Genomic DNA, 72,089 nt, shown 5'->3' on the forward strand with positions numbered 1-72,089 from the left:
ACAAAACAACAATAAGTAGAGGCAAAAACAGAACAAAGTCTCTCCTGCTCCTTTGTAGTAGAGGAGGTTGAGCATTTTACATGTGAGATCTCAGGGCCCCATTAACTCATATTTCACCTAAAATGTTGATGGACACTGGAAAATACTAGCACACAAGCAGCGCAGGTAAAACCTTTACTAATGTCGTAATTTTGGGGGGCTTTTACTCAATTTTGACTCAAAGTAATATGTCATACAGAACACTTTACTGTATTCCTCTGTCTCTCTCCAGTTAAAATGGGAGTTCAGCTGTTCTCCCTCCTTCCTTTCACTTTGTCTACTCTGTAGACGGGTGATACTGCCAGTGCAAAATAAGTGTTGCCCTCCCACCGCAGTCCATCCATCATAGCAAGGCAGGCTGGCACTAAGCAGCTCCTCGTTTGACATTTACCTCCCCTCGACTCCTCATTTTCCCTTCCAGTTTGATATTCTCTGCCCCCCTTTTTTTTGGAAGAGTCATGCTTTGATACTTCTTTTTTAAGGAATCTGCAGTATATAAATACAGAGTTTTTATGCAGAGCCTACACATCAGTATATTTAAAGGTTACATAGAATGCATCTATCTGGTATTTTAAATTGTTCTCTGATGTCTACAAAGAAGGTATATAACTTTGGTTGATGTCCAGATGCGGTTTCACAGACCCATTTACAACCCTATGATTTGGTGCTAGAATAAAACAAGCTGAATTGCCTTATTTGGGGCTCATTTAAATAATTATGACTCTGCTCTGATTGGCTGGTTTACAAGGAGCAATCCATGGCTGCCTCAGAGCCCACAGAAATAAGTGAAGTTCGCTAAACTGTGAGAGATGAACCATGGAGGCTATTGGCCATGTTTGAGCTTTATCGGAGGAGGAAACCGATGAATTTGAAGAACAGCCAGTTGGTCGGAGATTGGAGACAACGTTACGGAGTAGTAAGTGTTAGCGTTAGTGTTTCCAGCAGCTGGTGTATGCAAAAGTGGGGGCTGGACTACCGTGTGTGACGTAACACACAGGGATTGTTGTGATTCGCCCGTTTTAACGCTGTGATATGCATATTCATGATTTGCACGTGAAGGAGGAAAAAATGGTGTTTGAGGTTCACGGTATGTTAGTTCAATGTACCAACTCTCCTTATTCAACTATGCCAAGGTGAATACAGTTTTCCATTCTATGGCACAGAGCTACATATTCATAGATATGTTTTGCTATAAAACATTTTACTTACTGCAAAGGATCTACATCTTTCCATTGGCAAGCATACATTTAAAAAAGCATGAGCCATGAATCAAAACAACCCCCTTCCTATCATGCAATTCAGATGTCCATTAAGAGCCAACAGGAACAAACAAGACTTTTGATCCTTAGATCAGGCGGTTGGCCCGATGCAAAACCCTCATTACTGACAAAGTTTTGCCAGCTTCATCCAAAATAGCTTTCTGAACTGTGAGCTCCATCTTGTTAGACGCTGTGCTGGGAAAGAAGCACATGGAGCTGCTTTGGAATGGCTTTTCTCATGCAATAAGGCTAATGAGTTCTGTTTCAACAAAAATATCAACTTTTGGTAAATTGCTCTTGTTCACTTTCTTGCCAAGCATAATCGAATAGATTAATTCCCCTGTCCAATCAAAGTCTCTATCTGTGTGCATGTATGTAAGTCGGTACTTCATATTTCTTTAAAACTGTTCACTTGGAGGGTGTTTTGTGCAACGTCAAGTGTATAGTTGTTTGGACGAGCAGTTCTCGAAAAACCTCCAAGCAGCAATACTGATGATCAAAAAATACTTGAATACTCATAATCCCCAATTAAAACCATAAGGTGTTGTATAAAACAATTAAGATATTAATGCATTGGATGAAATGCTTTGGATAAAAGCTTGAGCTAAATATAATATAATTATTACAGTCGTTGTGCTAAGCTAAGATAACTGACTACTCGCTCCAGCTTTATTTTTATTGTATAGATATAAAAGGCAGTTTGGGGTGTGGTATCAAAAAAATTACATTTTCCAAAAAGTTTGAACGATTGGTTTAAGAGTAGAGGTTTGCTCTCTGTGACTTGCTATAGTTATTGCCAAAGTAAAGCACGATTTCGACCTGTCTGATTTTTATCTGAGTTCAAGCATAAAGGCTTCTGAGATATTCATTATGCCATTCAAACCCATTGTGATAGACATTTATTGGTCACGGGCAATGAAGAAGCAGTTTTAAATTATGACCCTAAGGCTATTAAGGAGATACTATTTGGCCAATAAATGTCAAGTGTTAACGTTGTTAAGAGTTGCCAAGTAACAGAGTAAGGCAGATTGAAGACCAGCATGGCAGAGTAAGTACGAAGAACAGTTTTTCACCTTTTGAATATTAAGTTATATTCATGGAGCCACTCAACATCTAAAGCCAAATCTCAGTGGATATGATGTTTGAGCAGTGGCAGGTGTTCTTGTCTGTCGACCCAACTTGGTGTTGTCGGCATGTTGTAGGCATGGCAAAGTTCAGGCGCTTTGAAGAAGCTTATATTTTATAGGCAGAGGCCAGGCAGTTCAAATCAAAGCGATCAAGAGAACCCATCAAAAGTTTGTACATGCTGCCAAAGTAACCAAGTCCGTGTGGAAGTAGAGACTGACTGATGCTTTTGCACTTTAATTTGTCCAAATGGCTTCGCTGATTCGGGAATATGCCTAAACAAGGCATTCCTGCAAGCTGAAACAAGGGATGAAATACTCTATGTATATACTTTTTACAAAAATATTTGTATTTATAATGTGTCAACCCCTTCTTAATGATTTAAAAGTTATTGTAATTAATAAGAAAATATTCTAAATGTAACAGATCACATTCATATTGCTTTTTTTTAATGCAACACCATAACATGTTAGTTACTCCCTATAATCTGTCTGTAGTGGACAGGTTACATATAGGCACATTCTATTTGCAAATGGAATGAGTTTACAACGTATTTTAATAACCTCTATGAGGGAAGAAATGAACCAGAAAACATCATTAACGTAATCAAAAAATAGATACATTGTTGCCTGCACCTTCGCATACACACATATGGGTGTCCCCCCCCCCATTCCCATTCCCTTTTTATTATTTTATTTTCATACATCTTTTTTGTATTATTTCCCACAAATTCATTTATTTACATTTGAATTATTTTAAGAAAAAAAACAATGTGAATATGTCTCTGTAATAAAACTTAAACTGATGTAAAAACTAACAAACAAAACAAATATATATCAATCAATCAAAATACTTTATTAATCCCAGGGGGAAATTAGGGTTCCATGACAGACTCACCATATAATAAGAACATAATAGATATTCTCATGAACATCAGAAGTAAAAACGTGCAATACAAGTCCTTAGCTTTAGACACTATTTATTACTATGATTCATTATGAATTAATATCTCCTTTCTTACTACCATCTATAAATGTTATTTTACTCCAATTCTGCTTAATACAGAACACTGACAGAGTCAGTCCTTGCCTCAAAGCACAAATGATCCATCTTCTGAGCTGCTCTCTCTAGCTGTTCCCTAAGAGTCACATGCATTAATGCCTCCACTCATCCAACCATCATGCCAGTTGCAGTATATCCATCACATACATACAGAACATCACAGCCCGTGTCTCATAGGCCAGCTGGGTCCTTGCATAATGTTCTAATCGAGGAATATGGGTCAATTATGATATGTACTGTAGGTCAATAAAAAAAAATATTATCCAGCAGTTTTTACTCTGAACTCTGCATGCTTTCAAACTCAGTAAAGCATTAACTATGAGTCTGTGTGGGCCCTGTAGACTAAGGAGTCAAGTCAACTGACAGAGGAGACAAGTCCTGAGGAAATGCTCATCTGGACCCGTGCCGTTAGGCAGGCTAGCTTTCTGTAATTAGGGCCCTATAGAGAAACTAGGTTACAGTGTCTTGATTAATTCTCACATTTTCCATTATTGGATTAATCTCAGTGATATTCCACATGCAGGTTTTCCTGTGGGTGTTGCTCCACTAGCTCCAATGCACAAAGGTCCCTGTGCCAATTTTCACAATTTGAGCCCGATGGATCCTGGCATTGTCATCTTGGAACATGCCTGTGCCATCAGGGAAGAAGAAGAAATCCATTGATGGAATAACTTGGTCATTCAGTGTATACAGGTAGTCAGCTGACCTCATTCTTTGGGCACATAACGTTGCTGAACCTAGACCAGACCAACTGCAGCAACCCCAGATCATAGCACTGCCCCCACAGGCTTGTACAGTAGGCACTAGGCATGATGGGGGCATCACTTCAGCTGCCTCTCTTCTTACCTGGATGCGCCCATTAATCTTGGACAGGGTAAAGCTGGACTCATCAGACCACATGATCTTCTTCCATTGCTCCACAGTCCAATTGTTATGCTTCCTAGCAAATTGAAGCCATTTTTACTGATTAGCCTCACTGACTCGTGGTTTTCTTACGGGTACACAGCTGTTTAGTCCCAATCCCTTGAGTTCCCTTCTCATTGTGCGTGTGGAAATGCTCTTACTTTCACTATTAAACATAGCCGGGAGTTTTACTGTGTTTTTCTACGATTTGATTTCACCAAACCTTTAAGTGATCGCCGATCACGATCATTCAAGATTTTTTTCCAGCCACATTCCTTCCTCGAAGATGATGCTTCCCCGCGTTGGACAGATCTCAACCTGATTTTAACAGTTTCAGGAATCTCCTTAGATGTTTTCTCTGCTTGATGCATGCCAATAATTTGACCCTACTGAAACAGATTAACATCTTTTCCACGAACACAGGATATGTCTTTCAACATGACTGTTTAACAAATGAGAAGCTACTCACTGCATCAGTTAGGGTTAAATAACTTGCTGCCAGCTGAAACATAATCACCCATGCATTAATTATCCAATGGGATGCTGTTACCTATTTGCTTAGTTAAAACCAGGTGGTGACCTTTTTTTGGCCGGGCAGTGTATGTTTAATACGTTTTAGCCTGAAATATGTGTGGAAGCCTTTAGGGGAAAGTGAGAGAAAAAAGTCTGATAATAATTGTTTTCTCTTTTGAATGAGTAAATTCAAACTTCTCTATATCTAGATAAAAACATGAATGTTTTTAGTGATAACATGGGGAATAGTGCTCTTCAGCCTCTTCTGACGAGCATAACTACAACTAGGTGGACGGCAGTGGCTCAGGCTGTCCAGTTCTCCAGTTCAAGTCCTGATCTGACCAAGTGACTTTTTGTTCATGAGTAAATGTGCGTTTCAAAGCGTAAAAAACGTATGTATAAAAACAATACACATCCAATTTTCCCTGGAGGTAAGAGTATGTCCTTGTCTTCCTATCACACAAATAAAGAAATCACTTTAACAAGGCCTTATTATGCTTTTTCAGTGTTTCCCACTTTCCTTTATCCTTCCTTTTGTAGTGTGTTATACTGTAGTTTGTGAGAATGTAAATGGTCTACAAACGCTAAAATCCCAAAGTTTTGACAGATTGTTAGAAAAATGTAAACTTAAAAAGGTTATTCTGAAAGAAAAACCTTTTCTTTCCATCGCTTTATTGAAGGAACTTAAAGAACAACTGGGGAGAATTATCATTCACCTCTTCTTAAGTCATAAAAGCACAGGAGGAAAAACTATTTAAATAAGTAACAGTTTTTAAAAAGTACACTTTGTGCACATATCGGCGTTAACTGTAAATGCACATTACCCGTTCAATCCAACAAGTGACAAGTATCCCCCTGCTAATTCCGAAAAGCGTGTATAATGTGATAATTGCGTTTGACTTTGATATTGTGCATCTCTCTGCTGCTGTTCTGGAACATTACAGTGCTCTCCCACGCTGGGCCCAGAGCCAGCTTCTGTACTGTAAAGCTGCAGGCGGGCAACATATAGGACAGAAGGCTCCGTATCTTCATTACGCTTCTTGGCACGTGGCCCACATTCCGGTTCGGCTTTGTATGAGCAACCTGGCTCACGCTGTGCCCTAGCAGCACCTCAGAAATCAGCTCATTCACTCAAAGTGGGATGACAATTACTCCTCCTTTTGAGCTGTGGTTCAAAAATGAATTATTAATTTAAAAGAATGGATCTTCATTAACCTTCCTGCGTGATGGTACAGGTCACATATACACACGCATCACTCACTATAACAAGGTTTAAAAATATAAATCCTTGGGAGGATGATTCTCCCTGACCTTATAATTGCCTCTAATTTAGTAGCAATAATAAAGTGTTAGTGCTCGATTAACTTAAAAGGTCATTTGGAACGTTGCTAATGCTGCTAATAAGGCTCCCATGTATTTCACCTACACTGATGTTTGTGTGGCAGATGGTTCATCCAGATAATTGTGACTTGCCTCAGGCTAGTCATTTTCTACACTGAAAATAGTATTCTCATTATTCTCACGCAGTATAAGGTTGAGGTCACAGTTTTAAGTGTATAAATAAAGGCACCATATAGTATTTTGACCCTTTTGAAATGCAGAAATTCTAGAACAAAATTGCATCTGTGGGTTTGAAGTCTCAATGTTTTTCGAGAATATTACAAAAATAAGACAGCATTCAATAATAAACACAAGCGAATGAGGAAACATCTTCACCAACTTGAAGATACATGAGGGGTTTAATAAAAGCTCAGCATTAAAAAAAAAACAGCAAATATGAGACGCTGCAAGAAGCTGAAAAAAAACCCGGAAACGGCGATACTAAAAGTGATGCACCACAGCGGAGCACTTTTAGGGATTATAAAGTTGGCGTCACCGGAAACTTTCCTGAAATGTACGTTTTATTTGCTTATTTTGAGAATGTGATCGCATGATTCCTTTCAATATTACTCCAGATCTGCTGTAGGCTGGCTAGCTAATGTAGTTAACGTAGTCATTGCAGATGTAGTGACAAAACATTAACAATTATGAAACAACATTATACCCTGACCGTGAAATTCAAACTACATGTATATAAGGCTGCTACCTGAGTCACTGTCACTCACTGCTGCTTTTTTACTCTGGCTGTGAGAAAAGAAAACACATTTTTGGGGAAAATTAAGCTCCCTATCTTGCAAAGAAGCCACCTTTCGAGAAGATGTGCTCCGATTTCGATGATACGGAATGCAACTTTTTGCCTGCGGAGGTGGCTTCACACTTCCTTGGGGTTGTTCTTTACATGCTCATAATGATCCAACACCTTGAATCTCCTGAACAACAAAACAACCTTAATGACCAAGCACAGTTCCTGAATGGAGTTTGATGGGACAAAGTACAGCGCTTTTGGATCAATTCCGCATTTGAATTGGGTATTTTCAATGAATGTGGGTTGAAACCTTTGAAATGTAAAGACTTCAAACTCTAACTTAAGCATGAATTCTTTCAAGGAAGCATTCATTTAATGTTGTATTAGGTTAATGGATAGGAAACTGAAATAAGTATGTGTCATTACACTAAACTGATAGTCAGCATAGGCTAACAAAACCGTTTTTCAGAAAGCTGGTGTGTCTAAATCTTTGACAATTAGAGCAAAACATTATTTTATGTGACCTAAGGCATCCTGGTTTTAAGTTGTACATAATTGGTTTTATGTATTTATTGCACAGTCATCTTTTTTCCTAATTTCTTTTACTGGAGGTAAGAATGCAGAATTACACTTCTGTAACTTGTGTTTAAATAATGCATTGAGAAGAGAAAACTGCCAGCCTGGTTCTTTTTATTATAAGTTGACTCTCCATATCTATTGTTAAATGTTTAAATCCTTCTTCCTCAAGGGGCCATGTATAATTGAAGGAGATGCTTTGCAGGCAAAATCCAGTATTGTTTTTACACGGGTTGGTAATATAATGAATGTTAGTAATTGCATTTGGCCTTACTGGAGCATTTTAAGGTATTATTTTACGGCTTGGTGGAATTAATTCTGATTGGTCAATTTGGCCATTAAGTGGTCTGCTGCATTTGCTTTTCAATGTTGTCTATTTTGTTTGTAAAGCACGTTGAATTGCCGTGTGCTGAAAGGTGCTATATAAATAGCCTTGCCTTGCTCTTTATCAACAGCATCCCAATGCTCAGGAAAATCTGGTTAAAGGACATGTAAATAACATTGGTTTCCATCCATCAAAAAACAATGCAGAATACTTTTTGAATTTTAATTTCAATATTTTTGGGGAGCACCAATTAAAATTGGATTCAAGATGGCTAAACTGTCCCAAGTAAAGACAAGATGTTCCAAGAACAATAAATAAGTGGAATAGAAGTAGAAGAAGTACAGAGAAGTCAGCAGAAGGAGACAGACAGGAAGGCTCTGGCAGTGTTTAAAGACTGGTTATCTACGACAGTTACAGTAAACCTCAGACAGTGCTGTCGTCAATTTCATTTACGTTGCTGTAACTGCAGTTTCAGCTGTTGCTATGCAGTACAATGAACTATTTTTCACCGAGCATCAAATGTATTTCAACTAGCTCAATTAAATTGGAAAAAAGGAAAACATTTCTAAGGTTGATAACTCCAATGCTTGACACATCTAACCAACAGGTAAACCGAATAAATACACAACTTTTTTTGTGGCACCCCTTTCGTGGTTCTGCAGTTATTCTGCAAATCTTCTATGACTGTGCGTTTTCAAAACTAAATCAATTTAAAATGAAGGCAGCTGCATCGATGAGGACTGTGAGGCTTATTTCTGTTTTGCACATAAGGCCACGCTGAATGGAATTGCAGCAGTGAAACAGAGTCATGAAAACCTGATTAGGTGCTGATGAGCGCTGTAAAACCCTCAGCTGTGCCCACTTCAGCATCAGCACAAGAATATAGAGGATGTTTAATAAATCACAACTTGGATTCATGCACTAATGCTATTTTGTGTTTATAATGTTGTGAATTGCTATCTCAGAAACAAGCAATGAAATTATTTTATGAAATATATTAAATGCACTTACCAACACTCACCTTGTAAATTATGAGCTGCTGCCAAATGGGTGAGAGTCCCATTTTGCATCAAAAGTGCTTTTTAGTTTATCTGCATGAATTATTCTCTATTAAAGAAAAATGAAATGCATTTTTCTCTGTTTCTTTTTAGAGGGGCAGTATTCAAAACCTTTGAAATAAAAAATTACCTATAATATAGATTTTTGTAATAAATGTATTGGAATTAAATATGATTTGAGTAAAGACCAAACACAATTAAGTGTTTGTGACCAATGGATCATGCATCTTTGGCAACATAACTGGTTACATCTATCTTAGCCCACATAACCCACGTAAAAAGGACTATTTTGTACACATTTAATACATTCACTGTGACAGTAGATTACACATTCATAGATTACATGATTATGCAATTTCTCAAAGTACATTTTTAAATAGGACAATAGGAAATGATAAACAACTGTAAAAACAACAACACTGACCATTGACTGGATACAGTGGTTTCAATGTCTAAAAAGAAAATCAATCGAGTTCTGAAGACGTGGGCTGAGAGTATATTGTATCTAGTCTTATGGGAAGGGGAGCAGAATCTGAATGTCTTGTTGAACAAAATGTTCCTGATTTAGGCAACCCACTAACAAATAATAGCAGATACCTAAATGTACGTAATGTAAGGTAACACAGGTACATTCCTCCTTTGCTCAAGTCGTATTGCAACAGCCAATAGGTGGTGCTGCAACTGGAACATAATCACTGAAACGATTCATGGTATCCATCATCCATCAGCTCAAGCTCTTAAAGGAGAAGCAAATATACCCCCAACCTGCATTATTTCTATTTGCCAGCAGGCTCTAGCTCACTAAATCAGTCTGATTGCATAGAACTCTATGAGAAAATACTCTACTGCTCACTTAATTTTCTACACAAGTAAATATTTTCCTAACAACCTTTTGGTTTTATTCATTGGTTTCACGTCTTCCTCAATACAGCATGATGTTCTTTTTGTAAATTATAGTACAATTTAGAATAAAATAGAATAAGTTAGGGTATGATTCAGGACGGGGCAACCTAATGATTAATCAGAAGTACTTTATTTACCCCAAACTGGGACATTTTTGAATGGTCACTACCATGGCGTGTTTTGTCTCTGTGTTTCTATATTACACATTTAACACTAACACCTACAAATAAATGTGTCACCTTTAGTTGTATTTAACTTTGGCTTTGCATTTCACAGCTGGTTCCAAAAAAACAAAATGGCAACAGCCCAAAAACGCTGTAACAGCTCTCAAGGCTCCAGAACAGTGACGTCAAAGTTACTATTTCTACATCCTCTATACATTATAAGTGTTGTAAACATTAAATTGAAGACTCTACCATCCCAGATACAAATAATACTTTTTGAACGTAGTCACAGCAAGATATCATAACTGTGCTGTAACATGGTTCATTTCCCTTAATGGGGTTAAGTGCAGTTTCTGTTGGCTGGATTGTCATAAATACTAACCCGAATAATAATCCACAACCGATCACAGTAAATTAAGTCTTCCCAGTTCCCATCCTCCATGAACAGCAATGATAATTTAGTGAGACTACACAAGACAACTTTTGAATGTGCAGTGATGTGACTATGTTATCCTACAAGGACCTTCTGTTGCGTAAAACCTTTTCCTAACCTGTTACATAAGTTAGGAATATGTGTAACCCGCTGAGGCAATGGGTTTTATTCTTGCTTAACAAGGGTTCCTTTCAGTAGACCTAATCTGACTTTATAAGACCTCCTCTTCTCTCTTATCTTGCTGTCTCTTCCCTTTTTTATCTCTCAGGGGGCTTGTAAAGCTTTGAGCCCAATTTCATACACTCTGTTTCCTCTTTTTATTACCCTTGCTTTCACTTCTACACTCTCTCTCCCTCACTACGCTCCCTCCTCCCCTCCATCACACAACTTGGCCTGGTGGTAATAACCCGGAATGTCGCCCACAAATCATCTTCTTCGCTCCAAAGGTCCACTGCATGATGCACACTGACCTTACGCTCAGGAGCAAATAGTAGAAAATGAGAAACCTAGTGGCTGGAAATTGCTCTGTCTTGTAACTTGCGTAGCATGATGGTGTGTCAGTGCAGTGTGAAGAGAGGTGTTGGAATCTGAAGCCTTTTGAGAAGAAATAGTTTGACTTTGAACAATTTTAAAATGTTCACAATTGTTCATCATTTGTACTGACAGTAAATGCTTTTGAACACATCACATTTTTGCTGTGTGGAAAACGTTTCTACTACGACTCAGGGTGTAATATGTATTTAGATCCAAGTTGCAAGAATATCTGTCTTTGTGCAAGCAAAACACGTTTGTTTGGCTTTGCTGTAAACATATTCACCAGCTGCTCTTCTGTTGTATTTCTGACAAAGTAGTGCCTTAATGACTGTTTGCTGTCAAATTTAAACACATTTGTTGTTGCCATAGGTGTTTCCTAATCTAGGATTACAACTTTTTTTTTTTACCAAGATATGTAATGTTCATAAGAGGTCAAACAAATCTGTTTTCAATCACATTTTGAGTTATAAATTGTGCTTTATACATTGTGCTTTCCATTCATACTGTCATCTTCTGGACCAAGGTTAATCAACGCATAAAACAACTATTACCTGCTGTCCTAAGCACAAAGAGACAGCTTTTAACCTTAGATATGCATATGCCTTTTGGCACAGTGTAGTTTACAGAGGCCATATTACTTCTTTGGGGATTTTTTCTTTCCTGTAGTGTGATATATAGGTTTTTAGCATGGAAATGGTCTACAAAGGCTGAAAGAGTTCCCTCCAGAGGAAGTTTCTCTGGAGTGACAATTCAAATCTGATTTACCATGTGACCATCTGTCTTAAATTTGCTTTAGAGGGCAGAGACTACAGCTATATGTCTCTTCCATGTAAACAACTAATTGGGGTGATTGATAATTACTTTTTTTTTTTAAATGTTAATGATTGTTAACATTTAATCAAATGTACTAAACAAATGGACTATTTCCAGAAAGTATATTTGTGAGCAGCTTACATTTTACTTTAAAACAATTATTTAGTGAAGTATGACATGACAGGCGAGTCTAGACAAATGAAAGTATAATACACTGGTTGACATGACACGAACAAGATATGGCAAAACAAACAAAAAATGTCAGATCCTAAGGTGAGTATATATATCAAATTGTGACATTTTTTCTATATGTTTGTGTGGGCACATGTCTAGGGGGTTGACATTTTTAGTAAGTACTAAATATATAGAGAGTGTCTAATGCATTGTCGATTTTCTTTTTATGGGATTTGTTGTCAATAAGAACCTTTAATATAGGTACTAAAAAAACACCTCCACTCAGGTTTCATTAAAGCAAGAGCTCTGGAGACATTTCAACTATAAATATCGCCATTTTCTAATAAACAGCAGATCTTTCGAACGTCAATCTTTGGACACTTACATGTTTTACAAGCCTGAAATGTCACTTTGATCAAGAGCACAAGAGCGGTTCTGTAAAGGCAGTAACTGTTGCTCCTTATGATGCAGCGAAGTGCAAGACTTCTGATGGACCCACCTCTGCCCAATACACAAACAAGCATGGAAACACATCCTGTTATTGGAGACGATACCTCATTCATTACCATGGACTTTGCAACTCAGTCACATCGAGAAAAAAAAGTAAGCGCTAGTGTGCAGGACTGAATTAACCCTGTGTGGATGGTTGTGACAACAGGAATGTTTGATCACCGGTGAACCCCCAGAGAAAAGTCCATCCAGACCATAGATGTATAAAGAGAACTGGATACAGTGTTGGAGGCGAGAACCCGTTTATTCCTATAAAAGATGCTTAGTGATATATGAAGACAAAATGGCCTGACTCTCAAAAGCAAAAGTACCTTTTTTGTCTGTTTTCTGTATTGTCAGATTTAGCTTTACTTGTCACCTTATAGGCCTAAATATCCTCTTAAAACCCCTTTAAAATAAGCATTTTTACTGAGTTACGTTTTTTTACCAACTTCAATCGTAATCATAACTACGAACATAACATGCATTTCTCAAAATGTTAACCCCTTTAAATTCCACTTATTTTAAATGATGCCACTGTTACTTTTTATGAAAAGAAAAGATATGTACCAATTTTCGGTTTTTAAAGAGGAGTGTACTGTCACGTTCATATTTGTATTTTTTGCCTGTGCTGCAGCACTTCTCTTCACCCTCTGTCAGACACCAGATGCCTGTCTGCTCTGATTGATTGGATGGCAGGCTCTGTTGTGATTGGTCAACCCCTAAGCGTATACAATGTGTTGAAGCGCGAGTCAATAGAAGTGTGAGTGTTACATAGTGATGTCACTTTTTGACAGAAAAAAAAAAGGAGTAACAAACACCTATAACACACTACAGGATAAGGAAAACCCCCAAAAGCTTAATATGGCCTATTTAAGATTATATGAAGCGACTGCAGTCTCCACCATTTGCCAGGCTGATGACGACAAAGCTTTAGGACGCTGCTTGACCAAGCTATATTGCCAGACATGACATTCTGAATATATGCCGATTCACTATTTGGTTAAAAGACTTCAAATAATTCAATCCCTTTGCCCCTTGCGTTTTACTTTGTTCGCAGATTACATGATACCAAAAGTGGAGTTAGACACACACTAAAGGCATTTGCACAATGCACACATTCAGTATTACATGTTAAATATGCCCTTCATTTGATTGTTAGATTTGTTCTGGACCTAGTTGCTGTAGCCCATGTTTATCAGTTAGTAATCACTGTTGTTTGGGTTTATGCATAAGTGCTGGTTGTTTCTTTGTCAACTGCAATAGTACAACAATAAATCAAGCTGAGCACAGGAAATTTCAGCCACAGCAGATATTGTCTTGTTGGCTTACAGTAATAAGGCTCTTGTCTGAATTAGCTTTCCCCAAATCTCATCAAAAACACAGTTGGCAGTGACACAGCACAGAAGAGGTTGGCAAAGCAGCCAATCAGAAACCATCAATCTCCTTACAGCAAGTCATCAGTTAAATGGAAACCCCATTCTTCTGACATTGCATATTCAGAGTGTGGCACCAGATAAAAAGAACTCCAGTGTCCTTCATACAGTGTCCAAATTCCAACCTCAGTTCATCTCAATAACTGCAATTTTCAGGTAAGTTAGTCTTCCCTGCCCCATGCTGCTGCATACCTTCATCTTGATTAGTTTTGATTTAGAAAACATTCACCCTGCTGTTATTCCCTGACAGATGTTTATTTTCCCAGTTGCTTCAAAAAATGGTCAGACTTCCTAGGGGAAATCATTCTGCAGTGAATTCCCAGGTTGAGTCTGTTTGCTAAACTACTACTTCAAATTACTTTAATTGAACTTTACCAAACTAGTTGATTCATCAAATTTGACAGCATGTCCTTCAATAAAAGGCTAAAACAAATTAGCTGGTGGGAGTTAGTGTCTAGCAATGTCTGGTATTTTAACCCTCATATACCCTAAGCCAGGGAGTCCAAACTCCTTTCGCCATATTTAATAATGTGAATATGCCCAATAGTCCCTTCTGACATTTTTGTAAACAGAAAATAACATACAAATACCCTGTTATTTAACAGTTTTAACTTTTATAATTATATTCATTTTTCAAATGATAATGTTACTAAACATAAGCCACTTAGGCAGGCATGACAATTATGCCTTTCATTCATATCTGAAGAGTCAGATCACATTGAACAATTATGGAATACTTTAAACTTTGTAGTGGGTTTGACCTGTTTTTAATAAACTGCGATGCCATCGGCCTGTGACCTTCAGAGTTCAATGGATCGGTTCGCGGGCCGAGTGTGAAGCGGCTGGGATGAGGATCAGCACCTCCAAATCTGAGGCCATGGTTCTCAGCAGGAAACCGATGGACTGTCCACTCCAGGAAGGGAATGAGGCCTTACCTCAAGTGAAGGAGTTCAAGTATCTTGGGGTCTTGTTCTCGAGTGACGGAACAATGGAGATGTGCCGGCGAATTGGAGCAGTGGGAGCGGATACAAGCGGCCAACATGGGATTTCTCTGCAGGGTGGCTGGCATCTCCCTTAGGGATAAGGTGAGAAGTTCAGTCATCCGGGAGGGATTCGGAGTATAACCGCTGCTCCTTCGCGTTGAAAGGAGCCAGTTGAGGTGGTTCGGGCACCTAGTAAGGATGCCACCCGGGCGCCTCCTTAGGGAGGTGTTCCAGGCACTTCCAGCTGGGAAGTCAGAGTCAGAGCTGGTTGATGTGGCCAGGGAAAGAGAAGTTTGGGGCTGGAGCTGTTACTTTGCGACCCTGACGGATAAGCGGGAGAAGATGGATGGATGGATGGATGGGGTGCCAGTCAGAATCAGGGCTGACAAATAATAATCTACAGTTCAGTCAGCTTTAGCAAAGAGTCTGGTTGGTTACGACCCCAACATAAATTATACCCAGTTGGCCCACAAACAAAGGAAACTCAACAGTGTCTCAAAACAAAAGAAACCAGGGATACCAAAACAAAAATACAGCGTCTTTAACAGGAAAGGCAAATACAAACACCACCTGCTTAAATTGCTGTTGCTACACTTGTCAATTCCCCATATTAAATCTGACTGCAGGCCGTAATTGGCCCCAGGGCCGGACTTTGGACATGCAACATTCTACCGCTAGACCAATAGAAGATTCAAAGGCTTTATTGTCATATGCAGAGTAGCTACAGATTTAAACAATTTTAAGATTGTGCCCCGCCTGGGAATCGAACCCAGGTCACAAGAATGGGAAATCTTGTATGATACCACTACACAAGCGATGTTTGTACCATGCTTGCAAGGTTTTTGAAATGAGTTTACCTTTGCTCTTGCCTTTTTTTCCTAAATGCAACCCAATGTTTCTGTCAACAAACACAATTGGTGAAATTGTGATAAATACATTTCACCTACTTACGTACTGTTTTTGTGCTTCTTCAAAATGCTTTTTCCTTATTCCCCAAAAGAATCTCCTGGACGTCATGAGTCAACTCACATTGCAATGACCTGCTGAATAGATAAAGAAGGCTACTCAAAAGAGAAAAGCAAGCTGAGACGGAGACAAAGAGGTTGAAGGTGAAGGCCAATGACATTGAGGACAGGCACATTGATCAAAAATCAATTCTAGAGATTAATTATATGCATAGATAAGAATGTCTTTGAAGCAAAATAAGGGATGGCAGAAAAGAGGCAGAGAAAGTAACAAATAATTAACTGTACTGTTCCATATACTAATTATGTCCAAATGACAATATTACACACATAACAGTCAAGAAATCCACATAATATAAGAACATTGCCACCACAATTTCTTCTGTACTCGTGTCTGCCCGGAACATGAATCACCATGCTGTACTGTCTACTCTTTTAAATACATCTGAGTAACATTTTGAATACGTTGGTGAATCATACAGTGGTATCAAAGGAGTCTGGATGGTGCTGCTTTAAGTGCTGAACAAGTCTTATTGGGCTGCCAGTGACTGCTGAACCTCCATCAGTTCAAATGGACACTACTTTCTTCTGACCCATTCATCCCTCGCTGAGCAAATGCTCATTAGCTAAATGCATGATCCATGTCTTTGTGTGCTGATGGAAGTTTGTCAGGCCTTGTAAGTCCACTGGAGAAATAAACAGCCTCTATTATCTGATGTATTGCATATCTGACAATTGTGATAGGGTTTTCTGTAAGTTGTAAATAGGGAAGTATCGAGCTGATAAAGGTGTAATACTTGGAATCTTCAAGATCTAAGTAGTACATTGACTAGAAAAAAGTCTTGGAAATTGTTTGAAACTGAAGTGGTGGTGTGGAGAGAAAAAACTGACATATTTACCAAAAAAAATACTTGACAATATCTAGATCTTGAGAAAAAAAGCGTCAGTCATATTGGAAAAAAAACTATTGGAATTGTATGATGCCAGCAGTGGATGATCCTGAGCCTTAATATGTGACTTCAATCTCAAAGACTTTCTAAGTGTTCCTCTCAAATGTCTTTAAGCGATCGACGTTTTTTCACAGAGTATTCCCCACCTTGCCTGGTTTCATAATATGCAGTATGTCTCTCTTTTCCTACAAAAACCCAATATATCTATTTTTATGACTTTTCCATGAAACAAAATTGTACCTTCTTGAAAAGTTTTCAAATTGTTTACTTAATAACCTCTCATAATTATTACCTCAGCCAAACTGAAATAAAAAAGAAAAGTGTTGCTTTTCTCATTAGTCACATAACTAGAAGATGTTGTTTACATTCACTTCCACAAATGTGATGGCTCATATGTTACGGCTCATTGGCGATGTTATGCACACCATGATTGGATAATTGAACATTTATGGGCCAGTGAAAGTGAAGTCAGAGCTAAATGGCTACAAGTGCCCTTGCATAAATTAAAATTAATATTCTTGTCACTATTCAGTTGATTATGAAAGATGCTCTCCAGCAGTACTCCCACATAATGTTGCACTTTGTCCGAGCCCTGAGGGACACCAGAGTATGCATTTATTGTATCTAAGCTGTGGTTGATCATGGATAAAATAACTGTTTACTAATTAAGTAATAGCTGAACCAACAAAGAATTATGCCACACAGGCCGACCCAGTGATGTGGTCTGTTCAGAAATATTACTTTGATCCTCAATATCAAATGCAGGCTTAAGGTTACAACCCCAACATTCTACCAAAGAATGTATGCAATTATAAATCTGTAAAAACTTTCAATTACAATCTTTAAAGACCTTGTTTACAATATGTTGTTATAAGGGGTATTGAGTGGTGCAGCGATGACGTACTTTTGTAGGGAGACCTGGTTAAGGCTATAAACAAACTACATCACAGTTGCATGGCTATGCATCATCTCCAGTAATCTAAAACATAACATGAGTGGTGTGTTTATTCATTTTTGAAATCAATTTCTTTCCTTTATTATTATTATCTTTCTATTTTTAACTGCTTATGTGTTTAATCTGCCATTTTCTTTCTATTCTTCGAAATTACAATGATAATGTTTTGTTAATATCCTATGTTTAGTATAATTCAAATCTCAACCACATCAATGTTGCAATTCATGGAGAACTATGTTTTTATGCAAACGTTTGTATTATACAATGTGCAGCTTTAAATGAACAACTTGAAGTGTGCAAACAAAACATTTTCTTTTTGGTTTTGGCAAGAGACTTAGCAAGTTAACTGTACACTTGGTTTGTTACGTATAAATAACAAAACCTTACTTCATATTCAAGGTGACATTTCATTAAGCATTCGGACACCCAGTACCACAATATACAGCCTTAGCTAAGTGCAGTGTATTAGTTGTGACCTTTCTGGATGCACTAACAAGGCGGCCAGGCAGCAGTGAGTTGTCAGCAATGCAGTGCTGAAGCCTAATCACCCGTAATACCCTTAGCAAAACAGAAAAAGCGGGAATCTGCAAAAATAATTAACATGCCTGATTACACTCGGGCTTTAGTGAGACTCTTTGAATGGATGAGTGGGGTTCAAACCTCTGTGTCAGCACACATCTGCTCTGCTGAAGTGTCCTTGAGCAAATATGCCAAAGCAACACTCCAGCGGGAGCTGTTTTTCCCTACAGTGGGAACCAGGGTTTTATTGGATATCCCATTAAATGTGATCGTTTAGAACTTTGAACAACTAGGAACTTCACATAGAGAAAGAGGCAAAGCAAGTGAAACAGAAATTGACTGAGGCGTATGAACTAACCAGCCAGCATTAGTATTGACCTTTCCCAATGGCTGGGCTAAGCAAGAACTGGTAGAACTCCGCTAAATGCTAGCGTGTCACAACCTATCTATTCAAATCTTTAATTCAACCTTTCCTGTGCACCAATGTGCTCCACCTGTAACAAGCAATATCCTTATAGTGTGAAAAGGCTAACATACCAACAATGTTTAGTGTGGGAGAAAATGTGTTTGTGTACGTAAGTGATTGTGTGTGTGTGTGTGTGTGTGTGTGTGTGTGTGTGTGTGTGTGTGTGTGTGTATGTGTGTGTGTGTGTGTGTGTGTGTGTGTGTGTGTGTGTGTGTGTGTGTGTGTGTGTGTGTGTGTGTGTGTGTGCGTATGTGATTGTGTGTGTGTGTGTGTGTGTGTGTGTGTGTGTGTGTGTGTGTGTGTGTGTGTGTGTGTGTGTGTGTGTGTGTGTGCGTATGTGATTGTGTGTGTGTGTGTGTGTGTGTGTTTGTGTGTGTGTGTGTGTGTGTGTGTGTGTGTGTGTGTGTGTGTGTGTGTGTGTGTGTGTGTGTGTGTGTGTGTGTGTGTGTGTCTGTGTGTCTGTGTGTGTCTGTGTGTCTGTGTGTGTGTGTGTGTGTGTGTGTGTGTGTGTGTGTGTGTGTGTGTGTTTTTCACCGCTGATAGTGTAATGTGCTCCGACACAAAAAGGGGAAGTTTGTGATATAATAGCTTCAAATAAGTGTGGCTATTTGGAAAAACTAGCTTGTAGTCATCGTACAATGTATGTTTATTTGAGGCTCTTTTATTTCAGGGCCAAAGAATATAACCTCAAAATGAAAAAAACAAAACTGAATCAAATTCCACATGAGCAAAAAAGAACACACTGGTAGCTTTAGCTTATCTTAGCCTTTTGATCCTGTCGCCCACTAAGGCATGTTATCCATTGTGCTTCAGCACCAGCTGTATTCATAAGAAGAAAATAAAAATCTCTCCAAAACAACAAACTCTACTGATCGTTGAGATTCCAGTCACTTGTCAAGGCTGTGATGGCACTGCTGACTTTGTTCCAATAAAGTGTAGGTAGGCTATTTTTAAGCTGGACTTGGTGCAAAAGGGGCACCCACAGTTAAAGGAAGCAAAAACTGTCAATGTATAGATATTTATGATAAGAATACACACTATGAAAACTATACAACTCTAAACTATTGGAATGGAATGCAGGCCATCACTTCAAAGGACAGAAAGACTGTGGGACCCCTGGAGAAGGCAAATAAGCTGAACACCTTTTTCAATAGGTTAAGCTCTCCCAGCCACTTCACACCTCATTTGCACCATACAGCCTACTGCTTTCAATGCCTTTGTCACAATCAAACCCTGCTGAGTACTCCGGTCCCTACCACCTCACCTTTGGAGTGGCTTTCCACCACTGAGACATCCAGCCACCTCCCCCACTTTAAATTAAGTATACAGGCCAGAATTGGAGACAGCACCGCTGGTGTAGTGGTATCATACAAGATTCCCATTCTTGTGACCTGGGTTCGATTCCCGGGCGGTGCATATATTTATCCACCTTATGTTCTGGTGCCTTATAAACATATTGCAGCATTGAGTGACACAAAGATCAAGTTTTAACAATAATAATATATGTATTGAAGTAAATGTACGTCGTGTAAAGAATAAGCACAAGTAGGCCTAGGACTGGCCCGTAACAACACAACAACATACAACCCAATTAATACAATGCCTAATTCAAGTTGGAAAAGTGGTGCTCTACCTTAGTGGGCACTGAGAAGAGGAAGCTAGTCTCTCATAGTCCGGACAGTAGGAGCTGAGTGCAAGCCGTAAGCAGGCCGCAAGGTGGTCATCAGTCATGGTGGATCTGTATTTTGACTTAATGATTTTGTGAAAAGGCAGACTCACAAATATGTTATCCAAAAAGTGCAGTCAAATTCTTTGCAGTTTGTCTGAGGTTGGGGTACTTCTCTTTCTGCATTAGATTCCAGAATTGGACATTTGTGTCAGGTGTAGCTCTTGATTTGAGCTCAATGTCATTATTTAGTGTGAGGATCTCATTCTCAATAGCACCGCTATCCAGGTTGAAGAGTGATGCCACTTTGGACGTTATACAATCCACATCTATATTTTCCCCAAACGGAAAACTGAGAAAACTGACAACAGGCTCAATGGATGCAAAGTCAGTAAAGCACCTGTCAAATTCTGACAAGATGCTTTGCACTTGAGCATCATAACGTGGACTCTCAAGCTCCGCACAGTCTTTGCCCTGACGCTTAAGTTCTGTGTCCATGTGTGGAAAGTTCCGCAGATCACACTGTTGCAACCTGCTTGATAGCAGCTGTAACTTGCTTTTAAAGGTGTTCACGGAGCTGATCATGTTGATGATGTGTTTGTTCTTACCCTGCAGCTCTAGATTCAAGTTATTGAGCTTGTCAGTCAGATCGGTAAGAAAGGCTAAATCCAAGAGCCACTGACTGTCTTCTAGCTGTGCACATTCAGCATGGTTTGAACGTTTCAGAAATTCTTTAATTTCGGGCAACAATTCAGAAAACCGTTCCAGAAATGTACCTCTGCTGAGCCACCTTACGTCTGTGTGCAGCAGCAGATCTGTGTGTTCTGCACCGGTCTCCTCCAGTTGCGCACGGAATAATCGCCTCTGCAGACTCCTGGCCCGAACATAACACGCAATCTTGTTAGCCACATCCATCACGTCTTTCATATTTAAAATCTTCCCGCACAACCCTTGCTGGTGAATTATACAATTGTAATTCAGGAAATCCGGGAAAGATTCAGACTGTTTGCACAATCCAATGAACCCAGCAGTACGTCCAATCATTGCTGGAGCCCCATCGGTTATGATGGAGACGAGTTTGAAGAGGGGCAACTTGCTCTTACTAACGAATTCCATAAAAACCTGAAAAATATCTGTGCCTCTTGTGTACCCTTTCAAAGGCAAAATGGTCAGCAGCTCTTCTTTTACACTCATATTGTCGAAAACCATTCTAATGAACACATAGCTGAGCCACATCCACAGCATCAGTGGATTCATCGACTTGCAGAGAAAAACACTCACATGTTTCAATATCATTCCTCAATTGCTGTTCAACATCCTCCGCCATTCCCTCGCATCGCCATGTAACAGAATGTCTTGATAGCTGCACATCCTGAATAGCAGACACAATCTCCTTTCGATTTTTAAAATCGGCAAAAAGCGCATCTGCGGCTTCCATGAACGCTTCTTTCACAATCTCACCATCCTTGAAAGATTTCTTTCCTTTTGCAAGAACACGACAGACATGATAAGAAGCTGTGGTTGCAGCCTTACTCGTGGTATTGGGCCTGGTAAAAATGGACTGTTGTGCTGCTAGCTGACTTTTCAATTCCTTGACTTTTCGGGCGCGCAGTGGTGATTTAGCTGGGAAGTTTGTATCGTAGCTCTTGTGGACCGTCTTGAAATGCAGCTCCAAATTCCCTTTCTTTGGTAAAGCCACATTTGCATTGCAGATAAGACAGATGGACTTGGCATTTGAATACACGAAACAATAATCCTCCTCCCACTCTGAATGAAAATGATGAGTTTTAGATTTTTTAGCTTCGGCCGCCATGGTAGTATCCACTCGCTCTAGTCAAGCTTCTCGCGCCCTTCCGAGTCTTTAGTTACAACCTAGCAACCATACCCTGCGAGTGCAGATAGAAAGAAGCGTGTGAGATTTTTTCTTTGATTATGCCTGATCTACCTTACTAGCTGTACAAATCTACACACTGCTTCACGCGATCAGCAGTTCATTGTGCCTATTTAAGATCTTTAAGTTGGAAGGTTTAATGTAGGCCTATTTTACACAACAGTAGGAGGATAGCCTACGCACATTTTCTCGGGATCGACTGGAACTCAGCCCGCGATCGACTGGTAGACCACGATCGACTGGTTGGGCACCCGTGCCGTAGACAGTCTATGGTTTGTACATGTATAACTTTTCTCCAGTTTCTGAACAGATATGAGGAGCTGGGGGCTCTTTGTGCTAACGGCTAACTGCTGATGTTTTGGTTTCCTGATTCAACGTCAGTGACGTCATCTGAGATCCTCACCGCTGATGCGCCGCCAAAGCGAATTTGCGCCTCTCCGCGTCTTTACATTGATTTTACATGTAATCAAAAAGCGCCCAAAAATCGCTTCGCGTCTGGTGTGAATGCACTATAAGAGTTTAAAAAGGAGAAAAGATCAAATAAAAAAATAAAACGTTTTTTTATGATTAAGTCTGTTTTCGTGTCATCCTCTTCTCTTTTTTTCAGGTTTTAGTAGGGGCTAACTGAGTCTGTTACTGGATTCAAGACCACATAACTGAACAGACCTTATTACATAATTGAGTTGATGCCAGCTGTTGAACAAAATTAGCTTTATTTAGCTGGGTGATCTTTTATTGGACAGTTTGGTATGTCACTGCGTTGTGACCAATGCACATTCAACATTGAGTTGTCTGCATACAGCTAGAAGCATTTATGTCACCAATACACATAATTCCACAGGTAGCAACAATTCAAAGACATCATTCTTGCATTGTGATTGCTTTTGTAATTGCATGAGGCAAACACAAAAGGTAAATGCTTGGTTACTTTGTTGTACGGTAATGAGCCGAGAGCACTAGTTAATCGCTATTGCAAATCACAGAAGATGAAAGGCCATTCAGCAGGTGATTGTGTGTTACAAAACATGTGAAGTTGGCCTTGGATGGATAGAAGAGTCGAAGAAAGAGAGTTGAGTTGATGACAATGAAGACAATCGCCACTGAAGACAATATTTATAACCTGTATAACACCTTTTATTTTTTTGTTGTTGGATCAATTACATTTATTCCTGACATGAAGTTGGTCCTATTAGGGTTTCAAAAAACATTTAAAGGGGATTGTGGGACACTTCATCTGTGCCAGGACACCTACTCTGATATACTTTGAGGGTTAGCAGTGTGATGACGCATGATTGGTCAAATAGAAAGGGGTTAAGGAAAGGGTAAGAACATTTAGTTGATTTAAAAAAAAAAATGTACACAGAAAAAGTGAATTTGCTAGATACTTCATTTAACTCAGTAAGTGAGTTTCACTTTCAGTAGAGCTACAAGATTAACCCCTGAAATTTGTCCGTAGTCAGTTAAAGCCAGCAGTTGGTGCTAAAGTAATAGGAAAGACAAGCCCTCAGAAAGATATATTTCAATGTAACATGTTAAGCACATGTTGATATGTTTAACCCCTCTAGCCTGGTTGCAAGCTGTTAAACCAAAACCATGAGCTAAAACATGTTAAAATGCTTGGTAGAGCTCAGATTTTGAAGGATAAGATTCAGGATCTGCAGAGATGTGTTGATGATACAATTTTCTTTATGGGCAACCACGTTGACTTTGTCCTTTTATCCCTTGGTAATATTAAACTATCGATGAGTTAAGCCAAACCACAACTCTCATACACAGGCGCAAGACCCAAAGTCTTTGTAGTGCTAAGTCCCTGTTTGTTGTTTCTTTGTGGGGGTTTTTTTCTTCTTTTCTCAGTCACATTTTATAGGTGAATTCAAGGGGGGGGCTGGCCTGAAACTCTGGGTTACTGGGATTTACCCAATAGGCCCGATCAGTAATCCTACCATGAGTCAGTTGCAGGAATATGGTGTCCATATCGTTGCAAGAGTAATACACACTGAATATGGCTTGTATGTCTTGTAAATGTGAACATTGTCTGCATATGATGTAATTTAAGTTTTTTTTTTTTTTTACAAAATGTAGTCTTGTAGACTCACTGAACCCACCCCCAACATGCCCACCCGGCGTGTGTACCCATCTCCCCCTTTTTCGCTGGAATCCAGCATGGTGTTCTTCCTTAAGTATGATTGGCAAGACTGTATAGATCATCAACCCACTGCTTAACAGAGGGCCATAAATGTTTCATAGGCAGTATTGCTAAAGTATCTAAATAAAGCTTTCATACCCTCCATAGTCTTTATGTTTTATTAAGTCTGTGTGTGTTTGTCACTGCAGAATGTCTCCCATCAACCCCTTATATAGCTGTTTCATGTTAGCTCTGCTTGCATGCACCTATATTATTTTCCTCTCTGCTTCTTTATATATTTTCTTATCCTTTTCTCTTTGTAATGACCTGCTGATGGTTTTTATCAGCAGTCTAATGGGACAAAGGCTGCTGCCATTACATTTAAATGTGAAAGGAGGACTGTGATAAGAGAGAGAGAAAAAGACACATAAATGATTCCTCTTATGATCTTTTAATAAAGGACCAAGCAACGTTTAGATTAAGTTCACCATATGCAGATCTAAGACTTTACACTTTTCACCCATAAAAGAAAACACATTTATTTAACTTATTTAACATTTTACTCAAAAATCCACATGGTCTGGAAATTGTTATAGCCTACTGCTGTTATAAATCCAAAGTATGAGAGTATTTACTTTGATAAAAAGCAAAAGCAAGTGGGGCCAAGGATCTTTTTCACATGCAGCAGAAATAAGTGAATGTTCAAGTGGATCGAGCAATTGATTGCGAATGTGGATTTGCTCCGTTTTTGTACTGGAAAAAACTTGCATATAAATGAAACAATATAGTATACAGTGGGGCAAAAAAGTATTTAGTCAGCCACCAATTGTGCAAGTTCTCCCATTCAAAAAGATGAGAGAGGCCTGTAATTTTCATCATAGGTACACTTCAACTATGAGAGACAGAATGAGAAAAAGAAATCCAGGAAATCACATTGTAGGATTTTTAATTAATTAATTGGTAAATTCCTTGGTAAAATAAGTATTTGGTCACCTACAAACAAGCAAGATTTCTGGCTCTCACAGACCTGTAACTTCTTCTTTAAGGGGCTCCTCTGTCCTCCACTCGTTACCTGTATTAATGGCACCTTTTTTAACTCGTTATCAGTATAAGACACCTGTCCACAACCTCAAACAGTCATACTCCAAACTCCACTATGGCCAAGACCAAAGAGCTGTCAAAGGAGACCAGAGACAAAATTGTAGACCTGCACCAGGCTGGGAAAACTGAATCTGCAATAGGTAAGCAGCTTGGTGTGAAGAAATCAACTGTGGGAGCAATTATTAGAAAATGGAAGACATACAAGACCACTGCTAATCTCCCTCGATCTGGGGCTCCACGCAAGATCTCACCCCGTGGGGTCAAAATGATCACAAGAACGGTGAGCAAAAATCCCAGAACCACACGGGGGGACCTAGTGAATGACCTGCAGAGAGCTGGGACCAAAGTAACAGAGGCTACCATCAGTAACACACTACGCCGCCAGGGACTTAAATCCTGCAGTTCCAGACGTGTCCCCCTGCTTAAGCCAGTACATGTCCAAGCCCGTCTGAAGTTTGCTAGAGGGCATTTGGATGATCCAGAAGAGGATTGGGAGAATGTCATATGGTCAGATGAAACCAAAATAGAACTTTTTGGTAAAAACTCAACTCGTCGTGTTTGGAGGAGAAAGAATGCAGAGTTGCATCCAAAGAACACCATACCTACTGTGAAGCATGGGGGTGGAAACATCATGCTTTGGGGCTGTTTTTCTGCAAAGGGACCAGGACGACTGATCCGTGTAAAGGAAAGAATGAATGGGGCCATGTATCGTGAGATTTTGAGTGAAAACCTCCTTCCATCAGCAAGGGCACTGAAGATGAAGCGTGGCTGGGTCTTTCAGCATGACCATGATCCCAACACACCGCCAGGGCAACGAAGGAGTGGCTTCGTAAGAAGCATTTCAAGGTCCTGGAGTGGCCTAGCCAGTCTCCAGATCTCAACCCCATAGAAAATCTTTGGAGGGAGTTGAAAGTCTGTGTTGCCCAGCGACAGCCCCAAAACATCACTGCTTTAGAGGAGATCTGCATGGAGGAATGGGCCAAAATACCAGCAACAGTGTGTGAAAACCTTGTGAAGACTTACAGAAAATGTTTGACCTCTGTCATTGCCAACAAAGGGTATATATCAAAGTATTGAGATGAACTTTTGTTATTGACCAAATACTTATTTTCCACAATCATTTGAAAATTAATTCATTAAAAATCCTACAATGTGATTTCCTGGATTTTTTTTTCTCATTTTGTCTCTCATAGTTGAGGTATACCTATGATAAAAATTACAGGCCTCTCTCATCTTTTTAAATGGGAGAACTTGCACAATTGGTGGCTGACTAAATACTTTTTTGCCCCACTGTATGTGCTAATTTGTGACTGTGTGCCAAAGGACCTTATGCTAGTTGCAGTCTTTCTCCACGTTTTCAAAAACCAATAGGCTCCTAACGATTCTTAACTAGGCTCAGAACCCCTTAAGTTTTTTTTGTGTTGGCTCATCTAGCTAACCAAGCTAACAGCTAACAGAACTACACACACAGCTAAGTACAGTGTATCGCCATCTTTTTTTTATTCAACTCAGTTTTTCCATTTAACTTCAAGTTAATCAAGTGGTCTGTCTCCGAAGAACACAGCTTCAGAAGAACAGCAGGTTATTTTAATTTAGCTCAATAAGTGGGATAGCCCAATCCACAGAGCTGAGGATACCAGGGATTGTTTGTTTTTTTTGCTTTCAAATTTACTTTAGTGTAATTCTTGAAATGGGGAAATGTTTTTTTGCAAACATGTACATTTGGTTGGTTTATATGATGGTACAGGAAGTCGTAAAACCCAGAAATGAATGAACATTTTACCACTTTTCTATTCTAAAAATTCTAAAAAATTATATATACAGACAAGTAACAAAGTATTGTTAAAAATACACACAAGTTTAGTTTAATTTAGTTTAGTTTAGTTTAGTTGAGTTTAGTTTAGTTTAGATGTTTATTGTCATTCACACAGCATGGGGGGGTACATGAAGGTGAACGAAACATAGTACTCAGGCCTCACTGCTAGCTATCTTACTGAATGAATTTGAGAATAAAATAGATAAAATAAGATAAGTTTCAGAGCTTGTTCAGCCTTCCGGCGTCCCTTTTGTTGGTGTTTCCCTCCCAGCACACCACGGCAAAGAAGAGCACACTGGCCCCCACAGACTGGTAGAGCATCTGCAGCAGCGTCGTGCACACGTTGAAGGACCTGAGCCTCCTCAGGAAGAACAGTTTGCTCTGTTCCTTCCTGAATAGAGCATCAGGGTTGTCACTCCAGCCCAGTTTATTGTGCAAGTGCACTCCCAGGAACTTGTAGCTGTTCACCATCTCCACCTCCTCCCCCCTGATGGTGATGGGGGTTAGAGACCTCTTCATGCTCTGCCTGAAGTCCACCGCCAGCTACTTAGTCTTGCTGATGTTGAGCTGGAGGTGATTGTTGTCACACCAGCCTATGAAGTTCTCCACCAGGGCCCTGTACTCCTCCTCGTTGTTATCTTTGATGCAGCTGACGATGGAGGAGTCATCGGAGAACTTCTGTAGGTGGCATGAGCCGGAGTTGAAGCGGAAGTCAGAGGTGTAGAGGGTGAACAGGTATGGTGACAGCACAGTTCCTTGGGGGGCTCCAGTGTTGCTCACCAGCACATCAGATACGCTGCCCTGCAGTCTGACATACTGAGGTCTGCTGGTGAGGTAGTCAGTAATCCAGGCCACCAAGCTGTGATCCGCCTGCATCAGTGACAGCTTCTCAGTGAGCAGGTGTGCTGGACCGTGTTGAAGGTGCTGGAGAAGTCGAAGAACAGGATTCTTAGTGAGGCTTCTCCAGGTGTGAGTTGGCTCTGTGCAGCATGTAGATGAGGGCATCCTTTATACCAATGTTGGCCTGGTAGGCAAACTGTAGATGGTCCGGGGAGTCACACACAAGGGGTTTGAGATGCTGCAGGATCAGTCTCTCAAAGATCTTCATGGCATGAGAAGTCATAGCTACAGGCCTGTAGTCTCCTGGAGTGCTGGGGCGTGTTTTCTTAGGCACAGGGACAATGCAGGAAGTCTTCCAGATCTCGGGGGGGGGGGGGTTGCTGTATGCGTCCGTAACATTGGCATACAGCAGGTCCAGTGTCTCATTGTTCCTAGTGCCACCGGTCACATAATGGTGTCCTAAAAACACGACTCTCCTTTACCTTAGCGCTGTTTACGCTTAGGCATGGAACTATGATGTAGTTTGTTTAATGTACAATGTTAGCTTTTAATTAATGGAAAATTCCCATTAACTTTCTGTCGTGGGGGCCCTTACAATGCTAACTTGCTGGTTGGGCTACCAAAAGGTCAATAATGTAACACCTTCTGAGTTGAAAGTTACATTCTAAGACATACCACCATAAAGTTTAATTTAGAGTCAGTCCTCACGATTATGCCATCCGTTCGCATTGTATTAATTTTGACAAGACTACTCTGTCTTAAGGTTTGTCTTACTCACCCTGGAGCCTAGTCATGGAGATTGATCTGTTGCCATGTAAGCTCGCTACTTTTTATCCTCTTGTTATCAGTTGTGATCATATCTGAAGCTCCGGGGAAATGTTTGACAGGCGACGTGTCGGCAAATATTCATTGTTCCCTCCTTACTGTCAGTCACTTTGAATGACGGCATGAAGTCAATAAGGAAAAGTTGTTTACTGGGACATTTCTTTCAGGGTTTACTGCTATTTCCTGAAACCAAATGAACAAATGTAAGCACAGAATGCCATGCTAAATGACTTAAGTACATTCATGAAAAAAGGCCCTGGTTCAATTTGTGCGATCACACAGCTGTGACGAATGCTGACTGCTGCTAAAATCGGAGGCAAAGAACAAATGTTAAATAGAGCTCTATATCATTAAGGCCATAAATGACACAGCCGCCACATGGCTCACTACAGAGAGGCGGGGAGTCAGTGGAACGTTGGAGGGTGTTTAAGGGGAGGAGGGTGGGAGGCAAGGGGAGATAACAAGAGGACGTGTTTACAGACCTTTTTATTTTCCCATCATCCTCTGCAGTGGAAACGAGAACATCCACCGTCAACAACAACAAAAGTCACGAAAACATGTAATCACAGCCTGTCAGGAGCATAATAAAGTCAAATTTATTAATATCTACACATGCACGCAACCTACAATAACCACCACAAACACACTGCAAATACACACCCACACTGGAATATCTTAAGACATTACAAAAGAGCTTATTTAAAAAAGAACCTTATTTATTTACTAAGGGGAAAAAAGGCCCAATTCTAAAAGCATGCATGCACAGTAATACATACACACACTGAAATTGGCAGCTATGATGATAAAACCCCTACACTCAGTTTCTACCTTCAATAAATCCAGTAATGAGTTTACATTGTGTTCATGGGAGGGTAGAGCTGCATATGGATCCAGTCTGCTGTTGGTGTATCGATTGTAATTAAGGGTGTTGATAAGACCTGATAATATGTACGGGTGAGAGTGTGATCATAATTAGACTTTGTGGAGATAATGATACAGGAAGTAAAGGTGATTTTCTCCAAGGTGGTGAAACGAGCCGACAAAAGCAGATTAGGAGGAGAGATATCAGTGGGATGAAAGTGGAAAGTGCCCTGTGGGGAGATTGGTCATTTTAGGGTTGAATCATAAACTGTATAAGATAATTGGACACAGACAGCTTGATGTCAACCAATGGTTTTTAGAACATGGTTTTGATTTCCTCCGCATCTTTGTTTTTGTAACAAGAAGAGGATGAGATGGTTGACCCGGGGCTGAATGAACCTGTGCAAAGTTTACAGCTAATGATAGCACTAGCTAAGTAGGTTAGCATAGTGTATCTGTAATTCACAGTATCAAGATATTCAATGGGAAAATTAAATGATAAACACAAAATACATACAAATTGGTCTTTTATGTAAATGCAATCCAAGGAACAACTGATGATGGCTTATTGCTGCCTCTGGTGGCCTGAAGCTATATTATCCCGATACAATTGATTCAAATTGTAATTTGTGTAGTTTACTTAAATATGAATCCCTCTGATAGATTTTATTAAAGCCTGTGTGACTGAAATGTCTCATTTATCCTGGTGATTTGACTCTGCTCTAACCATTATAAAGATATATAATTTTAAAAAATATTATATTAAGTTTAACCAGAGGTTGTCTGGTAATACATTAAATACATGAAGTCCCCATACATTATGACACCAGTCTCATGTGAAAAGGGTTTAGCCTGGCTCTCGTTTCAGCCTCAGCCCCATGACAAAAGTCTTTTTTTACCACTTTGCTGAGCCCGCAGGCCTCTCTTGTCCTACTGCTGCCTTCCCGCCATGAAACAGCAAAACACACTGTGCTGGCAACTCATGCTTACAAGATGTAGAGCTGTCAGGAGGGCAGCCGGCTCACAGAGGTTCGTCTTGGAGGGTTTGAATTTCTTTGCAGTTGCGTGATGATGATATCTTGTTGTATTGAAAAATAAGCTTATCCGATTTTATTGTCTGTATTAAAACTTGAAATGGGTATAATACTGAAGTCATTTTTAATTTGCATTTTGCAGTACTTTCCCTGAAATTTTGCATATTTACCCAACAGCGTAAATCACTTTATATACAGAGGACTACAATATACAGAGTAAAAATGATGTTGCATAATATTCCAGTAGAAGTAATCTGTCTAGGCAGGGCTTCAGTCACATATCCTGAGTTTTGGGACCGCCAGCTCTTCCCATAGCAGGTGAATTCAGGAGATAGCTGTGATCCTGCATTGATTTTAACACTGAAAGCATGAAGAAAAGGATCTGGTTGCGGGAAGAGAACCTATACAAAGGGAGGTTTTGAAGCCTTGAGTAAATATTTAGACTAAATGTCAGAAATGTTCCCTCATTTTAAGAACTGTGAATTACGTTTAAGCATGACAGAGGTGACATTTATTTATACCTTACACTGTTGGTGGTGATCATGGTTGCCAAGTGTTGCATTTTAAAGCACTATAAGACCTTTATTTAACACTGACTTTCCTATACGAGTTGACATGTTCCTATTTACACACATCCCAGAGGAACAAATTCATTCCTCTAGATAATGTTGGCGTGTTGTGCCATTGATGGTAAATCCACTTTGAGCCTTTGGTGTTCTTCAGATTTTTGTCTCCAAGCCAATTAACATACATTAACATGTTAAGTAAGACGCCTCAAATAAGGGCAACATTATGCAAATTCATGAAAGCTAATTATTAAAGCAATTTTTTCTGGGTTTAATTTTAGACAATCTTTAGTTCAGTGACTGAACGAGCTGTATATTTGGTCAATGCAGTAATGAGAGACTTATCACGGCGCACCTTTATTTGCCTTATTTGTTCCATATGATTAAAGCAATCCTGAGAACAGATGGAGATATGTATGTAGTGTAAAGGAAGGAACAGCATATAAATATGTCTCAGTTGACATTGCTTTCCCTGTTTTTTACACAGAGACAGCAGAACAAGGACAGAATGATCTACAAAGTTATTATGGCAAATACAATGGATAAACATTGCCCATTCAACCTGGTACTTAGTAACATTAGCATGCAGAAAGTCATGATTTTTGTTATGAAGTTCAAGATTCACTCTCCTTTGAAGCTCTGTTCATGGACTACATTAACGCTCTTGCTACAATAAGAATTTCCTTGGGAAATTGTTAGAAAAAACATTTATCTAGTACTATTTGCCCATAGCTACACAGTAGGTATTCCCTTATAATCTGCAAGGATGTCCTAAGTATCTATTTACCTTGTAAAATATCAAGGTATTGATACCAGTCACTAAGAATTAAATCCATTTGAAAAATATAAGTCAAAGGCTTAATTGATGGCGATTGGCAATGAGGACAAAATACCACATGGCATTTTTTAAGTAAAACCCACCAAAAACTATGTATGCTACCAATGTATGCCATCTATGCTACCTTTTTAAGTGTGCACTGCACTAATTCAATGAGCAATAGTTCCTGTAGCTGCCAAAACCATATGCAAATAAAACAGATAATTAACTCAAAAGTAAACTGCTGCTGAGACACCAGATAGCAAATCTTACGCAGGGAAAATGATGATCCAAGTCCAGGCAAAAATCAGTGTTTGCGTATTTATTTGCGTGATCCAATAGCATAACAAAAAGACCAATTATCACAGTTTCTTTAAGGCTTCCTTTGGCTTCTCCTTGAGGCTTGAATCAACCTGGTGCCTATACTGGTGCTCTGCTCCCACCACCACTTGTTTCCAATATATACAATTACACCAGGTGCCCAAACGTGCCTTCAAAATAAAAGCATAGAAACAAATTTAACCCACTTAACAACACTACAAAAAATATATATAATAATAATAATAATAGTAGCAGTAATAATAACAACAACAACAACAACAATGACGACAATAATAATAATAATAAATTCATTATAAATAAATGGTTAACTATTAAATAATATAGGCAATGTATAGCTCCAACAGTTCCATCACCACATATTGCTTTTCATCTACAAAAACTATAAGTCATGCTAACTAACAGAAGAAGAAATTAATTAGCAAAGGTATATGAGTAAGCTATACTGATTATTACCACTGCCCCAAACTTTTGTTTATGTCGTCTATGTTTTTAAAAGCTAGGTAACCATGAGAATAATGATGTAAAGTAATTTAATGGAAGCGGTTGTCGGAAAGAGTCATGAAGGTCACTAAAAATGCTCATGAGAACAATTTGAGTTTGAAACTCAAGCTACTTTATGCAACTCAGCACTGGCCCTTTAGCAGCTATGTGCTGAGAAGCTTAATACAAGCCGCTCCCTTTGCTTACCGTTTGATGCTGGCCAGGGAGCTAGAATTTATATTTCTGAGTTTTTTTTGCGAATAACCTTTGCTCTTTCACATTAAACACAGTCATTCGATCCATTGATAACAGTTTCTCCTTTAACATTTAACACTGATGCATTGTATTAGTGAAAATTCACACCAACTGTAAATTGAAATGAAGTTTGCTGAGGTGCAATATTGGAAACAGCTGTTAGAGTACATTTTATTTGACTAGATGGACGTTTTGAGGGATATGTTCCCCACGGTTTCTGGCAAGACCTTACTCTGTAAGTTTTACAAGTGATTTTACCTGATAATTCACCTTTAAGAGACAGTAGTAATGTACCTCTCCCTGAATTCTGGCCACCAAATACAGACAAGATTATTCAGCTCCAGCCTGGTATAGAGACATAAAAACATCTTTATAAACATAGCAAGAGATAACTCCATATTCTGTAAAACCGGAAGGATGCATAATCCTTATTCATGAGAAAATCTTGCTGGGCATTTTTGTTTTTTTGTTTATATCACTCTACCTGCCATAGTTAAGCTAATGCTATACATGTATGTGTATTTAAAGTGTATACTTATGACACAAATGTATTGAGCAATAGTTCCATCACCACATAACATATTCCATCTACAAAAACAGACAATAACAGTATAATATATGCAGGCAAGTGCAGGTAGGTGCACCATCGAGAGTATCCTGACTGGCTGCATCACCGCCTGGTATGGCAGTTGCACCGCCCTCAACCGTAAGACTCTACAGAGGGTGGTGAAAACTGCTCAGCACATCACCAGGACGGAGCTGCCATCCATGGAGGACCTCTACACCCAGCGGTGTAGGAAGAAGGCCTGGTAGGATATTAAAGGACCCCCATCACCCCAGCAACAATCTGTTCTGTCTGCTGCCGTCTGGCAGACAGTACCGCAGCATCCGGACCAAGACCACCAGACTCAGAGACAGTTTTATACCACAGGCTATAAGACTGGTGAACTCCTGACCTCTGTGAATGTCTACTCACATCTGTTTATAGTACACATATCTATATATTATACATATCTGCCATATATCTGTTATACATAATATATGCATCTCTCCATGCCTCCTCATTCAACAGTGTAAAGTATTTAAATACTCTCAATGTATTCCACATATGTATATATTTCACATCCTCAAATCTTTATTGTTGATATTGTCAATATTCTTCTCTCTTTTTGCACTATTTTATTTATCTTATTTGCACCATGTATGTTGAGTTGTTGGAGGAGCATGGGATATAAGATTTTCATTGCCAACATATACGCTGTATCTGCTGTGCATATGACCAATAAAACCTTGAAACCTTGAAACATTGAAACCAAGTACTTCAATCTGTACTTTATTCTTTCCAACCTTTCAGTTGTTTACCCTATGTGTGCACCCCACTTGAGATCAAAGCTTTACACACAGTACACACGTGTTGGTAACTGTTTTCTAAAAGACGCGTTGCACATGAGAGTGTTTGTTAGGGTGAAGTACATGCTGTTCGCCTCACACGTAGAGGACGAAAAGCGATATACAGAGAGATAAATAGATATACTTCAATGCACACACTCCCTGCAGGCGGACACGGCACAAATGTGTGTGACTGCATGCTGTGCGTCATGCTGCTGTTGGGCTATTCCCGGGGAGAAAGTCAGCAAACACTCACAGTAAGCTCCGAGGATGAGTCACCGGAACCTCCAACGGGGATTTGACCTGCCGTGATGCCGAAGTAACAATCTACTACCTTTCATCAGTTTACATATTGCAGCCAAAAACACATGGGTATAAGTGATGGTAAAGAATCCCAGACCCAGTTCGCGCTTTTCATTTAACATGGACCCAACTTGTCCATTAGTGAATCTTGCTAAAACAGTACTGTTGGTGAGATAAGTTAAATGTATGTGAGAGGAGGAAATTCTGAAGCAGTAACATTTTTTATTTGCACTATTTTTATTATCAACAGATGATACAATACCAAAACCTATTTTTGAGACAAAACATAGTGAAACCCAGCAGAACAACAACATATAGTAACCAAGTGTGAGTACTTATTCTGTTATACTTATTTTTATTGGACAGTTTTCTTGATGGGGCGATTCATAAAAAAGAAGGAAAACCTTGATGTGTGTATGAAAAGAAGTGTGTAAGCTAAATGAGTTACAGCCTTTCATAAGGGGCCATTTACAGCCTGCAGTCAAAGGAATAACATACGTGTTCAATGTGGAAAATAACATCTGTATGTAAAAATGTAATTTTCCATGCATTGCCAAATAGGTAAAGGTCACACACAGATAACCACAAGCATTATCAGCATCATGAGATACACAATATGTGTCTTATTCACATCCACAAACATCTACTGAAAGCATCAAATGAAAAGCAAATGTTGTGGTGTGAAGAAACACTATCAATATGTTCAGCATCTGTCTAAACAAGCCTCATTACTGTAGTAGCTGTTGGCATGGCAAATGGTGTCTGTCTTAATACATGATGTGTGATGCCCACCGCCGAGTTTTTACCTTTTTCGGTTGGCATAATTCCTCTAGGGGTTGCAGATTTGACGTACATTGAAAAACACATTACATCTGATAACAGCACCTCTCATGGGAAATGTAACTTTTTTCAGAAAGGGAGGTTCATTATAGCAAATGAATATACACAAATAGGTACATAAATAGACATATGTTGGAGCAGGATATCTTTGCATACAAAACATATTGGTTGGTAAGTGTCATTTTTTTTGCTCCAAGCTGTCTTGAGGATATAAACAATTGTCTGAGATTTACATGAACATATGTCTTTTTTGGAGGCACACAGAACATCATTGACTTCCAACTGTATTCTAACAATTGGTTTATCCAAGTCTTACTATTGTTAATGTATTGTCTTTTCAATCCAGTCACACATCTATTGTGCGTCTACCATTTTACCCCAATAATCGTGGGTTTCTTTGTTTGTCCTTTTCTTTTTTACGAAGAGAGGTTCTAAGGACAAATGTTGTCATATGTTGTAGTCCCCTGAAAAAAAATGTGTGAGTTTTGACACTGGGTTTTATGAATACGATGCGATTGAGCAAGATGGCGCCGAGGATGGCTGCCGTGTCTCGAGCTCCTCAACAACTCCACATCTTAGTGTTTTTATTGTTTTACTTTGTTGGTTGTTTTTAACTTTTTTTTGCAACATGCAAACCGCCCAAGCGAGCCCTATCATCCAATATGATAGAGAACAACTTTTACACATCAGGTCGCTGGTGGACAGCAATAATCCACGACGACCTGCAAACAATGGAGAGTCTCCGTGTTTACCTGCTGGAGCTCTACCTTTGGAGTGCAGGAGGAAGAGACCACGAGGTTCCCGGGCCGGGGTCCTGGTCAGGCTGAGGAAACGTGAAAACAGGCCTCCTCTACCGAGTTTACTTCTGGCAAATGTCCAATCCCTGGATAATAAGCTGGACGAACTCCGTAGCAGGGTGGCATTTCAACGGGACATTAAGACCTGTAATGTTTTGGTTTTCACGGAGACTTGGCTCGACCCCACGATACCGGACGCCGCCATTGCTCCACACGGATTCTCCATTCATCGCCAGGACCGGACAGTAAACTCAGGGAAGAGCAGGGGAGGAGGTGTGTGCTTCATGATTAACAACAACTGGTGCTCAGATGTGGAGATCATTTCTTCGGACTGTTCTCCCAGCCTAGAGCACATCATGATCGGATGCCGGCCTTTTTATCTGCCGAGGGAGTTCACATCTGTTGTTCTAACAGCAGTGTATGTTCCGCCGCACGCTGACAACAACACAGCGCTGGAGGAGCTGTATGGGATTATCGACAGGACAGAGACTTCTCGGCCAGAGGCCGCATTTATTGAAGAAAGTCCTGCCGAAATACTATCAGCACGTCAGCTGCCCCACGCGCGGTGGAAATACACTGGACCATGTTTACACTCCTTTCCGGCATGGATATAAAGCCCTCCCCCGCCCCCCCTTCGGCAAGTCAGACCACATATCTCTTCTTCTGCTCCCCGTTTACCGGCAGAGACTGAAGAGGGACCGACCTGTGACAAGGACAGTGCAGCGTTTGTCCGAGCAGTCTGACTCTGCTCTCCGACACTGCTTTGGCATCACGGAGTGGTGTGTGTTTGAGGAGGACGATATAAACACACACACTGACGCGGTCATTTGCTACATCGGCAAATGCATCAATGACGTCGTGCCGCGGATTACTGTACGGACATTCCCAAATGAGAAGCCCTGGATAAACGGCGAGGTCCGAGCTAAACTTAAAGCACGGGCCATCGCGCACAGCGGCGGTGATTTGGATGAGTACAGGAATTCCAGGTATGCACTCCGGAGAGCTATTAGCAGTGCGAAAAGACAATACAGGGACAAGGTGGAGTCTAACTACAAGGGCTCCAACGCCAGAACAGGGCTCCTGGACCTGATGGCATCCCTGGCCGTGCTCTCAAGGTGTGTGCAGTTCAGCTGGCAGATGTGTTCACAGACATCTTCAATAGGTCACTGCTCCAGTCTGTAGTCCCCACATGTTTTAAAGAGTCCATCATTGTCCCTGTCCCCAAAAAGACAAAACCCATCTGCTTCAATGACTACCGCCCAGTTGCACTCACCTCCATCATCATGAAGTGCTTTGAGCGGTTAGTCAAAACTTTTATCACCTCCTCCCTCCCTGACTCACTGGACCCCCTGCAGTTTGCCTACAGAGCAAACAGGTCCACGGATGATGCCATCTCCCTCACCCTCCACACTGCCCTCTCCCACCTGGACCAGAGGAACACTTATGTGAGAATGCTGTTCATTGACTACAGTTCAGCATTCAACACCATTGTGCCCTCCAAGCTCATCATTAAGCTCAGGGACCTTGGGCTCAACAGCGCCCTCTGTGACTGGATCATGAGCTTCCTGACGGGCAGATCCCAGGCAGTGCGGATGGGGAACATCACATCCTCCACCTTGACCCTCAACACCGGAGCCCCTCAGGGTTGTGTGCTCAGCCCTCTCCTCTACTCCCTGTTCACGCACGACTGCGTGGCCACACACAGCTCCAACACCATCATCAAGTTTGCTGACGACACGACCGTCATCGGCCTGATCACAGACGGCGACGAGACGGCGTACAGAGAGGAGGTCAGAGCCCTGACATCTTGGTGCCAGGACAACAACCTCCATCTCAACGTCAGCAAAACAAAGGAGCTGATTGTGGACTACAGGAAGAGGCAGAGAGAGGCACACACACCCATCACCATCGACGGGACTCCTGTGGAGAGAGTCAGCAGCTTCAGGTTCCTCGGGGTAAACATCAGTGAGGACCTGATATGGACACATCACACCAGGGTCATATCCAAGACGGCTCGACAGCGGCTCTTCTTTCTCCGCAGGCTGCGGAAGTTCAACATGGACTCCAAGATACTCTGCAACTTCTACAGGTGCACCATCGAGAGTATCCTGACTAGCTGCATCACCGCCTGGTATGGCAGTTGCACCGCCCTCAACCGTAAGACTCTACAGAGGGTGGTGAAAACTGCTCAGCACATCACCAGGACGGAGCTGCCATCCATGGAGGACCTCTACACCCAGCGGTGTAGGAAGAAGGCCGGTAGGATATTAAAGGACCCCCATCACCCCAGCAACAATCTGTTCTGTCTGCTGCCGTCTGGCAGACGGTACCGCAGCATCCGGACCAAGACCACCAGACTCAGAGACAGTTTTATACCACAGGCTATAAGACTACTGAACTCCTGAGCTGTGTGAATGTCTACTCACATCTTTTTATAGTACATACATACATATATATATATATTATACACATCTGCCATACATATCTGTTTATAGTACACATATCTATATATTATACATATCTGCCATATACATCTGTTATACATAATATATGCATCTGTCCATACCTCCTCATCCCACAGTGTAAAGTATTTAAATACTCTCAATGTATTCCACATATGTATATATTTCACATCCTCAAATCTTTATTGTTGATATTGTAAATATTCTTCTCTCTTTTTGCACTATTTTATTTATCTTTTGCACCATGCATGTTGAGTTGTTGGAGGAGCACGCGACATAAGATTTTCATTGCCAACATATACGCTGTATCTGCTGTGCATATGACAAATAAAACCTTGAAACCTTGAAACCTTGATTGATTGATTGATTGATTGATTGATTGATTGATTGATTGATTGATTGATTGATTGATTGGTAGGTTATTTAGCCTAATGTGATCCACATTTATATTTTTCAGCCATATAATAGAATTCAAGGATAGCCTGTTTAGAAACTTATTTAGATTTGCATTTGGGACAATGTGTTCTGGATCTTTTGCCCTCTATATAAACTGTCTTGTCTGCATTCAACCAACATCTGATCTTACATTTTTGCACTAAAAACAACATGCTTTAATGCATGCAGAAGACATACAATGGTTCCTCCACTTTGAGGGTCCATCACCCTATTGAACAACAGGCAAAAGAGGGGGCCATAGTTTGCTGATCCATTGTAACTTGTACAGGAAGCTAACAGCTGCTGCAATTGGTGGAGCAGTACTGACTACATATATGTATTCTTACAATAACACCAGTACTGAAAACTAAATACCTTAGTGACTCCTTTGTTTGAATGTAGAATAAGTGTTGGACTTTAATAATTACTATAATCAAAGATGAGGATACTCACGAGACCCAAACTGAGCACTTAATATTTGGAGAGGGCAGCCTCTTTGAAACTAACTGGGATTAATGCTCTGACTGTGGCATTTCTGCAGTGAAATATAGCTTACATTATGCAGCCTATCTGGAGGAGGCACCGTCTGGGGACTTTGATTGGGTATGGTAAATACTGTGTGAGCATTAGGTCATTCCTAAAAATGTCTGGCACAAGAATATCTTAGGCAAGTAATAGCATGAGCCATTAATGTTTAATGTTGGCATGATGTATATGTTTTTTAAATGCATCATGTGAAATTGTTCGCGGCAATTTCCTCCACAGGGTGTATAATAAGGTTCATAGGTGACTGGAAAGGAGAGAGCACAGAACAGGCAGAATTGGAAATTGGTACAACAACAACTTTAATGAACTTTTTACCAAACTGCACGTGCCTGCCTACGATCACTCCCACCATCTTCCTGTGTAGTACTGGCAAACGGTAAACAGGACTTTGGAGCAGTAAATTGCCATGACATTATTGTTCTTGATAGATTTTGTTTGTGGATCATCAGATTTACGTCTTGGACATTTGGTTAAAGAAACTAGCATGGCTACAAACTAATCACCCCCTCAAGTGAGTGGCATCATTTGAAAGGAACCCTTGAAAACATTAAGGGAGGGGGAAGATGACCTTGTAGATCTTTCAAATTGTAAAAGTAAATTAAGCCGCCACTTGTACCATTTCTCCTCAAGGTACGATTAAGAATTCCCAATATTTAAAGCCATTCCCATTGCAGCGTTATTGTGTTTGGACACTACAAGGTGTCAAGTTAACATATCCCACCACTCCAACAATGCTGGCTTTTGTTGTTTCAATGTTGTGATCAATGCATAATCACAACATTCAAGCTATGACCTTTAATATTGACTGTGCACATGCACTGTATAAAATCCCAATAAGAAATCTGGTTAAGTGTAAGAAAAAACTCTATAAATTGAGTTTTCCCTGCAGATATCAAGCGCTGTTTCCAAAATCCATTACACTGGATAAAGAAAAGTCTGTCTCTTTCCTGAAGGAAGCACAAATTGAAGCATGTGGACACATGTAAAGACAAACACACACAAGTGAAACTCATGTAGTCAAGAGTGTTCAAACACACTAAAAGCGGTCTCTCCATTGATATGCAGTAAGGTCAGCCGTTGCTTTCATTAGTATTCTCTGTGCCAACCCCTCATCATTGCGTTGTTGCACTGGGCCACCTATCTGCAAAGTGGCCATCAGCAGAAAACAGTGCTCTGCCTGCGCCTGATCCTAATGGAAACAAATGACAAAAATAGCAATCTAGGTATTGTAGATCAGGGGAGAAGGAAGTGTGACACACAAGGAGAAAGACAGTGGATTGAACGAGGTCTGACACAGGGAAATTATTAAAAAAACATAGCAGCTTATTTAACATAAAGCATTTGCTACCATGCTTTGGTTGAGTCTTTAGTTGAGCATTTGATACCATGTTTCGGTCAGTGCTTTTGTTCAGTTCTGTTTTAGTTAGTAAATAAAGTCTTGATGTGTCTACAGCACATTAGGAAGTGAGCAAGCTTTTTCTTCGAGGTTAACTGTTGCAATTGTTGCTAGGCTACAGGAAAATGTAACTGATGTGCTGCTTAAATTACACACATATTACTGCGGTTTAAATTACTTGTGTGCCAATTTTCAAAGATCAAATCTGCCAGTGTGGAACAAAAAAAGGGAGACAGACTGATCAACAGCCGTCCCTAGAGCCTCTCATGGCAATAATAAAACACTGCTGCCGCTCAACACAATTCCTGTTAATTAGGCTGTGAAAGCTTGTAAAATAAGTATTATCCTATGAAGTGTACATCTGACAAGAGAGATAAAAGGAATTTCAGCTGAATAAATGACACCACATGGCTAGAAGCTTACTGAGGGGTGGTTAAGACGGAGGTGAGTGAAAGACAGACAAAAAAGAGAGAGTCTGCAGCCTCCCACACTATCGCCCTGTTCCACTGGACCAACCATTAGCAATGACCCGACCATCAACAGGAAACAATGCCTATTCTGCCTGCCCCTTTTTGAACTTGTTTGCCTGTTTGACCGATCTTCTGAATTTGACATTGAAAAATAAGCTCCCTGAACATCCTTCCTGTAACTGTGTCATGCTTTTGAGTTTGAGCCTACCTACACTAGTGAACTAGTTTCACTTTTTACAATTAGCTCCCTTTGAGTTCATTGTTGCTGCTGGTGTTTGTTTAGAGTTGGTTCAAGTTCTTGTGTGAACTTCCTAAAAACGTGCTTGCTTTGCCAGAGTCCAATAGACGCAACTTCATGACGCACCATTAACATATCTGCTTTTACAGGCACACCAGCTTGGCTTTGTTTCCTAATAAGAATGGTTGCCTACATAAAAGCTGTGCTCTGGTTGCTCCTCGACTTGTTAGATTGAATTGCAGGCATTGCTTCTACAACAACTTTCTAATCTTTTCCAACAACTTTCTACCTTTACATTTCAAGAGTCAGCCAAAGGTTGTTGCCTGAGTTGAACCTGCTTTTTGGGCCCAACAGCTTGAATTTGAAAGTAAGGTTATCATCCATTTTCATAATGACAGTTGGGATTCTCTCCCACACAGTAAATCCCTACTTGCCCTGAGTAAAACTCCCAATGAAATGCCCAGATGAAGCAGGATTGTTTAGTTAGAATGAACAGGTCAGAAAAAAACCCTTTTTAATTATATGCTGTTGAGGAAAAAATGCAAATAATCATTTCTGCTTTTGTATACTAAATTATTCATGGTCAAACAACTCCAAATTTGCCTCAGATAACTGTTTGTGAATGTGTTGATGCGTTTGAGATTTCCCATCAAGTCTTATATGCCTATTAACCCTTTGGAGTCTTGGGGCTAATTTGGCCGTTTTCAAGCTACTTTCTTTCTTTTTTATTTGTCTTATTAAATCCCGTTAAGAACTGTTTAGCATGTGAATGTTTGGTATCTTTTTTTTAGGACAAACTCACCTATATAACCTGATAGTTTTTTTTTCTTTCATTTTGACATACTATATAAGTATTTTGGACCCAAAATGACACAAAAAACGTAAAAATGGATTTTGAAAATGATATTATTTTGTATATGGGTAACACAAACATGCACAACTAAACATTTTGAAAGCTGCAAATATATACAGGGGATGTCACTATGATAATGTAAAAGTTAGATAGAGGTATCATGAACCTATATACACATTTTATGAACAAATAGCAGGTGCATCCGTAGACGTTTTTCACTCATTACTCAAAGTTCTGTCAACCATGACAGAGTATTGTAAAGTATTGTATCTTCAAAACTGTAAATCTGTCGAACTATATTTCAATTCTCAATGTTTGTCTGCCACTTTTCATCAATCACTCTTTCTCTTCGTCTCCCGCCGTCTCTCTTAGTCTATCTTCCTTTCGCTCTCTCGATCTCCCGCCGTGTCTCTTCGGCTCCCGCTGTGTCTCGTCATCTTGCTTCGTCTCGCTTCGTATAGCTCCGTTTACCAAAATACCCATCCTGTTGAGCAGGGTCTAAAGTTTCCAGCATCTTCTTCCGCTCCGTAAAATGATAAAATACAGCGAAGATATTAAAATATGCGCTTCCATTTCAAACTTTTGAGCGCTTGAAAAAAATATTATTGTATAAACTTTAAAGCATCGTATCTACGTTTTCACTGGGTCAATTTGATGAAACAAAGAGGCAATGTTGTCCGGACTGTTGGTTTTATGCAGCACCGGCATGAACATTTCGCGTGATCTGATCATGCCGGCGTGATCATCGACTCCTAAGGGTTAACTAGATTGTTGCTCCCTTAAGTGAGAAATTAACCTGTAATGGAAACAAATGCGTGTGAAAGAGAGCTTCTCTCAACTTTATAATTGGAATAGAATATTGCTTTAAATGTCAATTTCAAGGTGTTTGTTTCACACTAACTAGCTCTTTTAGCGATACATATTGAATTCAAAGTTGGGATAACATTTAAACAATCATTGTTAGAATTTCAAAAACAGTTGATATTTGTAGTCTGCAAAACTGACTTGCAAAACAGTGAATAACAATGATTCCTAAATAAGTTTGAAAGGAACATCTAACTGTTAAGAGATTTCTTATGTCTCAAGGTCTGGTGACTTTAGAAATATTAGGAGCTTGATCGGCTAGCTACTTTCATAGCTACCCTGACTAGCTAGTATTTGCATGTTTCTAGCTAGCCAATATGTAAAAGGTTAGCTTTTTTGTATTAAGCTTCCAGCACCACCTATTCAGTGAGTGTACTCGCTGAGCCTTGTGGTGAAAACAGCTAGTTATTTTCCTTTGGCACCTCTTCTGCTAGCTTGCGCCGCTTCATACAGCTAGCGTTTTATAGCGCTTCGGCCTAGTCTGGCAGCTACGATCACTTTATTGTAAAAAGTTCTCTCTCTGCACGTCTACTCTTTATCCTATTCATCCAACCTACTCTATTGTTCTTCTTTTCATCATTCTACATCTGCCCTGCAACTTTGTCTCACCTTGTCCATCTCTCTTTAAAGTAGCCTAAGGCTGTGGGGCATCCATTCTGAGAACACTCGGCCAACTTCTCTACAAAGATATTTGAAAAGTTTCTTAGTGTCCTAAAAGTTCTTCACATCTATAAAATGATTTTCAGAAAATGTCTTTTGTGGTGTGATATTTGAAGGAAAGAAGAAAATAGTTTTCATGGTATTTTGCTGCCATTTGTCAATATGACTGAAGGTTACTACTTTTTTACATTTGTGTTTTGGTATACGGTTAGAAGTTTTTCCATATTCAAGCAATATATACATATGAAGAATGACATTGTATTCAATATGTGAAAAGATCACCGGAACTTTATGTGAACATTACCAAATATCAGTTTGATTCAAAACTGTTCTCTGTTTCTGTGTTTTCAAATAATGTAATAAAACTAAACAGATGGCATATATCATAAGACAAAAGTGTCCTCTAAATCTCCTTTATCCTCCACCATTAGTCTCTCCATCTCTCACTCTCTTACAGCTTTTCTTTTTTAACTGAGCCCTGCTTTTTTTTTACAGCATCCATACAAACATGCATTTCTTGAAATGTATATGACCAAGCATTCCCAGTAGGCTACTGCTTGGAAAAAGTTCTCATTGTCCTTAAATATTTCTCACTTTTGCATGATGTACCGTACATTGTATAACTTTTATCCTTATTTATATTTCGGATTTTTGTTGGATTAAATTGAGTGGAGAGGTTCCAGTACGTCCAGAGGTCTGGTGCAAATTACAGAACAACACAAGGGACTCTTTAGTTATAAAGGAGTTTGCGACATTAAGTGAAAGGAGCCTCAAAGAGTGCACAATATCAGTGGGACACATTTTTGAAAAAGTTTGCTGCTCAGCATCCGTCCTGCTAGTGGGGATTGTTTTTTGAAGAACTAAAAAGGAGTGAGATATCTTCTGAGTGAAAGATATATGGAACTATGGAACTGCCTTGTGGTGTGCCTCAACACACCACAGAGCAGTCTTTAACCCAACAGCTAACAGCATTGAAAGGTAAGGGTATTAGCAGCTTGATCTTTGTGGCATTCGAAGGACTTGGTTATTTTAATTTAATACTGAAAATGTAAATGTTCTGACACATGTACATTTTGCATTTGGTGTTATCTACACTGGAAAATCCAGAGGGTGAAAACCATAGATGTAGATGTGGTTCCCTTCCAATGGCAAGGTAAAGCGGAATTTTCCCTACCCATACCATAACATTCTCATCTTGTTAATTTGTGTTAACCCCACAGTGGTTCGGGCAAGACCATGTAGAGGGTTGCCTCTGCAATTTTGGTATTTTCAGCAAAAAATAGGTTGTTTTGAACAAAATAAAGAAATGGGGAATACTTGACCTGGGTATCAAGTGACACGCTGCACTGTGCAAATGCTAACATGCTGATATGTAGAAGGTTAATAATGTTAACCATTATTTTTATCATCTTAATTATCCTTTAGCAAGTCAAAATCAACTTATTAGTTCCAAGTACAGCTGGGGCATGTGAATATCAATAGTTTTAAAGGTATTTGATAGAAAGAAATACAGGACAAATTGCAATGTTTGCCTTATGAAAACACTAGATGAAAGGTCAGGGTATCAAATATATTAAATGTGCCTTCTTCGGACTTTCACGCCCCTTCTCACTACATCCAAGGCTCTAGTCATCTTTCGTAAACATTATTTTATATTTTACTATTATTTTTCACAGTAGATACCAAAAGTATTTTGTGAAAAGTGACGATGGAAAGATTCAACGGGTCTACTGCTTACTTTCAAGAGGCGTTGCACCAGTTAAAAGCTTATAACCCCACCTTAACCTAAATTCAAAGTGGCAACTAAAATTCTATAAAGTACCTTTTACTAAGTCAGTCAAGAAAAGTACCATTTAGGTGGAAATGCTGCTATAATGTCTCAGCCAAATATCATGGCAACCTATTCAATAGTATACAATATCCTCATTTAAGAAAAAATCAACAAAGTCAGATTGATTATCTTTCAAAGGATAAATGTGCACAAGTATTTGAATGGCAATCCATCAGACACTGTGTTTAAGATGGCAATCATTCTCAAACTTGGTGTTTAGCATTTTGACCATTTGACCAGAAACAATAGCAATCATATTTGAAAAAAAGCTGGAAATAGCGAGGCCGCTCAGTGACCAATTACGGCTAGCACTATCTAGCTTACTACGTTAACAAGGTACGGCCGTGATTCAGGTTAACAAGGACATTAATCAGGCTGCTAATTACAGCTAGCAAAAAAACATAGTTTAAACTACATTTATCAACAGTAAAGTGTACTTAAGGTGGATACAAAGTATTTCAGCAAGTGCACACACAAACAAGAGTAAACAAAAAACATGTCCTTTGAGTTCTGATGGCAAGATGGCACTGTATATACATCATGCAAAGACACACTTAGAGACGAGCTTCCTCTTGTGAAAAAAATAACTTGACAATATGTGTCTGTAGAGAAGATGTGCTCCAGCAAGCCTTTTATGGGTGTTGACTTCATGTTCTGTGGCTTCCTGAGAGTGAGAATAACTTGACAGTAGCTGTGTCGCACTATGCCCTGTCTTCACATGTGTGGGTGGGGAATATGAGCTTATTTTCACCTCAATCCTTTTTCTGTGGCAGGTACTAGATCTTTGTATGTGCCGCCACCTTGTTATCCCTGCCTCGAATACCTGTGGCTTGAAAATAGACATACACCCCCCCACACCACCCAACCCCCAAAAAATTAAATGACTCTGTCGCTCTGCCTTATATCACCTGGTTGCCTGGTGTTATGTGTGTGACTTCCTATGGTGCTAGCCCAGGTACTAAAATAGCTTTTGTTAATCCCTTGGGTTTCGAAAGCTGTCGCCATACCTTATATCAGCTGAGCCAAGCAGGGAAGGAAAGAACACATAGGTATGAGCAGTGGAGGCATGGGAAGGGGGGGTAAACAAAAGAGGATGGGAAAGGAGACAAAAGGCGCCGTTAGGAAAAGTAAAGCAAAACAAATAGTAAGTTAGAAAGATGAAAATTGGAAATATGAAAAGTACCCTAAGGGCTGCAATCTAAGTCATCTATTTCTCTTGATTTGACTCTTTGATTTCTCCGTGCAGGGCGACAGCCAGTCACTCAATCCTTTAAACAGTGAATCTCCATCAATTATTTACCCTCAGCCCTTGCACTTTTCCACTACAGATTGCAGGCTTATTGCAGATCCCTGTAATCACATCTCCCCTGAGCCAGCTCGGGCTGAAATAGTAATGGAGGATACATAACATCTAAAGCCACAGCATGTTGGGATGTAGTCCGCATTGTGCATCAACACTCCTCCAGCCATGACTCACCCGCAGTGGCGTAGCCTTTAAAATAGCTTATAATGGCCTGCAGAAAGGCCTGTTTAACAATGTCACACACATAGAAGTGCTTTCAGCATAAGGAGAGGCCAAGCAGAGACTTCAGTGTGGACAGGCTGCTGTCAAAGCAACACACAAATGTCTATAATATTGTCATTGTTTAAATAAAGCCATAAATCCAACCATAAATCTGTAGGCTACACCTATGGAGATTATATTCAATATATATACTTTTAATGCAATATTTAATGGTGGAAAACTATTAATTGCTGCAAGACATGCGATCACATACAGAACTTTGCTCGAAAAGGCTAGTCAGTCGAGAAAAAAGGTTTTTGGTTGAAACATAAGAGCAGTTCAGTTGAAAACATGAGGAAACAAGTGAAAAAAGCACAGGTTTCTTACTCAACTTGTCAGTGCCAGCAGATACTTTACAATTTATAACATGTTATTATTAAGCTGACGGTTATTATCCAAAGCAACTTATTCACTTCAATGACTAATGACTAATGGGGCTTGAAATTGAACCTCTGCCCCTCAGATAAGTGAATGCCTATTTACATTACATTTAATTTAGCTGACGCATTTGATTCAAAGTGACTTGGAGCAGGTGCAATAAACCTTAAAGATACAAACTCAGAACGAGAAAAATATAGATATAGTCGCTTCATATAAGCTGCACCTTTGTAAGTTCTGGTGCATTGGTTTAAAATGGGCTAATTAAAAATAATTGTGAATTTGGTTTAATGGCCAAGGTACAAGAAAAAGAGGTTTTTGTAGATGTGTAGACTTTCTGCAGTTCTGATGTCAATGGGGGCTCAATCGACCAGTTAGAGGCAGGATAGCAAACAGCTGTGTTGTTGATGAGGAGTACCTGGGTCCCACTCACAGTGAGGGAGTACGATCCAATTGGCTAATGCAGAGTTTTGTACTTGCTGGAGCGAATGGTTAAACCATGTTCTAAATGTAAGAAGGACCGGATCCATTCACTGCATGGTAGGCCAGTACCAGGCTCTACATTCAGATTCCGGCCCCCACCGGGAGCCAGAGAAGGGAGCAAAGAGGGGTATAGGTAGACCAACTATGCTATCTTAGTGCTATTGTGACTAAAATCAACATAAGGATTTTTAGAAAGTGGGTCAATTTGCAAAATAACACTGTTCCAAAAAGTATTTTTAAGTTACAAGTTAAACAAAAGGTTGATGCTAATTCAATGGTGTTAGGAGTAAGGAAAAGTGATCAACATAATGTCATAAAAACAAAAGCCACATGCAGCAGGAGCACCACTTATACAGTGGTATGGAACACTCCCAAGGGACCTGCCAGTGCTTTCTGCCAATAGGAACTTTAATATGGACACATATCCTGATGCTGATCATTTTTATAGAGATGGGGATATATGGGCCAAGCTGAAATGTGAGCAACTGCAACTATTGAAGCTGAACGGGGACAGCATGAGTGGTTTCCTTCTGGATGGCGCAGCAGATAAAAGGCGTTGTTTACCGGGATGAGGTATTGGAAGTGTGCGGCTTCACACAAAGTAACATCAGGTGGCCTGTGGCTCTTCATCTTACATCTCACTGTGGTCTCAAATTGCTTTGACAAATCACAACTGAGTCAGGGAGGCCCTCTGTCAAACTTCAAAAAGCAGAGAGAAGGAAAAATGAAACTTGGTATGGTTCAGGGCTGAGTGAAAATAGGCAAATTGGGAGATAATTCATAAGAAAAAAGAAAACATCATGAGCATGCCAAGGAGCAAACCCTATTTTTGTCTCACAGTATGAACCTGTTCAGGATTAATGCATAATTCATCTGTAAAACATTCTTTGTTTTATCAGTAAAACAAAAGTATCTTCCCAAAAAAACACTCAAAAGTCACTGCTATCAAAATTCAGTTGTATTATAAATATGTAATAGTAAGGTAAAGAAAAACCTGGTATTAAAATGCATTCCATACATTGAGGAAAGAACAATTAGTTTGCCATTGATGTAGACCTAATTAATGAGGTGTAGTCAAGCCCTAAATCATATGCCGTTGTTTTATCAAGCTCTTTAGCGGCTTTGTTGGTCATTGCATGTCAAATAACAAAGCAATCAGATTTGCTTTACTTTTACTTAAAACAAAGGGATGATTGAAGAAAACATCTGTGGCATCAGGCAATCCACACAGATGACGTGAGATCATAATACTGTATATGGGACCCGGTCAGTCAATACATGTAGGTCTATGGGAAATGCTTCCTCACAGCTACATTATAATGATAATAATGTTAATTTCAATGGTCAAAGTAAACATTTGTAATTTTTAAAGTCAAAATGGTAACTTTATTTGCTGCATAAAATGTAAAAACACTGGCGAGCCAAGGAAATACCAGTTTAAGTGTTGCCTGCCACTCCTCCACTAGCATACTGACAGAACATCGATCCCCTTTTGATTTTAATCTAACAATATATTGACACCGATCATCATTCTCTAATATTTTGCCTGACTGACAATGGTAATTGGGCTCATATTGATAACAAAAATGCACGGTATTCTTAATTTTTTGATGTGATTAGCGTAAACCTGCAAATCTGTGTTTAAAGGCAGTCAAATGACAGTGATGATTTCACTCAAAAAGGGGCGTGGCCATCACATAAAGGTAAAGTACATTGATGGGTTGCCCTCATCTACGCAATTGTACCTGTTTGCAACCTGATGAATCACTGCCTGCTGGCCATCAGAAAGAATGCAGTGCTGCGGCACTTACTCATTTGCATTCATTGGCTTGCCCTTTGGGTAGAACTAAGGATAGCTGAAAGGAAAACAGATGTAATGTAGACTGAATAACCAAATGTAACTTTGAAAAAAAATAAAGATTCAAGCTCAATATTGCAGATTCTAAAATGCTCCTATAAAGAACATCTATAGTATATTGGAGTGGAAGCCTGTCCTCCCAAAAACACTAATGAGGCTGAAAAACAGCTACAAGAAGCTACTGAACCAATTTAAGAAACATAAATAAACCCAAGGACGTGTAAATAGCTAAAAATGAGTGTCCAGCGGTGAAACATTTAAATTAATTGCAAGGCAGAAGCTGCAGAAAGTATGTGTCCACGGTGGTTTCAGATTACATGGCCGCGACATTCTAGAAAGTTCAGATGGTGTCTTAATGAGATTGAGGTCTGCGCACAGGGCCAGCGGGAGACGGAGGGGGTAAGTTACAGAAAAACACACAAACACACACACACACACAGCAGGGAAAGGTGTGTTTTCGAATACAAGATAAGAAAGTAAATGAATTACTCTCTGTATTGTTCAATGCGATTCAACACCTTACACGTACATGAACACACACATATAACCCAACGGTATCACATGATGCTAGAGGAAGCGTAGGTGATCGGTTCCTTTTTGGATGGACTTCCATTGTAAAAGATAACTATCAGGTAAACAGAAGCTGGTCGGATCAAATGTTGTGTGTGTACGTACGTGGTTCTGGGAACATGCATGTGTGCTTTTGTTTTTGTGTGTGTGTGTGTGTACTCATGCAAGCGTACCATCAGGGTGTGAACGCCGAGCTGGTTGTGGTCTTGCAGAACAACCTCATGACACTTTAATGAACCAATCAAAGCTTATGGGTTTCTGGTTGTTGGATTGTGTTCAGCATGTAGCAGATGCGGAGTTCAAGGAACGCTGACCTAAAAATAACAAAGGGAGGAGATCCACTGGCACTGGGCTTAAGATATCATGTTGGATTGCTCCGGATTGAATGGTAGCGATGGCAGATGAGACTGTGTGTTGATGGTGTCAAGTTAAAGCAGCAGGGCCAAAGAATGCTGATTTAATTCTGGCCTATTGTCCATAGCTTTGTTTCAGAGTTCCGTTCATGTTGGTGGCAGCAGCTTTTAGCTTTGATGGCCTGCGGATTTGGAATAAACTTTTTCCCTTTCCTGAAGTGTGTTATACTCTACAGGTGTTGGTGAATGTAAATGGTCTGCAAAGTGTAAAATCCCTGTGTTCCCTCCAGAGGGAGTTTCTCTCTCACACAGTCCCCCCTGCCTCCATTGGACTCCTTTGTTTTCTAATATAACATAGTGACATCACTATGTAACACTTGTATATTGATTGTATTGGCTGCGCTCATACACATTGTACATGATATGCTAAGGGCGGTAAATTGCTAAGCAATTGACCAATCACAACAGAGCCGGCCAGCTAACCAATCAGAACAGACTGGGTTCTGATTTCAGACAGAGGGTGAAAAGAGGTGCTGCAGCACAGGCAGTTTGAGAAACATAAAGAGCTTTTTGAACATTAAAGCAAGGATACATGTCACAGTAGAGGAACAAAATACAAATTTGAACCTGAAAATTAACTTAATATAACCTCTTTAAAATTACACATTTTATCATTGCCTTCTATGCATTTAGTTTTTCTTCTGCTTGACGTGTGTGTAAATGCCTATGTAAAGCACTTTGAACTGCCTCTGTTTATTAACTGTGCTATAATAATAATAAAACCTAACCTCCTTTTGTGTTGTGCATGAGAAGGTTACATTCACATAGATTAATAGTTGTCAAATACCTATTTTTTTATTATCGATGTATCTGCTGATTCTTTTCCAGATAAATCGGTTGATATAAGACCATAAAAAATGTGTGTCTAGTTTTACAGGTCATGGAAAAAAAAAAAGAAGATATTTTGAGTTTTCTGTATTGTTACTGCGTCATCGTGACCATTAACTCACACTGCAAACAGCAACTGCTTATGGCTTATATAGTCAGCATTAGTGTAATCACGCCAATTTGCCAAAATATAAATAAATAAAGTTTAGAAAATCGGGGACTCACTCAAGCCCTTAGTGACCATACCTGAACATTATCCTTCCTGTTTCTCCATCAAATCATAATTTGAACCTTTCTACAGTTCTGAGGGGCAGTGTTGATTGAAGCAAAAATGTGTCCGTAAAGGTGATATTTTTGTGTATCTTTTGTCAATATTTTGCATTGTCATTTTCAATTACAAGCCGGGCAATTGCCAACAAAATTTACATAATGGACTTACACAGCAATCCCCTACTGTTTTTGTATTACGGACTAAAAATTAGATTTGTGTTTGTACTTTCAGGTGCATTACAGAGTTAAGATGGAGCTTTCCTGAAGGGATTATTTATTCAAATATACCGTGATTGGCATTCGGTTCGTGTCCTCATGTCATAACGTACCCATGGTCGCACTAATGTTCTTAGTAATAACTTATTTTACGAGCATTTCCGTAATTCCGTCTTTAGAAAATCCTCAAAAGGTTGTCTGGACTGAGTCATAGTATTTGAATTTAATGTTCTTTCGATGCTGAAGAGTACCACTTAAGCGACCAGCGAAGCCTTTTTACACGGCTGTTTTGCTTTATGCTTTCTCTGCCTGCATGACGCATTCAATGACGCAACATCCCTATTGTGTGTTGCACTTAACCCCCTTCCTGTTAACTAGTTCTTCTGTTGTTGATTTGTTCTGTGTTACGGAAAGTTTGCCATAATACCATTCCCTTTCCTGTTTCTTCTGCACAGTACACACTCCCATCAGTTCAATCATGCAGGATATAAAAATCACTTTGTTTAGAGGGAAAATGTCTGTTTAGATATTTATATTGTACATTTCATTCAGATGCAGAGCACACATGCATTAATGACTAGAAGAGAACTCAGAAGGCACAGAACTGAGCCAAGATCCATTGATTTTTACAGGAATCTTACCTAGATCAAAAATATTTTTGTTTCTGGCCTGTGGTAAAGATTGGCTCCAACATGGGTTCTTCCTTGGCCCATGCTACATACATGCTTCTACACAGTGTCATGTTAATCAGGGCCAGTGTTTCCTTAATACACTTACAATAGTAATTGTATGGCCCTACTTTTTTTAAGGATAGATGTCAAGAAATCACTTACACAAATGGTTCACATTGAGATGAACTAAAAGCAACATGTGAGTCGTTCTTCTGACCCAGTTCTGGCACACATGTTCATTAACCTTGGATAAAATTGGTTTGATGTACTACAAAAAACGGTCAATATGTGTACTCTTTCCCCTGCAATACTTCACAACAAACACATCAACTGTTGACATACTTAAGGTTAATTGCATTTCTTAACCATTGCATGGATGTGTGTAGTTTTGGTGTCCAATTTGATGTTGGTTTCAACAATATTTAGAGCATTGCTGTGCTGTTTTAAGAACAGAGTATTACTGAAAGCACCAATGATCTGAAATAAGGAATTTAAACATTACCATTGGGCCATCATTGCAGTCACTAGCCTGAACATGACTGGAAGAAAGACAATTCTAAGGTGAGATGAATCTTATTTATCTGATCTGAAAATGTCTCTGGATGTCAAAGACTGTTCCGCACTTATTCATGAACATTTGGTTGGGGAAACATTAGTCATTTCTTATTTCTTACATACATTTGTTTTATATTTGTGTGAAGTAAAAGCTCAGCCACACAGTGAGAAACACAGGCCTGTTCTGTCGCTATCTCTCTACATCTGGTTCATAATTTATTAAAAACACATTGATATGCTTGGCACTGCTGATACTTTGTACATTTTCTCTACACTGCTACGCCAAGGAGAGAGAGAAATGAAGGAAGATATTGGTGTGTGTATACATTTACATTCAATTATTCAGTACCAGTGCTAAATATAGAGAATAAATGTCAATAGCACCATTATATTTCCCTCGACATTAAATCCTAGTTACATCACCCTGAGATCAATGATTAAATTACTTTTGTTATACTTAGCAAAGCTTAAAAAGGTTCTAAAATACACCAATTAGTTCAATCAAAGGAAATCTATTTTATGCAGTTATAATCATTAACATTTTCTTCCATGTTACAGTTTTATTATGAAAGTGATCTTTTATCAAAGATAGCTGAGCGTTAGAATTGCATTTGAGGAAATTCAAATTATAGGTCAAACTTGATCCAACAAAGAAAATATCCAACCAATTTAAATCATGATTAAGCCAATTGATGTCACCATTTGAACACAACTGGTGTTCTTTTTTATCACCATCTGAAAGAAACATTTTTGACTTTGGTTGTTTGTCATTGCACTAAGATATTTTCTTTGTATCTTTTTTGTGTGCAAACAGTCATTATGGTAAAACATTATCTTATCTGACAGGATTAGCTATGCATTAGTTGATCTAGCAAGTCACCTGTCGGCGGAATAATCTGTTTTACTGCAGTAGTATTAAGCAAAGATAAACCAATTTTGTCAGAGCTGTCATAGCACAAGATGACAGATTAGCAACTTTCCAAATGTTTGTTTTTCTGAATGTAGATCAGTTCGATCAGGGCTAAGGTAACATTCTGCTCCATAGAGTGGTGCAGGAATAAGTCATAAAACCTCAGTCAACGGTTATTTGAACGTGTTTGTCGTGACAGTAGAAGTCTGGATTAAAGTCTAGGGTTAACACAAGCATAAGAGTTTTTCACGTTTTGTTCTATTATATAAAATGAGTTGGTATATATCCCACTCCTGAATGTCCGACCGGCTGCATCAGTCCATTAACACTGAGAGTAACATAATCAAGAACTAAATACTGCTGCCAACTTTAAGCCTATTTCAGCTCGTAGTTTTGTCTTTTTGAAATTGTTCCTGTTTTGGTATATCACAGGTTTATGAAAGTATGGAAACTGAAGTAAAGTAAGTACATTCATAAGAGCATTGTGTTCTGCATTCTTATAGATGATGCAATACTCATATCTCTGATGAACAATGGCACTCGTCTTTAAAAAAGTCCATATCCTTAACTGTTCTGCATTGACTAATATGGGGATTTGCTAATGACCAGTAACTGTATGCCAATGGTTATGTCTCTAGGAGGAAAAATAAAATGAAAATATGTTAGAAGAATCCATAAAAAAAGCTGTTTCATTTCTTACTCTGCAGCCCTCATGGGATGCTTAATCAGTTAAATGAGAATATATGTCTGTAACTATGTTGTTTTCAGATCAGTGAAGTTCCAGACGCACATATTTAAATATATATATAGGGAGATATGCTTATTATTGATCAGCAAGCTCAATAAACTTATGAGAGTGCACAACCTATTATATCGGAAAAACCCAATGCCCACCCCTGGGTTTAGGTCTGCCACAAGCTCTGGAAAAGCCAGGAGTCATTCTTTAAAGAGTTTGCAGGAGAAAGCTAGTAGCTATTGAAACTTGTTTGTTAATCTGGGAGTTCTGAACCATTTTTAAACCTCAGCTGACATGCTTTGTACACTAAGGTCATCCTGGACTCCACTCTCTCCTTCCGGTCCCACATCAACAACATCACCAAGTCTGCCTTCTACCACCTCAGAAACATCTCACGACTCCGGCCTTCACTCACGCATTCAGTCACAGACACACTCATCCATGCCTTCATCACCTCCCGTCTGGACTACTGCAATGGTGTCCTGTCTGGACTGCCACCAAGGCCCTTAGCAGATTCCAGTACGTCCAGAACTCAGCTGCCAGGGTTCTAACCCACACAAAGCCCTGGCAGCATATCACTCCCATCCTCCAACAGCTCCACTGGTTGCTAGTCAAGTCACGCATCACCTACAAGATCCTCCTGCTCACCTACAAATCTCTCCATGGACTCTCACCACAATACCTCACAGATCTCCTCCACCCCTACACTCAGTCACATTCCCTGCAATCCTCTGACAAGGACCTGCTGGCCACTCCCCGCACCAGATTGCGAACTTTTGGGGACAGGGCCTTCTCTGCCAATGCTCCCACACTCTGGAACAGTCTACCACTCCACGTCCGCTCTGCCAAATCCCTGCCAATGTTCAAAAAGCACCTCAAAACATTTCTCTGCACTAAGTCCTTTGATCCCTAACCCCCACTCCCCTTTTCCCCTCCCTATTTGTAAAGCGACCTTGGGTACCATGAAAGGCGCTATATAAGTTTAAGTTATTATTATTAAGGTAAGGACAGAGATTTGTAGAAAACACAGCCACTCACTCTCTTTGTAGAACCCCAAAAAAGCAAGGCATGGTCGTTGTATTACACATTGGTGCTGGGCTCCCTTTGGGGGCAGTTGGAGTTCACTGAAGGGAAAATATATTTGCATCAGTGCCTCAGAGGGTGAAGTGTTTGCCAGCCGGAGGGGGCCTGCAAAATATTAGGTTTGCGCCTCTAAAGCCGGGTTTACAATGGATTTCCCTTTTTCCACCGGGGCCCAAAAGGGCGGACCGATGATATCAGTCCACTAAACCCAACTTATAACGCAATGCCCCAAATTTTTTTAACGCAAAAAAGTCAATTCCCTTCTCATGTGTGAACATAAGCTCAGGTTTGTGTTTATGTTCAAAAGGACGGGGGAAAAAGGTCACGCTGTGTTTTGCTGACTGGGTCAGGGCCTCAGAAAAACCCATGACCAAACCCCAAAGGGAGACAAAGAAAAGGGCTTTTTGCTAAGCAAGCCCCAGTTTCCTTTAGGTGCCATTTTTTTCAGATGTATCTACTCCTTTCTATACGTTAAGACATTTTCTTGTGGAAAAAAAAATCTATTTGGAAAAAGGCAAGGGAAATCTTTTAGGAAAATCATCCATGTTTTTTTTTCAAAAATGTCTTGGCAAAAAACCCCTCTAGAAAGTAACTTTAGATTCAGGGGTTTTCCCTAAACACAAACTTTTTTACCTAGTATCGCAAATGTTTTTAACTATGCTCTTAAAAATGTTAAATTTTGTTGCCCCTTTTAAATAAAAAAGTGCATGCCTTTGACCCCGAAAAAAAAGTAAATAACTCACCAAGGGATGAAAGCAGCGTTACATCCACCCAGTCAAAATTAAGGCCCCCCCCACTTTGGGGGATGAAAAAAAGAACGGTGCAAAGGGAAAAATATTTTTTTTTATCGCCAAAGGGCTTTGGCCCATTATTAAACTAAAACAACAGAAAAAAAAACAAGGTAAATTTTTACTTTTTTACTTGGAAAAATTGGGGGGTAAAAAAAAGGGGGAAAAGAGTAGCATCAATTAGCCGGGGGTCAATAAAAAAGTGTAAATACTTGGGGGAATAACTTAAAAACAGTCATTATGAGCAGAAATTTTTGCTAAAACACTATTCTGGATTTATTTTTGGTTTATTATTTTTTCCACAAGGCCATGCATACAAAAACTTTAAATTTTCCCAGAAAAGAGATGAGATTTTTTGGGCCAATTTTACAAAAGCTCATCCCCATCTGCATCCTTAGGCTGTTAATTTTTCCCCTTTTGTAATTGTTTTTAAATTTATTTTTAAAGTATTGTTTTTATCGCTCCTTTCCCCCCTTTCCTTAAAATTCTCTTTTCTGTTTATTCCCAAATTCTTTCCCTGACTCCTTTTCCCATCGCTTAAGCAATTTCAAGGTTTTTAAATTTTCTTACAGTGTTTAATTTTTGGATTAAATGTATTTGTAAACCCGGATTACAATTGTAAAGATATTAGGCTGACTTAACTCGCTAAAAACACTATAAAGTCGATACTTTTTGTATTAATTAAAATGTATTATTACTTTTTGGGTTTTATTCCAAAAAAAAGAGACAATGGGAAATACTGCATCAAGCACAAATTAATTCCTCTTCCCATGCAAAACTTACAAACTAAGTTTTTACAGGGGTCTAAAGCAAAACAAATGAAAATATATCCTTTTGATGGAATTATTGATAAATTGAGTATTTACCATTTTTGGTATTATTAGGGTTTTTTCAAAAAATTCTTTTACCCCTATACATTTTTACCCCAAACCCCAAAACCTATTTGATTTATTTAAATTTCCAACGGTTTTTGCGTTTTTAGACAAAGAATAAAAAAAAATTTTACATTAAGGTTTTGGGAAAATTTTTAAAAAAGCTGGTAAAAATTTTTTAATTTTGGTTTTTAATTTGTCGAGAAAATTTTTTAACAAAAAAAAACTTAAAATGAATGATTTCCCCCACAACACAACCTAACCCCCTTAAATTAAAAGGAAACATGTTTAGATTTGCAAAATTTTTGACTGTCATCCTGTATTTATTTTCGGGGGTGTACATGGACTAAAAAATATTGAAATTTTGTGTATTTCAGCTTTTAATCATCCAAAACATTTTCCATTATAAGCCCCAAACTTGTCATGGGAAAATCACCCACAGAGTCACCAAACAACCCGGGGCCCGAGAAGTAAAATCCAGGTTTTTTGGTTTGGCTCGAATGGTTCAAAGGCTGTGAAAAAAAATCTTTTAGAAAATCAGAAATTTGACAAAACCCAAAAAAAAATCGCTGTCAAAAGTGCGCTTTTTATATACAAAGAAAAAAAAACGCACCCGGGGGCCTGCTTGATAAAAACTGAATGCATTTCTTCGGGGTTTTTAAATTCCTTTACTTCCCCTTGCTGGGTGGCGGAACAAGCATAAACATAAAGAAAGGTGATTCACAGTTTTTTAAAAAAAAAAATGTTTTTAAATCCCCCCCAATTTCTCATAACCCCTTTAAAATGTCAAAGCTCTTTCGTTAACTCATCTTGCCCTGTGTACGACTTCATGCCCATTAACACCTGTAAACTCAGTTTCATTTAGCAGTCTGCATCAATTTTTGATATAGCAATTTTATTTTGGTTGTGATTCTGTTTAAGAATTACTTTATTTTCTGTATGTTGTGATATAGTAAAAAATTATATAAACATGTATTGAATATCTCACTTAGTGCAATATTTATGTTATTATTATATTTTAAATTTTTTTAAGAAGCTCTGCCGTGTCTTCTTTTTATGTTATTTTTTGGTCTGTGTTTTGACGGGTTTTCGAACACACTACTGGGTTTTTAAAAAAAAAGTCCCTAGATATTATCAACCTTGTGGAAAGGGCACATTGGGCCAATAAAAACACAACATTTTGGAAGCGATTGATCTCGCAAAATGGTTGCATGCTTTCTAACAGGGTAAGGGTGGGAATTGGAAGAGACAAAGGGGTATCTGGGTCAGATTTATGTAGAAAATAAGATAAAACTGTGTTACCCCCCCTCTTATGGGAATGTTTAAAATCATGGCTAAGGGAAAAAAGCAACGGGCCCAAAATTTATACTTTTTGGGAAAAGGGGGCCCCGGTATAGTTGATAAAATCGGGACGTTAGGCCCAAAAGTATTGCACCAACACCGTCTTACCTGATCATCCTTAGCAATTTTTTCATAGTCTTCGACTGGGGCTTGATTTTTTCGCGGGGACCCGATCTTTTGAGGGGCCTGGCTGTGGGCAACCCGCCTGTCCTGTGTTTTCCAGTGGTGAAATAACTTTTATTGCAATTTTCATTCAACTAATTTTGAAAGATGTATTTTTTTTGTTTATGGATTGATTTGGTTTGCAGGGGTGACACACCCTTAGCTGTAATTTTAATTAATATTGCAAATAGGGCGTTTTCCTTGGTTTTTCCTTTTGGTTACTGTGATAACCCCCAGCACCACTTTGAATGTATATTGTGGGGTTTTCTTCTTGATGAAGTAGGGGGATTGAAAGTACAAATATTTTACCCCCCATTTTACATGATTTTTTGTTTTTTAATAATCTATTACGCGTTTTGCTATTGTTGTTCAAAATTTTTTGCTCTAAATTAGTATAAACATTTTATCACGAAACATTTATATTTTTTTGTAAAATCCTGTATTTAGTCATACAAGATTTTGTATTCAAATTTCCTCATTTCACTTCATTTTTTTTGAGAAAAAAAATTTTCAAATGAAGTATATATTAAAGTGTTTTGGGTAGGGGTGTGTTTCCCAAAAAAATAATTTGTTTTTTCTTTTTTCCAAAATTTTTTTTATATTGTGTTTTTTTTTAGTTGTACTAAAACCTTTTTTCCCCTATATACAGTTCCTTTCCCTTTTCCGGGTTTCTTTCCCGAAACCCTAAAAACCCCGCTTTAACGGGTAACCCAAAGCCTAAAGGGTTTTTAAAATGGATATCAACTTATCTTATCTAGGGCCCATTCCTATTAGGTGAAGTGTGGAAAAATTTGGGTATATCCACTTAGTTGGGATAAGCTACTTGGAAGGGGCCTATGCAGCATTACATGTTAAGAAAGTAAAACAACAATATTAAAAATCACACATTAAAAACAGGGAGTGGGAAACATCGCCCCTGTTTTTAAATTTTTACCCCGGGCAAAAAAAGCTCACCATTTCAGCCCTTTTCACCGGACGATGCTCCTTAGCCAGAGGAGTGAAATTTGACCCCCCGCGTTCCATTTACTTTACAACCAAGGGAAACCCCACAGTGAAAAAACAAAAAATCCCTTTTCTGAAAACCCTTTTCTCATAAAAGGCAAGCTTAGTGGGAGTTGACCTTACCTTTGGTATTTTTTTAGTGTTTTTCGGGGAATACCGTTTTAATTAAGGGAAAACCCAATGTAATTATGGGACCCCTTGGTTTTAAAAGGTCAGGGGTAAGGGAAAAGGGGTAAACGTTAAAGGGACCCGTATTTGTCCCTTTAAAAAACGCAAATGTTTCAAAATGGATCTATTTTCTACCAGATGGGTGTGTATACTTCCCTCACTTTGGAACATTTAAAAGGAGTTTGGGTTTTTAAGCCCCAATCCCGGGCTGTGGTTTACCGGAAAAAGTATTTGACAAAATCCCAAACTCATAGGGGGCGGTATCAAATGCTAACTAGCTTTCCCCTGTTTTTTCCCGCTAAAAAAATCTAAACATATCCTGACTCACTTATACTAAATTTCCACGGGGCATTTGGATTGACATCTTCCTCTTTTCTTTTCAAGAAAAGGGAAAAAAGGTTTTTTCCCAAAGAATTTTAAAAAAAGAAAAGCAGGAATACGAATGAAAACATTGCTTTTCAAGGGTTTTTGCCAGGGGTCCAGTAAATGACTCATTTGGCTATTTGGGTTAAAGCGTTATTTGCCCCGTTAATTTAGTTTAAAAAAATGCTTCTTCGTCAAAAACCTTTTGGGGGTTTAAAGCCCCCTTTTTTTCTTATACGTTGGGGGTTTGGGACCCGGGAGGATTGTTTTTAAAAGCAATCCTTTTTTTTCTGCCCCACATTAACCACAACTACTATGAAATGGGAGGTAGCTTTAAATTTTTGTGTTTAACTGGGGGGAAAGGGTGTTGGGAAAGACCAAACAAACAGGAGGGTTTGGGGATTTTTTCCCCCTTTTATTTAAAATTTTGTCACGGGGTTTTTAAGGGCAAACACAAACTTTTTCCCACCTTAAACCCAAAAAGCTTATTGGGCCCTTTAACCCCCCAACTTTAAAAGTCTTTCAAAATAACTAATTTTAAATTGTTTCCTACACCCAACTTTCCCTTTAAAAACAGACATTTTTTCTAAATTTTGCTACAAATTTAATTAGGAAAATGAATTTGTGACCCTTTTTTTACAGGGATGGGGTTTGTTTAAAAATTAAATTTTTTAAAACCCAGGGGTAATTGACCCAATTGCCTACCACTTTGATTTAAGGTTTTTTTGGCAAGGCCCGTGGGTAATTTAAAAGGCAAAATACACAAATAGGGCCCTTTTCAAAAAATGTTTTTTTTCAACCCTTTGTTGGAAAATATTTTTAAGGGCCGTTTGGGTTTAAACCCCGCCATTTTGGCCCCTTTCCCTTTTCCCAAACTTTTTGCAAGAACCTGTCATTGCTTTATTTTTTTTTTTAAAAACCCTTTCCCAGCCCCAATCATGAAAACGGCCCTTGAGAAATACAAAAAAGTAGAATGTTTACTCCCCCAAGCCCAAAATGTTAATGCTGAGGGCCCGTTTTTTAAAATTGTTGTCTTTCGCAAGGTACAGTTTTCCCAAAAATGGGGTTTTTTTTTTGGGAAAAGTAAGAACCCCAAAAAAAATAGAAAAAGCTACCTTGTAAAAAAAAATTTCCCCTGAATATGAGGCTTTTGTTTAAAAAAGGGAAAACCCCAAAAAAATCGGGGAAAAAGTGCTTCCAAATTTCATTAAATTTTAAACTATAATTAATTTTATATCTTAGTTTTTGTTTTTTTGTTTTTTTTTCTTATTTTTTTGGTTTCCCTTTCACAATTTTCCCCGTAAAAAATAATTTTTAAACCCATCCCCATGGGGCCCAAAAGTGGGTGGGCCCCTGTGTGTTGGGGATTCCGGACATTTTTGGTTTTTGAAATCATGAAAAAAGCATGACACGTTGTCAGTTAAAATTTTTGGGTTTACAAGCCAATTTAAAGTTTTCTTTTTCTGCTGATTTTATATTCCCTTACTTTTTGAACCTTTTTTTGGGCAATGGCCCTTTGACCATCGGGACATTTTTTAAAAAAAGTATTTACTTTTTTGTTGCCAATAAAAAGGGGGAGTCCTTTAAATTTTCTCCCCAAAAAGGGGGGTCCCCTTTTACCCCACCAACACTGAATTTTGTGTTTTCCCCCGGAAAATTTCTTTATTTCCTTTTTTTGTAAACTAATTTTTTAATATTTAGCTGGGTTGTCTTCGTTATTTTTAATTGGTTTCAATTTAAGGTTTTTTTATTGGGCAAAAGGGACAGCAATTACAACTATATTTGGGCAAGGAAAATTTATATCCCATGCTTTTTCCCCCAACTAACATACATTGTGCAAATAAGATAAATAAAAAAATCAAAAAAGGGGAGAAAAATATTACAAAAAACAACAATTTAAAATTTGAGGTGGAAAAATTAAAAATATGTGGGGTACATTAAAAAAATTTAAATACTTTTTCACTGTTTAATGAGGGGGTATGGACGTTTTATATTAAAGTTAACAATGTAATGGGAATTTTTAATTTAGATTTGTGTTCAAAAACAGATTGTTGGCCCGAAAGTTATAAATTAAAAGGGATGTGTGTACATTTAAAAGATGTGAGTAGACATTCACAGAGCTTTAGGATTCAGCCCGGGCTTATAGCCTGTGGTATAAAACTGTCCCCCCCGGCCTGGTGGGGCTTGGTTTGAAACTGCGATAAACCCTTGCCAGAGGACCCGACAGAACAGATTGTTGCTGGGGGGATGGGGGGCCCTTTTAAAATCCTACCCCCGTTTTTTCCTACAACCCCTGGGGGGTGGGGGTTTCCCCCCATGGGTGGCAAGCTCCGTCCTGGGGGGAAAAGGGGGGAGCAGGGTTTTTTCCCCCCCTTTAAAAGTCTTCGGGTTTAGGGCTGCAACGGGCCCTTCCCAAAGGGGGGATGCAGCCATCAGGGTACCTCGTGGGGAATCTGTAAAGGTTTCCCGAGTACCGGGATTTCCCTGTTTTAACTTCCCCCACCTGCGGAGGAAAAAAGAACCTTTCGACCCTTTGGTTTTCCCTGGGGGTTAGGGTCCAAAGTCCCCCCCCTCCCGGAAAGTTTAAAACCCCAAGGGAACCCCGAAATGCTGACTCCTCCACAGGGCCCCCCTCGTGGTGATGGGGGTGTGTGCCTTTTCTCTGGCCCCCTTCCCGTAGGCCCAATCAGTCCTTTGTTTTTTGGGGCATTTAATGGGGGGTTTTTTGCCTTGCACCCAAGGGGTCAGGGGTTGACCCTCCCCTGTACGCCGTCTCCCTTTAAACCCTTTTGTGTTTAGGCCCCAACGGTCGTTTTTCGTCAGCAAAAATTTATGTGGGTTTTGGGGGTGTTTTTGGCCAAAAGCAGGGAAAGCGTGGGAAAAGGAAGGGAAGGAAGGGCTGAGCACCCCAACCCTGGGGGCTCCGGGGTTGGGGGCAAGGTGGGGGGAGGGGAAAGTCCCCAAAAAAAGCACTGGTGGAAATTTCCCCCTTTCTCATGATCCATCACGAGGGCGCTGGGTTTAGCCCCCAAAGGGGGTCCCTGTGCTTAAAGGGTTTGGGTTTGGGGGGGCACAATTTTTTGAAAAGGAAATTAGTCCAAAAAGAACCCCGCATTTCACATTTAATTTCCCCCTTTGGCCAAGTGGGGGGGGCATTTTGGGGGGGTGAGGGGGATTTGGGATTAACCGTGGACCTGTTTGCCCCCCTTTGGCAAACAGCAGGGGGGCCCCGGGGGTAGGGGGGGAGGGGGTTAAAAAAGTTTTGACTAACCGCTCAAAGCCTTCATGATGATGGAGGTGAGTGCAACTGGGCGGGGCATTGAGCCGATGGGTTTTTCCCTTTTTGGGGGCGGGGCAATTTATGGACTCTTTAAAAAAATTGGGGAATACCGACGGGGCAGTAAACCTATTGAAAAAGTCTGTGGGAAATTTTTGCCCGCTGAAATGCACAAAACCTTGGGAAACAAAGGCCAGGGGTGCCATCAGGGCCAGGAGCCCTTGTGGGGGAATTTTTTCCCGAGATCAACCCCACTGACTGGGTTAAAAAAATGAGCAGGGATTTTTCCCGGGTGGTTTTCCTGTGCCTCCGGGGGGGGGGGCCCCCAAAGCTGCATTTTAAATGTTTCATTTTTTCTGGGAGAGAGGCAGACACTTCCCCAACAAAACCCCTCTTTTCCCCTTTTTTAGTCGGTTTGGTTTTAGTCCCTCCCCATAATTTTTGGGGGTTGGGGAAACCCCTTTTTTTTTAAATCCAAAATTGCCCTTATTGTCCCTTTTTTCCCCTGCAATAGCTCCCCCCGGATGCATACCTGGAAATTTTTTTTACTCAAACCAAATCACAACCCCTGGCGCGATGGGTTTTGGGGTTAAAATTTCCCACTACTTTCCGAATAAAAAAATTCTTAATTGTTTTCCAGACGGGGTACTTTCCCCCCATGGTGAGGGTTTATGTTTCAAAGGAAAAAAAAATTTTCGGCGGGATCACTCATTGCTTCCTTTTGTTGGGGCCGGGTTCCTTTTTTCATTGACATTGGGGGGCCGTTTTGCAATTGGCGGGGCAAACAAATCCCCAAAAGGGAAATTGACCCTTTGGGGAATTTTAAGGGGGGCCCGGGGTTTAAGTCTTGGGAAAAACCAATGCCTTTTAGGTGTCCCCGAGCAAAGGGACCATTTTCCCTAAACCCACCCTGGGCCCCAAACCCCCAAAAAAAGGGGGGGGAATTTCTCTAACAATTGGGTGGCAAATTTTAATTTTCCCCCTAGGGGGTGTTTTAAAGGGGCTTTTTCCTTTTCTTTTTTAAAACCCAAGGGAGGTAAAAAAACCTTTTATTCTGAAATATTCATTTAGGGTGTTGGGGGGGGAAAAAGGGGGTTTTTTAAGGGGGGGGGAACCTCATTCAAACCCGGGGATTTTACTGGGAAAAATGGGGTTATTTAATTTTTGTTAATAATGGGGAAATGTGAAAAAAATTTTAGTCTAAGGGATGTTGGGGGTTTTCCCCCAAATTTATTTTAAAAACACAAAAATAAATTTGGGGTTAATTTTAAAAATTTTTGGGTTTTGGGGGGTTTCCCCCGGTATTTCCAAAAAAAGAACTTTGGCAAAAAGTTTCGGATTTTGGGGAAAAACTTTATTTTTTCTAAAACAATTTTTTTAAATTTTGGTTTGGAAACAGAATAATTTTTTTACACATTGTAATTTTAAAGCAAAATTGGTATATATTGGTTTATTGGGACAGCAGAACGGGGTGCACCCTCTATTTCAAAATCCCCCTACAACGACATGCCCCTATAACGACATGCCCCTATTCCGACACGCCCTTATTACGACATGCCCCTATTCCGACATGCCTCTATTCCGACACGCCCCTATTCTGACACGCCCCTTTTACGACATGCCTCTATTCTGACATGCCCCTATTACGACACAATTTCAGTACCGCCATTCCGACAGTTAAATGCCGCCATTCCGACAGTCTACCCAGGCGCGTCAGGGCATCGTCTTTCTTTCATTTTTGTTTGTGTGTCTTTTTAACATATACTTTTTTAACATATTCAGTTTATTTTGTATAACATAATATAGCCTATTGTTGTAATGGATGCACTGACTGACCATAAACATTCTGTCAGTGATTAAAGCCTTTGGCGTTCTTGTCTTAAAATCTGAAACATTGTGAAATACAGTGCACAGCAGCGACTTTGACATATAGAACAGCAAATATTTCACCGTAAAAAACGAAAACTCTGACGCGAAATATATTTGCAACACAACAGGATATAATTTTTTTTTTTAAACCTGTAAAAACTGCACCGAACTAGGTAACAAGCAGGTTTTTAATGCATAGCACTGCATTTGAATTTAATGTGACTGAACTGACAACATGGCCCATGTTACAGGTGATAGAATCGGAGGATGAAACCCTCTTTATTTGTCACATACATGCACACAGCAGAGCACACACAGTGAAATTGGTCCTCTGCATTTAACCCATCCTAGTACTAGGAGCAGTGGGCAGCTATTGTGCAGCGCCCAGGGAGCAATGGGGAGGGGGGGTTGGAGGTGTCCGGTGCCTTGCTCAAGGGCACCACAGCAGGGCCCAGGAGGTGAACTGGGACCTCTCCAAGTAGCAGTCCACTTTCCATATTCCAAGTCTGTTCGGGGACTTGAACCGGCAACCCTACGATTCCCAGTCCAAGCCCCTACTGACTGAGCCACTGCTGGACATGATGGAGATGGAGAGCCAAGCAAGATACAATGTTTATCGCTGTTGAATATTTGATTTTCTTTAGGGCACCAATGGCATCCAAAAGAAAAATCTCTGTGTTCCTAGCTTAGTGTGTGGGGGTCCTGACATACACAACTACATGCAGGAGCTACTTAAATCTGGCAGTCAACCACAAGTGTGTGTGTGTGTTGGATGTGTGTATCTAATCCTGTGGATTTGGCTCTTTGCGTATGCTTCTTGTGTCTTGCATATTGTATGGCTGTCTCTGTCTGTCTGTATCTGTCAGTGACAGTGGTAATGTGAAGTGGCAGGAGGCTTAGAGGTTTCCTACACTCCGCCGCTGACCATCTGTCACCACATACACTGATAGACACGGAGACAAGATGAAAAGAAAGGCAGAGGAAGCGGAAGAAAAAAAGCGCTATTGGAGGTTTACTATAATAATGTCAGGATGCCAGGAGTGGGCAGGATAAATACCAGAGTGCAATGTGAACGGAGACAAACAAGGTGAAAAAACATCATGATGCGTTTAAAGTCAATTCCGTAACAGTGCGAAATGTGAATTATTTCATTGTGATGATGTGTTACAGTTGAATAATTAAATAATAATAATATGTTTTTGGAAATCTCGAAGACAAATACAGTTGTTTGAAGATAATGTTTTAACAGTATTGTGACATACCTAAACATGTGGACAATATTTGCATAAAGCTAATCATTTACTTCCATGATGATAAGACTATTAAGTATTTAACAAGGTACATTTCAATAATGTGTTTAACATAGTAGGGCATAGTTGGTGTTGGAGTTGTATTTGACTGCATTATTTCGAGATGCTTCGAATATTTGGCTAAACCCATGTATAAAAATGGGACAGAAATGACCAAAAATCATAAATATCTCATCATCGAATGAAGTCCAATACATCACCTCTGAGAACTACAACCTCAATAATAAACACAATTAAATTAACACATTACCATCATGGATTCCAAAAGGCGTTTGTATTTTTTACAACTATAATGTGTGACTAATTCCCATTACTGTTGGTTCACAACTTTAGGAGTTTAGAATCACTTTTTTTGGCAACTCAATATTTCTGGAAGCTTACTGAGAGTGACAACTGTGGTATAGCTCATGGTAACGCTACTAAAAGCATCTCCTAATTATGAACGTCCATGTTATACTTCCTGCTTTTCTCTAAAATTGAACAAGTAATTAAATTCATAAAATCCCTGAAGACATCAGAGAGCTGCAGGGCAGATATCTTGATAAATCTGCAGCCACTGATTTAAAAGTTGCCTTTACACACTGACTTTGCTGTGTTTACCTCCTATAAATCACTTGAAAATGACACCAGGCCTGTAAAGAATAACCACACACTCCTCCGCACACATCAGTCTGGTTGGTGAGATTGTGATATTCTGTTGACTTTAAGTTGCAGTGGCTCATAAATCCTTAAGCAAAGTTCCTTCCTTTCCAAATGTCTTTCAATCAAAATTGGCATTTCTTGTTCCATTATTTCAGTTAAAATGTTAAGTCACATTTTATGATATGATGTGACCATTTAACTGTAAATACTTACGGACCAATGTGATCATAAAAAAACTACTTGTTCAGATTTCTTTATTATTACTATCATCAAACAGACACACCATCATCTTCTGGCTACAGATTTCTTGTGGTGCGTGTAGACATCATACTGCTCTGATTAAGCACAAAACAACGTAATTTCCCAATGAAACGCCTTTACATTTGCTGAGCTGTTGTTGTCATGCCTCCCTGGGATTGTCTCAGCTGTTTAAGACCAATTAGAGCACTAAGATGATTGGCTGAGAGTGTATTTATAAATCACCTCACCATCCTATCTAAATTCAGTGATTGGAGAATAATTGGAGATGGGAGAAAGTTTCGGAATATAATTATTTTGTAATCTGAATGGCACAAAACTAGGCTTGCATCATTGGATGATCGACTTATGTCCCATGTTTATTTCAGTGGGTCAAATAAAGTAAATTAGAGAATACAACAAAAGAGGGAGGAACCCTAGTTAACAAAAAAGAGGGTAGAGTTTACGACAAAGCACATGTTTACAGAAGAGTTGCTTTTAAAGTTTCCGCCATGATTTGGGTTATTTTTATCTGGGGTCTCACTCACACAAAGTCTGATGACTATGCTTTTGGAAACATAGATTTCCGAAGTACAAGGCTCAAACCCAGTTGCTCTGGACATCCCCATCTTTTTAGTGCCAACTCCGTCTAGATCTCTGCTAATCCAACAAAGGGCTAAAATCTATTTAGGAAGCAAGCAACCTGTGATGGCATATTATAAAAGTTATTTTTGTACAAGGCTGTGTAGTTCTGCTGTATATCTGCCGATTTTAACATGGGGGGTCAATGGTGATCACTTGCAATGGGCTTTTCCGTACTTTTTTTTTTATCCAACATTGGTTTCTTTGTTTAGATCCAATGGACAATTCCATAGATCATAACCCTATAACTAGCCAGATTATCTAAACCATTTTATGTTTGACTGAATCTAAACAATGCATTGCCTTGTAAATCTCCCCTCTGAGGGACAATTAAGGGTTCCTTCCTTCTTCAGTTCTAAAGGTCAACCTGGACCAGTAATTGGTTAACTTTGATGGATGTTTACAACTGACATTGTGAAGAATAGATTTACGGTTAACCATTTTTTCTCCCAATCAAAGTAAATTTTATTTAAAGTTATAAAACATTACTGCTGACAATTGCTCATATCTCAACAAATACTTTTATGACATCTCTATTATCATTACCAATGGCTAACCCACAACAAATTTACCAAATCTTTAAACAATATATATATTTTATTGTGTTTCAGTCGTATACTGTGAGTATACTGCAATGAGTGTCCTCAATGATGAACTGCTGGCCAGTGTTAATGAAAATGACATGTTATTTGGCTGGAGTTCAATAGCCATGATGCCCCGTGACTTCATCAAACTGAAGTTGGCCTATTTCTGAGGTTGCGCTCGAGGCTGTAAGTGATTTATTAGTGGAGAGGCTAGGAAGCAGACGGACAAGAGAGATAGTGAAGTATACAGCATGGTAATGAGGTAGAATAATCTGATGAAGAGGCCGACAATGCAAGACAGTAAAAGCTCGAGAGAGAGTGAGATTTGGTTTTTTTAAAAGGTACTGATGGAATTGCTTAGAAAAAAGGGATGTTGCTCCCTAAACAAAAATAAATTAGGTTTGGAATAGGGGTCGACATTATCTCCAAAATACATCCAGGTTGTTGTTTGTTGTTGTCGCAATCACATACATTTTCCTGTCTTGCTGTCTATCATTTTCTCTCAGTGTGTTTTGCTATCTTTTACTCACATTTGTCTTTGTTGTTCATCCCTATTGCTTTCTTCTTTTCCTTCCCTCTCTCACAAACACGGTCCTAATGCCCTATCCAGACAGACGTTGTAATAAATCTGGCTAGGATGAATGAATGCAGAGCCGTTTTTTGATGCAGAGCTCAGACTAGAGAACCATTGTTTGCATAATTTCCATACCCAACCAAATGAATTCCTCTGCATATGAAATGTTGAATGGCATAGGGTTTTTTATTACAAGATTGACTAGCACGTGTTATATGTTGTGGTTTTTGATGGCAGGTCTCGTTCACACATGTATCTGCATATTTAATAAAGAATCTTAGTAAGTCTACCAATTTAAGCCCTTAAGAGTTTGGATCCCAAGCATTTTCAAGGTGTCTCTTGTAAAAAACATTGCATCATGTTTGTTCTAAAAAACAAGATGCATCAGCTGCTCCATAAAAAACGAATTTGGCATTTTCAAACAAGCTGTTTTATTTGTGTTGTCAGTTTCACAATCCCCCCTGCTGTTTCTGCTGTGTCGCTGTTGACTGCTTTATCGGCTTGTTGTCAAGCTCATATTTCTATAGAGGTGCAAAATGTGTTCCTTATGTTTTATAGAAATTGTTTGTGATGGCCCTAAGATCACTTTTATAGATGTCTTCTTGTAGCCTATTGAAGCCTATCTGTTATAAGACGGGTTATTTTTGGTATATGATAAACCTGCTGTTACAGCTGTGGTCCTTCTTGTCACCTGGAAAAGGCTCTGTCAAGGGAAAAAAATGTCTCTCTCCCTGCTGCCCTAAAAGTGTAACCTCCAAACCTCACACTGTCATGCCTTCAATATGTGGAAAACAGTTGTTTTTCTATGCCCTGCTGAATTTGTGCAGTTTTTGTCATAATGGACTTCCAATGTAACACTTCATTGACAACCTGAATCGTTCTGTCTTTTGCAAATAATGTCAATTCATCATTAATGCTGGAACCTGCATTCCTAGATACCTGAACTCCTAGTCAAAGCATCCACCAATACTGAGTATAAATGTTGAATTGTTGTGCTTTTGTCTATTTATAGCTAAGTGCACTTTGACTCTGTTTAAAACATTAACAAGGGCTCGGATTCATTTTCAGGTCTAGTTGTGTCACTCCAGTCATTGTATTTTTGGTTTGCATGGATATTTTGACTATCCACTTGCTGTCACCTCAGTGAAAAGCATTAAGAAAGTGGCTTCTTGAGCCTTGGTTAACATTTAAGCTTTGGCGAAGTAAGAATACTCTTAGCTCCAAATGCCAAAATGATTATACAGAAGATGC

At 39.4% G+C, this 72,089-nt stretch overlaps 1 non-coding gene across 1 annotated transcript; it reads left to right on the forward strand.

Moving 5' to 3' along the window:
- The first annotated feature begins 20,114 nt into the window (after positions 1-20,114).
- trnag-ccc (transfer RNA glycine (anticodon CCC)) lies at positions 20,115-20,185 on the forward strand. The gene has a single exon. It is a non-coding gene; the product is annotated as a tRNA-Gly (tRNA).
- Positions 20,186-72,089: the final 51,904 nt, after the last annotated feature.

Source organism: Eleginops maclovinus, chromosome 23 (assembly GCF_036324505.1).
Source record: "Eleginops maclovinus isolate JMC-PN-2008 ecotype Puerto Natales chromosome 23, JC_Emac_rtc_rv5, whole genome shotgun sequence".
Classification (NCBI taxonomy): Eukaryota; Metazoa; Chordata; class Actinopteri; order Perciformes; family Eleginopidae; genus Eleginops; species Eleginops maclovinus.